General features: G+C 48.8%; 7 protein-coding genes across 8 annotated transcripts; 4 read left to right on the top strand and 3 right to left on the bottom strand.

The window, feature by feature from the left end:
- The first annotated feature begins 19489 nt into the window (after positions 1-19489).
- Positions 19490-24134, top strand: LOC109740566 (autophagy-related protein 13a). Its single transcript, XM_020299620.4, has 3 exons — positions 19490-20952; positions 23180-23352; positions 23561-24134. Exons 1-3 carry the CDS (start codon positions 19804-19806, stop codon positions 23844-23846), a joined length of 1608 nt encoding a protein of 535 aa, XP_020155209.1. The 5' UTR covers positions 19490-19803; the 3' UTR covers positions 23847-24134.
- Positions 24135-25648: 1514 nt separating this feature from the next.
- LOC109740579 (vacuolar iron transporter homolog 2-like) lies at positions 25649-26732 on the top strand. The gene has a single exon (XM_020299633.3). The coding sequence runs from the start codon at positions 25741-25743 to the stop codon at positions 26434-26436; it is 696 nt and encodes a 231-aa protein (XP_020155222.1). The 5' UTR covers positions 25649-25740; the 3' UTR covers positions 26437-26732.
- A 4966-nt stretch (positions 26733-31698) lies between these two features.
- On the top strand, positions 31699-44250 carry LOC141026072 (uncharacterized). Its single transcript, XM_073502028.1, has 12 exons — positions 31699-31991; positions 32309-32385; positions 33028-33095; positions 33175-33321; positions 33416-33643; positions 33724-33827; positions 42533-43023; positions 43108-43313; positions 43400-43600; positions 43671-43802; positions 43881-43993; positions 44064-44250. Exons 1-12 carry the CDS (start codon positions 31699-31701, stop codon positions 44248-44250), a joined length of 2247 nt encoding a protein of 748 aa, XP_073358129.1.
- Positions 44251-45811: 1561 nt separating this feature from the next.
- LOC109740573 (protein FAR1-RELATED SEQUENCE 5-like) lies at positions 45812-48281 on the bottom strand. Its single transcript, XM_020299628.3, has 4 exons — positions 48105-48281; positions 47955-48020; positions 46243-47869; positions 45812-45975 (listed from the first exon to the last, which is right to left on the bottom strand). Exons 1-4 carry the CDS (start codon positions 48279-48281, stop codon positions 45812-45814), a joined length of 2034 nt encoding a protein of 677 aa, XP_020155217.3.
- A 2851-nt stretch (positions 48282-51132) lies between these two features.
- On the bottom strand, positions 51133-57501 carry LOC109740570 (hsp70-Hsp90 organizing protein). The gene is made up of 7 exons (XM_020299623.4): positions 56377-57501; positions 52854-53142; positions 52629-52714; positions 51963-52186; positions 51801-51867; positions 51654-51713; positions 51133-51570 (listed from the first exon to the last, which is right to left on the bottom strand). Exons 1-7 carry the CDS (start codon positions 57268-57270, stop codon positions 51457-51459), a joined length of 1734 nt encoding a protein of 577 aa, XP_020155212.1. The 5' UTR covers positions 57271-57501; the 3' UTR covers positions 51133-51456.
- Positions 57502-57595: 94 nt separating this feature from the next.
- On the top strand, positions 57596-62585 carry LOC109740567 (asparaginyl endopeptidase Rep2). The gene is made up of 9 exons (XM_020299621.4): positions 57596-58101; positions 59002-59166; positions 60095-60251; positions 60331-60416; positions 60490-60689; positions 60985-61033; positions 61109-61315; positions 61816-62022; positions 62118-62585. The coding sequence occupies exons 1-9, from the start codon at positions 57886-57888 to the stop codon at positions 62298-62300; spliced, it is 1470 nt and encodes a 489-aa protein (XP_020155210.1). The 5' UTR covers positions 57596-57885; the 3' UTR covers positions 62301-62585.
- A 3-nt stretch (positions 62586-62588) lies between these two features.
- On the bottom strand, positions 62589-64699 carry LOC109740569 (plasmodesmata-located protein 8). 2 transcript variants are annotated; one of them, XM_020299622.4, is made up of 3 exons: positions 63797-64691; positions 62947-63048; positions 62589-62845 (listed from the first exon to the last, which is right to left on the bottom strand). In XM_020299622.4, the coding sequence occupies exons 1-3, from the start codon at positions 64536-64538 to the stop codon at positions 62841-62843; spliced, it is 849 nt and encodes a 282-aa protein (XP_020155211.1). In that variant the 5' UTR covers positions 64539-64691; the 3' UTR covers positions 62589-62840. The 2 variants fall into 2 exon arrangements, with proteins under 2 accessions (XP_020155211.1, XP_045085887.1); XM_045229952.2 differs by lacking the exon at positions 62947-63048 and having other exon boundaries at positions 62734-62845; positions 63797-64699.
- Between the last annotated feature and the right edge of the window lie 4102 nt (positions 64700-68801).

Genomic DNA, 68801 nt, shown 5'->3' with positions numbered 1-68801 from the left:
AGAACCAAGGGATTCTCCCACGGACATGTACCTGTGACAGCATTAGAGATGCGAGGGAAGGGGAAGATGTCATATGCATTCTCAGAAGATTTTGAAGAAAAATCAGTTTTAAGACATTGACCTCATAGAGCGAAGACATTCACTTATTTGAAGAGAGTTGGTTCCAGATTTGTATGAATCCATGAATAAGTACAAGTGAGGAATCTAACTAGTTATGAAGCATAAGTGAATATACTTAGCATGATATGAGATGCAGATAAGGACGGATCCATACTTGGAAGTGAAGAAACCACTTTTGGTTGAAGTGGATGGATTTGATAGATCGAAAAGGCAGTAAAAAGTGAGATTTAATTACCGTTGACGAACTGCTAGACGAGGCAGAATTAGAAGCCGAGCAGTTCAATCTCCCGCGCCCTAACTTGGCGGCGGAAGACACCTATGGCGGCGACGGAGAGGGCGAGGTCCGCGGCCTGCGTGAGGATGGCATTGAAGAAGTCGCGGCAGCTAAGCGCTTCGTCTCCGGTGTCGACGCAAACTAGCGGAGGCGCTAGGGTTTGAGCGAGGTGGCGAGGTGGAAGAAGAGATATTGACCGCGAGGTGTGGGTATTTATAAGGAGAGGGACTACACAGCGTTATTATGCAGGTGCCCCTCGCGGTTCACATCTGAAGGACACGTGGCATGCATGCAACTTATTGGAAGTTGTTCCATGTTCCCACGCATGCCTGGATTGTCGGGTAGTCGTTCCGACTTCTCCGGTATTCACGCAAAAAGGATATGGCATTAAAAACAGATTTAAATGTTTGTCTCTGTGTCTTCTGCTGACAAGGACTCAGAGAAGACATTTGACAGGTTTCAACAGAGTGCATATGACTTGGATAGATAGAATTTGAGGTAGAAGCACAGAGGGGGTTAGGGTCCGATCACATTCACTTAGATCAAGAAAAAAAATCAAGTATGAAGACATAGCTATAAGTGAATGCTGTAGAGGACAGAACACGCATATATATTTATATATCAGACTAACTCAACATCGCGAAGATAAACCTCGAAGTCAAATCCATGTTGAAGACAAACCAAATGCGAAGACTTATGCAATTATGATGCCAAAAGAAACATTTCAAGAAAGATTTGGTGGTGGCGTTACCCACCGTATAGGAAATATTAGACCCAGACACGACGCACAATTATCATGGCACTCCGAAGTCAAATTCCGCGTTAATGTATTCACACTTAGAGTGTATGTCTTCATTGATTGAAGATATATGTTACTTCATGTGTTGCACATCTAAGTCATCAACATGCATAAGCATTAGGATGCGTGTCCAATTACAGGACATTTGAGGATTCTAAGATATTTAGCTCAGACCGCAACTTACAAAACCTTTTCTCATCCAAGGGCTTTGTGAATATATCTGCCAATTGCTCTTCAGTGTTGACGTGAATGATATCAATATCTTCCTTCATGACATGATCTCTGAGAAAGTGATGACGGATCTGAATGTGCTTTGTCTTCGAGTGCTGGATTGGGTTGTTGGCAATCTTGATGGCGCTTTCATTGTCGCAGTAGAGTGGTACTTGCTTCTGGTGGATGCCATAGTCCTTGAGAGTTTGCTTCATCCATAGAAGCTGAGTGCAGCAAGATCCAGCAGCAATGTATTCAGATTCAGCAGTGGAGAGGGATACACAGTTCTGCTTCTTCGAAGACCAACAGACAAGAGATCGTCCAACAAAGTGACATGTGCCTGATGTGGACTTGCGATCAACCTTGTCACCAGCATAATCAGCATCTGAGAATCCAACTAGATCAAACTCTGAGCCCTTTGGATACCATAATCCTAGTGTTGGGGTGTAGGCCAAATATCGAAGAATTCGCTTCACTGCTAGGTGATGCGATTCCTTTGGTGCCGCTTGGAATCGGGCACACATGCAAACGCTAAGCATTATATCTGGCCTAGATGCACATAAATAGAGTAAAGAACCAATCATGGAGCGGTATACCTTTTGATCGAACTCTTTACCATTGTCGTCGGGACCCAATTGACCTTTGGTTGGCATTGGCGTACCCTTTGTAGTCTTGCATTCCAAACTTCTTCAGGCAATCTTTGATGTATTTCTCTTGTGATATGAAGATGTCATTGCTTTGTTGACAGATTTGAAGACCGAGGAAGAATTTCAGCTCACCCATCATGGACATCTGATATTGCTCTTGCATCATATGCCCAAACTCATCACTGTATTTCTTGTCAGTGCAGCCGAAGATTATGTCATCCACATAGATTTGGCACACAAACAGTTCATCATCATATGTCTTCATGAAGAGTGTGGGATCCAGGGAACCAGGTTTGAAGCCTTTGCTCTTCAGGAAGTCTTTGAGAGTGGCATACCAAGCGCGAGGGGCTTGTTTGAGGCCATACAGTGCCTTGTTGAGCTTGTATACCATGTCAGGATGCTTTGGGTCTTCAAAACTAGGTGGTTGTGCAACATACACTTCTTCTTCAATTTTGCCATTGAGAAAGGCACTCTTTACATCCATTTGATACAGAAGGATGTTGTGATGGTTGGCATAGGCTAGCAGTATGCGAATGGCTTCAAGCCTAGCCACCGGAGCAAATGTTTCATCGAAGTCAATCCCTTCTACTTGAGTGTAACCTTGAGCAATGAGACAAGCCTTGTTTCTGACAACTTGACCATGCTCATCTTGTTTGTTGCGATAGATCCATTTGGTGCCAATGATATTGTGCTTGCGAGGATCAGGACGCTTAACCAATTTGCATACATTGTTCAGCTCGAACTGTTGATGCTCTTCTTGCATAGCTTGAATCCATTCAGGTTCCATGAAAGCTTCATCAACTTTCTTGGGTTCAGATATAGAGACAAATGCAAAGTGCCCACAGAAATTTGCTAGCTGTGTTGGTCTTGAACGAGTGAGTGGACTAGGTGCATTGATGCTATCAATTATGTTCTCAATCTGTACTTCATTTGCAACACAAGGATGAACTGGACGAAGATTTTGCCCTTGCTGATCATTGTCTTCATCCTCAGCATTGACTTCAGGCTGAGAAGTGTCTTCGGGTTGACTAGGTGCAGAAATGATGATTTCTTCTTCAGCCCGTGCCTCTGAAGGTATGATTTCTCCAGTACCCATAAGCTTGATAGATTCACTCGGTGAGGCTTCATCTAGCACATTTGGCAGGCGCTCTCTTTGCGAGCCGTTAGTCTCATCGAACCGCACATCCACAGTCTCAACCACTTTATAGTGAAAGAAGTTGAAGACTCTGTAGGAGTGCGAGTCCTTTCCGTATCCAAGCATAAAACCTTCATGTGCTTTCGGTGCAAATTTTGAAGTGTGATGTGGATCCTTGATCCAGCAACTAGCACCAAATACTCTGAAGTAACTAACGTTTGGCTTCTTACCAGTTAGAAGCTCATAGGATGTCTTCTTTAGAAGCTTGTGAAGATAAACACGGTTGATGACGTGACATGCAGTATCAATGGCTTCAGGCAAGAACTTTCTTGGAGTCTTGTACTCATCAAGCATCATCCGTGCCATCTCAATGAGGGTTCTGTTCTTGCACTCCACGATGCCATTCTGCTGAGGTGTGTATGGAGCTGAGAACTCATGTGTGATGCCCAATGTATCAAGATAAGTGTCGAGGCCGGTGTTCTTGAATTTTGTGCCATTGTCACTCCTGATGTGCTTGATCTTGATGCCATAGTTCGTCATGGCACGATTGGCGAATCGTCTGAAGACATCCTGCACTTCATTCTTGTAGAGGATTATGTGCACCCATGTATATCTTGAGTAATCATCAACAATAACAAAGCCATAGAGGCAAGCAGTGGTAGTAAGGGTAGAGTAGTGAGTAGGGCCAAATAAGTCCATGTGAATCAGCTCGAAGGGATGAGATGTCGTCATGATTGTCTTCGAGGGATGCTTGGCCCTAGTCATCTTTCCAGCTTCGCAGGCACCACATAGATGATCCTTCTTGAACTTGACGCCCTCGATGCCTATGACATGCTTCTTCTTCGCGAGAGTGTACAAGTTCCTCATGCCGGCATGCCCTAGCCTCCGATGCCAGAGCTAGCACTCTGAAGCTTTTGCTAGAAGACATACGGCTAACTGTGGTCCTGCTGAGAAATCTACCGTGTACAGATCGTCTTTTCGATACCCTTCAAAGACTAGAGATTTGTCAGATTCCATAAGAACAAGGCAACGATATTTTACAAATATCACAATCATGTTCAGATCACAAAGCATTGAGACAGACATTAAGTTGAAACCAAGGGATTCAACAAGCATCACTTCATCCATGTGCTGATCCTTTGAGATTGCAACTCTACCTAGACCCAATACCTTGCTTTTACCAGTGTCAGCAAATGTGATGTGACTCTTGTCAGATGGACGTAGGGTTGAATCCATGAGAAGACTTCGATCACCAGTCATGTGGTTAGTGCATCCATTGTCCATAATCCATTCTAAAGCCTTTGGTGTCATACCCTACAGTGCAGTTTGGGGGATAGGCTTCACCAAGGGTATTGTGAAGCATAAACATTTGACGAACAAGCGGATTATGAAAGTTCATATCTTGGTTAGGGTAAATAGGATGTTTGTCAAGGAATCCTAGAACAAAATACATAGTAAGACCATTTGGACATTTTAACTTGCGCCCCACAAGATGTTTTAGGTCCCCAGCATAAGCATCAGACGCCTTTGATTTCCGGCTAGAGACCTTTCCCTGCAAAAGAGAGTTAATTTTTCTTAACCACCCACATCTTCAGGGGTGGCTTAGAAGCAATGAGTCTAAGTGCAGCATCTGAGAACTTTGGCTTTGGAGACCTAGCAAATAGCCTTGCAGGTGGTGAATAATACTCATAAGAATAAGCAAAAAAGTTTTTGGTCTTATGAACATAGCGGTTTGATGAAACACGCTCATATTCATAAGCCTGAGTATGGTTTCCCTGCAAAACATTGGCGTTAGGGTGACTCTGGTGAGTCCTCTGTCTGTATGAAGCCTTTGGTCTGGGGTTTGTCTTCTTCCCAGGTGGTGTCATGATGACATTCACAGGAAGATTCTCAAGACAGCTTTTGGGCACCCAGATCTTCTTCAAAGGTGTCCATTCCTGCAGTTAGTACCAATATGCCTGGCAAACACTTCACCATTCTGATTCTTAAACAGTTTATAGTTTGCATCAAAGGATTCATCAATGATAATCGGGTTAGCACAAGTGAAGCCAGATAAAGTAGATGGATCCACTGAAGGTCCCTTTGCAGCAACCCATGTGGTTTTGGGGTACTGCTCAGGCTTCCAGTAAGAACCATCAACACTCATTTTCCTCTCGAATCCAACACCCTCTTTCCTAGGGTTTCGGTTCAGAATCTGTTTCTTGAGGACATCACATAGTGTCTGATGCCCTTTGAGATTTTTGTACATTCCTGTCTCAAGAAATGTCTTCAACCTGGCATTCTCATCAGCAATAGTAGTGGTATCCTCAATAGAGGGATTAGTTACCACACCAGTAGTTGAAGATATTGCAACAGTAGCAGCAGTAGAACATTCAGCAACAGTGACAGCATTATCACGCTCAAGACATTTTAGACATGGTGGTTCAAATCCTTCCTGAGCGGAACTGGTCTGCTGAGCGTGAAGTGACTCGTTCTCCTTTTGAAGATCTTCATGAGTCGCTCTCAAGTTCTCAAGTTCTTGCTTCCTTTGAAGATAATCATAGGAAAGCTTTTCATGAGTAGTTGAGAGTGTTTCATGATGACTTTCAAGTTCCTCGTACTTAACGTGAAGATTTTTTATGTCTTCAATTAAGGACTGAGATCGGGTCATTTCCGCGTCCAACATGTCGTCACTTTTGTCTAGCAACTTTTGAATATGTTCCATAGCAGTTTGTTGTTCAGTTGCAATTTTAGCAAGTGTTTTGTAGCTAGGTTTAGATTCACATTCAGAGTCATCTTCACTTGATGTTTGAAAGTAAGCATCGCATGAGTTTACCTTGGCACCACATGCCATGAAGCAGTAGGTGGGAGCAGAGTCATCCTCATCGTTAGCATCAACATTGGTGACGGGGCCATTGTCTTCAGTGTTGAAGATGGACTTGGCGACATAGGCTGAAGCTAGAGCCAGGCTTGTCATGCCTGAATCGGAGTCCTCTTCAGACTCCACCTCTGCCTCCTCATAAGCAGACTCCTCCTCTGAATCCATCTCCTTGCCAACAAATGCACGAGCCTTGCTTGATGAGCTCTTCTTGTGTGATGAAGACTTCGACGAAGACTTGGAAGAAGACTTTGAGGAATTCTTCTTCTTGTTGTTATTAGAATCATATTCCTTGCTCTTCTTCTTCTTCTTCTTCTTGGTCTCATTGTCCCACTGTGGACACTCAGAGATGTAGTGACCAGGTTTCTTGCATTTGTGGCATGTCCTCTTCTTGTGGTCACGAGTAGAAGCTTCATCATTTCTTGAGCTAGATCTTGAAGATTTTCTGAAGCATTTCTTCTTGGTGAACTTCTGGAACTTCTTCACAAGCATAGGGAGCTCTTTTCCAATGTCTTCAGGATCCCCAGAACTGCAGTCAGATTCTTCTTCAGATGAGGAAACAACCTTTGCCTTCAAAGCGCGAGTTCGGCCATAGTTGGGACCATAGATATCTCTCTTCTCAGATAACTGGAACTCATGTGTGTTGAGCCTCTCAAGTATGTCAGACGGATCGAGAGTCTTAAAGTCAGGACATTCTTGAATCATCAAGGCCAGGGTGTCGAATGAGCTGTCAAGTGATCTCAGAAGCTTCTTGACGATTTCGTGCTTGGTGATCTCAGTGGCTCCGAGTGCGCGAAGCTCATTTGTGATATCAGTGAGGCGATCAAACGTGAGCTGGACATTCTCATTGTCGTTTCTCTTGAAGTGGTTGAAGAGGTTGCGAAAAACATCAATCCTTGAGTGTCTCTGGGTTGAGACGCCTTCGTTGATCTTGGAGAGCCAGTCCCAGAATAGCTTCGCAGTTTCCAGAGCACTCACACGGCCATACTGTCCTTTGGTCAGATGACCACAGATGATGTTCTTGGTGGTCGAGTCCAGTTGAATGAACCTCTTGACATCAGCAGCGGTGACACCTTCACCGACCTTGGGAACGGCGTTCTTGACGACATACCAGAGGTCGACGTTAATGGCTTCAAGATGCATATGCATCTTATTCTTCCAGTCGGGGTAATCAATACCATCAAAGACAGGGCACACAGCGGAGACCTTGATTATCCCTGCAGTCGACATAGCTAAAAATCCAGGTGGTTAAACCGAATCACACAGAACAAGGGAGCACCTTGCTTTGATACCAATTGAAAGTGCTAGTTATCGACTAGAGGGGGGTTAAATAGGCGATTGTTATGAAAGTCTTCAAAACACGGGGGCTTTGAAGACAAATAATAGAAATGAACCTATTGATATGCAGCGGAAGGTAGACTACACTAGACAAGCGATAGTCAAGTAAGCAATGAAGTGAAAGTACGAAGACTATCAACAGCTAGGTAATATGGATCAGGATGGAAGATAGTATGAAGCCAAACAACAACCAGTCTTCACACAGTGAAGACAATCAGATCATGCAAGCAGGCAATGACTTCACGAAGACAAACTGTAAAGTAAAGAGACGGGAAGGATAGAACCAGTTGTTTGGTGAGGACAAGGATTTGGTAGACCAGTCCAGTTGCTGTGACAACTATACATCTCGTTAGGGAGGCTGAGATTTAACTCAGAAGACCGCGTCTTCACCTTATTCCCCTTGAGCTAAGAACACTTAGTCCTGGCCCAATCACTCTGGTAAGTCTTCAAGGTAGACTTCTGAACCTTCACAGACTTCGTTCACTGGCAATCCACAATGTCTCTTGGATGCTCAGAACGTGACGCCTAACCGGCTGGAGGATTCACAGTCCTCGAAGTGTAACAAGTCTTCAGATCACGCGGACAGAAAGACTTCGGTGATGCCTAACACTCTTTGGCTCTGGGTGTTTTGGGCTTTGTCCTCGCAAGGATCTCTCTCTCAAATGCTTCGGAGGTGGGTTACTCTAAAACGACAAAAGCCGTGCACTAACTCTGAGCAGCCACCAATTTATGGTGTAGGGGGTGGGCTATTTATAGCTAGGAGGCAACCCGACCTGGTTTGTCCGAAATGACCCTGGGTCACTAAGGAACTAACACGTGTCCAACGGTCAGATTTCAAACACGCGCGGCAGCTTGACTTGGGCTACAAGTAAAGCTGACTCATCCAGCTCTGGATAAGATTTGCTCTCATTGTCTTCGCTCGAAGACATAGGTTTTGGTTGAGCATCACATCAGTCACTCTGACTTTGTTCACTTGGACCCCACTTAACAGTACGGTGGTTCCTATGAATCAACAAAGAAGAAAAGGAAACTACGAAACAACTATGTCTTCGCACTCCATAGTCTTCACGTGAATGTCTTCTCATGTCATAATCTTCAGTGTGAATATCTTCATAGACCACCATTGTCTTCAATGTCTTCACACATTTTTAGGGGTCATCTCTGGTAGGTAAACCGAATCAATAAGGGACTACTACCTGTGTTATCCTGCAATTCTCACAAACACATTAGTCCCTCAACCAAGTTTGTCGTCAATACTCCAAAACCAACTAGGGGTCGCACTAGATGCATTTATACCCTGGGAAAGAGCCCTTCAAGAACTCGAAACCACCGCACGCTGGCCCCATGGCGGGCGCCAACTGTCGTGGTTTTGTCATGACAGATGCCCTTGTGAAAGGACTTAGGTGTGGAGTCATCGCAACGTAGGTTTAACTTGAAGGGGTTGAACGGGACGAGAGACACGAGTTTACCCAGGTTCGGCCCCTCACAATCGAGGTGAAAGCCTACATCCTGCTTTGAATTGTATTGATTGAGTATCGATTACAAGGGTGCGGAATTGCTTGACCTAGCTATCGATCAATTGTTTCTTGAGTTAACCCGCCGCAGGGTCTCGCCTTTACATACACAGGTTGAGGCCCTGGGCTTACAAGAGTCCAAGTCGGTTAACACAACGTGACCGACCCGAGTTTTAAGTCGCCTTGCCTTGGTAGGCAAGTCACCGTCGGGCGGCTCACACCTCCGGGTTATGACACCACGCCCAGTTCTTGGGCCTTCAATAGGCATGCTTGGTAAGCCGCCTCCAGTCTTCATATCTTCTCTTCTTGGGCCTACTTATGCTCTTACTTATGAGTCGCCAACGGTGTAACCCGGCCCCTCCTGGGCGGGTCACACCATGGGGTTATATGCCCAATAGCCGAGTACTTTGTCCCCGATGCACTATTCGCTGACCATTTTTTTAGCGTTTTCGGATGCACAAGACTGACTTAGATCGTTTGTACCATGGTGTCCGGCCCTACGATGACTACTTCATCCTGAAGAAGAACGCCATGAGAACGATTGGCTTCTCTAGTTACCAGAAGTGCACGGCCGCAATTCGGATGCTTGCATATGGCATGCCCGCTGACTCATGGGACGAGTACCTACGGATGTGTGAGAGCACATGCAGAGATGCCATGGTCGGGTTTGCAACTACTGTGGTCGAGGTGTTCGGACCGCGATACCTGAGAACCAACTGTGGCAGACATCGAGAGGCTCTTGGCAATCTCAGAAGCAAGAGGGTAGCCAGGTTTGCTTGGATCTCTTGACCGCATGCACTGGAAATGAAAAAATTACCCGAAGGCTTTACAAGGACAATATTAGGGTCATGTTAAGAAGCCCACCATCATTCTTGAAGCAGTAGCATCACATGATTTTTGGATTTGGCACGCTTCTTTGGCATGCTCGGGTCTCAAAATGACATCAATGTGCTGCAACAATCGTCGTTGTTTGCGAGGCTGACTGAAGAAAAAGCTCCTCCTTGCCACTATACTGTCAATGGACATGAGTACAACATGGGCTACTATCTGGTTGACGGTATCTATCCTCCATGGGCTACCTTTGTCAGCACCATCTCAAACCCAGTTGGCCAGAAAAAGGCTCACTTTACCCAAAGACAAGAAGCGGCTAGAAAGGATGTCGAGAGGGCATTTGGAGTTCTTCAGGTCTGTTTTTGCAGTTGTTCGTGGACCTGCAAAACAATGGTATCCGGAGACCATGTGGGAGGTGACGACATGTTGTGTGATCATCCACAACATGATCGTCGAGGATGAGGGTGACGATATTGTCGCAACTCTAAAATTTGAGAACATGGCTGATCCTATCCAACTTTCAGACCAGAATCCGGCCACATTTGAGGAGTTTATTCAAATGCATCAACAAATTCGGCATCGACCAACTCACGAGCAGCTCAAGGAAGATCTAATTGAGCATCAGCAGGCGGCGAAAGGGGACAACAATGTTGGGATGTAAATATTTGAATTTTTTTAAATTTGAACTAGTGCTACATGTGGCTATTTGAACTTCTGTGCCCTTTGCATGTGGCTACATGATCGTGCAGACTGGGAAAAAAATCCGAAAGGCCGGATGTATGCGACTACGGTTGGATGTCGACCTCCCGCATCCATGCCCGTGGACTGGTCCCTCTGTCTGTGAACGGATGCTGGAAGTTTTTTGCGGGTTGTCGTTCGAGATACCTTAATGTCACCAGTGCGGGTTCGAGTCTCTCATCTCTTATAAGAATAAGACACGGGATGCAAGCAGCCATGTTTGTCTGGGATATTTTTTCTTTCGAAAAGGGGGGACTCCCCGGCCTCTGCATCAGAACGATGCATACGGCCACAATTATAGATAAAAAAGGATGTTCAACAGGGTCTTAAAGTCTAAAAACAAATAAATGGCTAGCTCACAAAGAGCCACAACGCCAAAAACAAAAGGCCCAAAAGCCACAACCGGCTGGCATAACAAAGATAGGTAAACTAATCGCCTATCCTATTACATGACCGTCATCCAAACCGGTTGAAGATATCCCGCGCTACCATCTCCCATCGGATAGATCCAGTAACCAAACGCTCCCTGGCCTCCGTCGGAGTGAGTAAGGACCACATACGGATTAGCGCAGTAGCTCGGAATAAAACCTGCAAAAAATGAATAGTTGTTGTTCTGTTAAAAGCCAAATCATTTCTGCAGTTCCAAATTGCCCATAACAACGCACATACTCCTACGCGAATGTGTCTAGCTGTTTCGGACTCTATCCCAACAAGCCACGTTCCAAATAACGAACTGCCCGAATTCGGAGGAGTAATGTTAAAGGAAATTTGCACCATGTGCCACAACACTCTCGCCAACGGGCAATCAAAGAAAAGGTGCTTGATAGTTTCGTCCCGATCACAGAAACTACACCTAGTAGATCCTGTCCAGTTGCGCTTAACCAAATTATCCTTTGTTAAAATGACTTGTTTATGTACAAACCACATCAACACTTTAATTTTCAAAGGAACCTTGACTTTCCAAACATGTTTGGAGCTAGGGATAACACTAGAGTTGATGACATCGATATACATCGACTTGACTGTGAATTCTCCAGACCTAGTAAGCTTCCAACACAACTGGTCGGGCTGATGAGCTAGCTGAACCTCCATCAGTCTACTCACCAGATGAAGCCATGCTTCCCATCGGTCGCCAATAAGCATCCTCCTAAACTGAATATTAAGGGGAATGGACTGCATAATCGTTGCAACCATAGCATCACGTCGCTGAACGATACAATATAGGGACGGATACTGAAGCGCCAACGGCGTTTCACCAAGCCAAGTGTCCTCCCAGAAGCGAGTGGTGTTACCATTACGGACAATAAACTTTGTTCTATTAAAGAAAGCAGCTTTGACTCTCATGAGCCCCTTCCAAAACGGCGAGTCAGTCGGTCTCACTATCACCTGTGACAAAGTCTTAGATTGCAGATACTTGCTATGGAGAATCTGCGCCCAAGTTGCCTCAGTCTCACCTGATAACTTATACAGCCACTTACTGAGAAGGCATATGTTCTTGAATTCAAGATTCTCAATACCAAGGCCCCCTGGTCTTTTGGTCGACAGATGATATCCCATTTGGCGAGTCGGTATTTTCTCTCTAGTTCATCACTCTGCCAGAAGAATCGGGATCGATAGAAGTCCAGCCTTTTCCTAACCCCAACTGGGACTTCAAAGAAAGATAAGAGAAACATAGGCATACTCGTGAGCACCGAATTAATAAGAATCAATAGGCCTCCATATGACATGAGTTTGCCCTTCCAGCAACTCAGTTTCTTCTCAAACCGATCCTCGATGCACTTCCATTCTCTGTTTGTCAGCTTACGATGGTGAATAGGTATACCTAGGTACGTGAAAGGTAATTCTCCCAATTCGCATCCAAACAATTGCTTATAAGCCTCTTGTTCCTCATTGGCTCTACCAAAACAGAACAACTCGCTTTTATGAAAGTTAATCTTCAAACCGGTCAATTGTTCAAATAAGCATAACACCAGCTTCATATTTCTCGCTTTTCCCAAGTCGTGCTCCATAAAGATGATTGTATCATCAGCGTACTGCAGGATGGACACACCACCATCAACTAGATGAGGCACCAAGCCACCCACCTGACCGGCCTCCTTTGCCCTACCTATCAAGATTGCCAACATGTCAACGACGATGTTGAACAGAATAGGAGACATTGGATCACCTTGTCTCAGGCCCTTGTGTGTCTGGAAATAATGACCTATGTCGTCATTCACTTTAATTCCAACACTCCCTTTTTGCGTGAAAGATTCTACTTGGCGTCACCAAGCTTCATCAAAACCCTTCATGCGTAAGGCTTGTTGAAGGAAAGGCCATTTGACTTTATCGTACGCTTTCTCAAAATCCACTTTGAAAACAACTCCATCAAGTTTTTTTGTGTGAATCTCATGGAGCGTTTCATGAAGGACCACAACCCCTTCGAGGATGCTCCTGTCCGGCATGAAAGCAGTTTGAGTAGGCTGCACCACAACATGCGCAATCTGTGTGAGCCTATTCGTCCCGACCTTGGTAAATTTCTTGAAACTAACATTAAGAAGACAGATGGGCCTGAATTGCTCGATTCTCACTGCCTCTGTCTTTTTAGGAAGCAGGGTTATCGTTCCAAAATTCAGCTGAAAAAGGTGAAGCTGGCCAGAGAATAAATCATGGAACAACAGCAACAGATCTCCTTTAATAATATGCCAGCACTTCTTATAAAACTCAGCCGGGAATCCATCCGGGCCGGGAGCCTTATTATTTTTCATCTGCGAAATAGCCTCAAACACCTCTTTCTCAGAAAAAGGAGCAGCTAAAATATCATTCTCAACAGCAGTAAGTTGAGGCACATCCTCAATCCTAGACTCATCTAGCGACACACAGTTATCCTCTGGAGGCCCAAACAACTGCTTGTAATACTCAGTAATGTATAATTTTAGGTTCTCCTGACCAAGAATCGTTCCTTCATCTTGTTCAAGCTGAAAGATCCTCTTCTTTTTGTGCTTGCCATTAGCGATCATGTGGAAGAATTCAGTGTTCGCGTCCCCCTGGACTACTCTTCGGACCTTGGCCCGCAGCGCCCACTTTAATTCTTCCTCACGAAGAAGCTCTTTCAGCCTCATCTCGGCTTCAAGCTTGGCATGAAGCTCCGAGGTTGGCAGAACCGTGGTTTCTGCTTTGACATCTAGGGACTGAATAAGTGTAAGGAGTTGTTCCTTTTCTACCTTATAAATCCCGCTCAGATGCTTAGCCCACCCACGTAGGAAACTTCTCAGGTGCCTAATCTTATTCTGCCAACGCTCAAGCGCAGACCTACCTCCTGCATCCTTAGCCCACTCTCTGGCTACGAGATCAAAGAAGCCTTCTCTCTCAAACCAAGCAAGCTCGAAAGAAAATGAATTTTTATTTCCCAAGTGGGTGGCCTCACCAGAGTCAAGAAATAAAGGCGTGTGGTCAGAAATACCACGAGAAAGTGCCTGAACTGTTACAAAGGGGAATTTCTGTTCCCATTCGACACTAGCCAGGACTCGATCCAACTTTTCAAACGTCGGATTTGGCATCGCGTTGGCCCAGGTAAACTTTCTGCCCGAAAGCTCTATCTCTCTCATATCCAAGCTTTCAATGATGGTATTAAACATGAACGACCATCTGCCGTCAAAATTATCATTATTCTTCTCATCACGCCTTCTAATAATGTTGAAATCACCCCCCACCAGGATAGGAAGTTGCTCACAACCGCAAATCCTAACCAGATCAGCCAAGAAATCCGGTTTTACCTCGGGCTGTGCGGCACCATATACCGCCACCAAAGCCCAGTTAAACCCATCAGCCTTCGACCGCACCCTAAACTTAACAGCAAAATCTCCCATGACCACACTTCGGACTTCTAGCGAATCGCATCTAACCCCGAGTAAGATCCCACCCAATCTTCCTCGCGGTGGCAGACAATGCCAGTCAAAATCAATACCGCCCGATAAAGTATTGAGAAATTGTGGCGAAAAGTTGTCTCTAACAGTTTCCGACAACGCGATAAAGTCCAACCTATGCTCAATAGATGCCTCTGCAAGAAACCTTCTTTTAGCCAAGTCTTTTAGACCTCTGCTATTCCAAAAGATTCCTTTCATATCTCGTCATGGAATTTTTTTAGCCGTTCGGATCCGAGCACTCCTACGCACTGCGGAATCCGGGTAGATCTTCCGCTTCCATTTGCGTTTAGGAATGTTCTTACTCTCCAGCCGGTCCTCACAACCAGGCTCAGAAGTTCGAACTACAACATTCTCCACACCCTCATCCTCCTCCTCAGGCTCAGGAAGAGTAGGAGCAAGATCCGCACAAAAATTATAGAGCACCCTGACCCCCAAAGCATCAATATCGGAATCATTCATGGGTTTAACCACAGCTAAGTTGCGAATCATCTCTAAAGCCCGCTCTGCCTCTAAATCCAGCATATCGTTAACAGAGGTTGAAATTTCACTATCATTACTACCTAGTAAAATTCCTAGCTGGTTTGCATTATTAATAATCTCATCATTAGAAAAATGCAAAATAGAATTAGAGGTATTAACCGACATACCAGTGGTGACCTCAACATCACGAAGCTTGGCCGCCCTCATGGCGCACCGCTGCTGTATGTCATCCACCTCTGGATGATCCTGGAGACGGCTGCTCAACCGTCGCCCCTCAGAGACCGGATCCGGAATACCACCGAACGCAATCACCTCCTCCCGAGTAACCCTGCTCATTGTGGGGCCTCCTGCCCCACCCCGAACACGCAGCCGATCATCCTCCATCGACGAACCAGCTGGACCGCCGAAAAGTGAAGGGGCGCTCAACGGCACCGGCGACATCTGTCGCGCCCCACCACAAAGAGACTCCACCATGCCAGGGGAAGGTGGAACCTGGGCCACCTGCCCGAGCTCCTCGTCCACCCCGGCCCTTCAGCCAACAGGGGTCACCGGCGCCCCAGGAGGGCCGGCCCCCCTGGGCGCCCCAAGAGAAGAGGGCCCCAAGGCCACCTGCCCCGAGCCCCCTCTGGAAAGCGGAACCGCCGCCTGCATCTCCGGCCTGGCGAGAGGAGAAGGTGCCGAGGCCACCTGCCCCGGACCCCCTCCCGAAGAAACAACCTCCACCGCCGAGACCACGTCCACCGCGAGAGAAGAAGAGGGCGCCGAGGCCACCTGCCCCGAGCCCCCTTGAAAAGACGGAACCGCCACCTGCAGCTCCATCGCGACAGAAGGAGAGGGAACCGAGATCACCATCCCCGGACCCCCTCCTGGGAGAAAGACCTCCACCGGCGGGCCCTCGACCTGAGGAGAATCAACGATCAGGTGGGAGGAAACCTCCTCCTCCTCACTCCTGACGGGGATCGGCGAAACCCCAAGTAGTGGACTCACAGCTTCCTCAAAATCCAAAACAGGTAACGTGTGCTCAAACACGTCAACAGACTCCACCCGCTCACTCCAAAGCCTCATAGGCGCAGAAGCCGGCTCGAAGGACCCAAAACTCAGAGTAGTCGTAGGCACCGAGGAAGGTGGTACCGTCCCATCCCCTGTCTGAGAAACGGTTCCCGGTGCAGTGGACGACTCTCGTCCAGTATCATCAACCGGCGCCTCCTTAAGCCCCGAATTGTCATCTCCCTCGTGCATATCAATATCAGTCCCATTAGCCGCCTCAGCGAACAGACTCTCATCCTCAAACTCAATCACGAGGTTATAGATCTGGCCTCGATATGCCCACTTGACCACCTCAGACACGTACTCAATATCCAGAACACTGACCAGCAGGCGAGCTATCCCGTGAGCTCTGGTAAAGTCCATATCCACTCGCTCTGGTCGCCCCACCATAATACCCAAACTAGCCACAACCCTAGCATCCTGCATCGGCTTCGAGGGAGCCCCAGAAAAACGTAGCCAAACCTGAGTCAGAGGCTTACCCTGAGGCTCGACCCTCTTCCACTCATGAAACTCAAGGACACCATCAGTACCCGGCACTTTGCACATCCCAAAACTCAGAAGTCTCTGAAGATCCTCAACCGAAGGGAACTCAACCCTAAACAGTTTTCCCTCGAGACTAACAAGCTCCCACTGGAAGTCACCAGGAGCTAACTCCTTCAGCCTCTGCACAATCTGTGTCTCAGAGACCTCTCCTCTGGTAATTTTGACTATCCTAGTTGTCAAACTCAGGGTCTCGTCCGGAACCTCCCTCTCAGTAGGAGACTCAAAGACCGTAAGTTCAGCACAGTACACTCCATACATCATGAGAGACGGTGCCTGATCTCGCAAAAACGGACAATCCCCCGTATCATGTGCCGTTTTGCCACAAGTGCCACAAAGTTCAGCCACACACTCAACGATAAAATGACCCTTCCCACCACATCGATAGCATAACATTTTCTCTTTCTTACGCGCCCACTTGGACGCCCGCTCCGACTCAGCCCTGTCTGTCGCCTCCACTGACGCTGTCAACACGGACTCATTCCCGGGTATCTCAGCATTAGCTAGTGCCGAAACCACCTCCATGCCTGACCAGACAAGACCGGCTCCTCAACAGACCCATCAACGGCCATCTGCTCGACAACAGGCGGAGGAGGCTGTCGTGGGCGGTACCGGCCACCTCGACGACCGCGACCACCACGATGACCGCGGAAACCACCCCGCCGACGATAGCCCGGGCCAGACGCCCCCTCAACAAAACCTCCCGGGGGTCCCATAAACGGTCGCTCCGCCGAGCCATCGCTCTGCCAAGCATATCCTCGACCACCACCCGTCGACGAGGATCCACGGTGCTGACCAATCCCATATGCGTTGAAACCATCATCTCCCCACTGACCCCGGGGCGCGGCAGAAGAACCTCCAACACCGGAGTTATGAGGCGGGGGCGGTGCCTGCGTCTGCACCGTCCTAGCCCTGCTCTGCAAAGGCTTGGCGACGAGGTGAGGCGGCGGGGCCGGCCTCGGCAGTTGCCCGATCGTCAACCCCGGGTTCCCCGGCGCAGGCGGCCTCGGCGCGGCGCCGCCCCGGCCCGCAGCGGCGTTCCCAGCCAAACCAGGCGCCGGTGGACGAGGCCCAGGATGCTGCCCACCGCGCCCGACCGCAAGACTCGCAGCCGAGCCAGTCACCGGCGGGCGGGCACCGGGCAACGCACCACCATGGCCCGCAGCCGCACCGGCCATCGTCGTGCCCCGACCCGCAGCCGAAACCACCGGAGGCGCCCCCCCACGGCCAGACCCAGGGACCGGCGGCGGCACCGCGCCACGGCCACCGCCAGCGCCCAGCGGCGGCGCTACCCCGGCGCGTCCTGACCCGGAGGGCACTGCGGGCTTTTTCTCGGGCGGCAGCGCACCACCGCAGCCCGCCATAGCCCCAAGTGGAAGAATTCGCCGAGCACGACCACCCCCCGCAGAACGAAGGTGTGGATTGCGGCGACGAAAAACCCTAGTGTGCGAGGGAGAGGCTGGGGACGTCGATCGAACTCTGCATGCGACGTCGCCCACATTAGCGATCTGGACTGGACCTGACTGGGCCTCATACCCAGCAGTTCCCAGCCCACAGATACACTGCAGCCCGTCCTCCACACCCAGCCCACTTCGGCCCAGGAGCGTTTTCAAACGCTCCTAGCGAGCCGCCTGGATCGGGATCGCCATGACCGTCGGCTTCGCCGCCGCGGCCACCTCAGGCGCCGATCTAGGCCCTGCCGGCGTGGCTTTCTTCTACTCTTCACGGTGATCCACGAGTCCGGTCGGATCAGATCAAAAAACGTTAGGTTCGGAAGCCCTACCTTAGGAAGGGGGCCCTTCCATGGCTGGACCGCCGCCGCCGTCCTCCGATGAACCACGCGTCAAAGCATTTCCTTCTTCTCTCCCGCATGAAGCCCAACCCTAGCCGGATCATCGGGGGGCAGAACTTTGTCGATCGTAGTTGCCACTTCATCTTCGTCGTAACCTGCACTCAAAAAATCACACAAGAAATCGGAAGGCGTCGGCGATGGCGGAGATGGCGACGTCGCATCCGCGTCCTCTTCTCCATCGTCCTCGTCGTCGTCGGCGAGAGCCCAGAACCGGCCGCCCACCCGTCGATGGTCACCGGAGGATGGAGGCGGAGGCCCCGTGGTCGCCCCGCCCGCCGCGCCTCCAGTCGCCCTCATCGCTGATCACTTGTCCATGAGCCCCTTGTTGCGCAGATATTTGCTGACATTTGTTTTTCCACAAGTCTGGGATATTTACTAGTTGGAATTACACGTCCATCCAAATAAGCGCATGTCCGTCCACACAAAGCCTTGAATGAAGTGAATTCTGAAGTAAAGAAAAATCCAATGAAACCATATCATGCAAACTTTATTTTGATTAGGACCGAAAATGACACAACTGTCAGAAATAAATACTTCCTTCAACCCATATTAATTAATAATTAAATTTAGAAATAATGCGAGCATATGAACTCTAGTGGGCTGGGGATACCGTTGTTCCTCTAACCATCCAATCACAGGTTGGTTCGCGGAAATAGAAACTGTTGGAAGACCCTATCTCATCTCATGTAGATGTGGTACTACAAAAGTCCAAAGCAATTACGAAGCCCTCTTTTGGAAGGGACGAACACGTCTGTCTCGCGCTCCTTCACACGCCAAAGCAACAACAATACTAGTACTAGTATAGGCTGATTTGATAGGTAAACGAGGGAGGGAATCAAAGGAAGGAAATATTATTATTCATTCAGCCGTCCCTTCAAAGCTTCCTTCCTTCTCCACTCCATCAAACAAGCCCCAAACGTGCACGCGGCCAACGTGCACGGCACAGCCACGCCAACAGCAGCCGCATCTTAGTTCTTATCATCAATCATCAGTCCAAAATTTACACTTCATCAACCCGAATTTGACAAAATTTGGCAAAACTACCTTTGACTCTCTTTTTTTGAATGAAAAAGATAGAGAGAGAGAGAGAGAGAGAGTCTGTCTTCTTATCGCAACGCAAATCATTGGAACTGGTGAAGTGGTGGTGATGATGGCTTCCTCGCGGCACCTAAAACGAAACTGATTGCGGCGTGACGGACGCCAACAGCGACCACCCGTTAGCGCGATTCAAAACCACGAACCAAATTCCCCAATCCCCACGGTCGCGCACGCCAAAACGAACGAACGACATATCCGAACTCCTCCTCCTTCCCGAGCAAGCCAGCCAGGTCCCGGTCCCGGTCGTGCGCGGATCCGCCTTCTCCAATCCGATCGCCCCTGGCGCACCAGCGAGCCCAGATTTATGCGGCCGTACCGCCGCGCGCGCCCCAGCCATGCAGCAGAGTAGCAGCGGGGAACAGGGTTTGACTGCCGCGGAGTTGCGGGGAGTAGATTGGTACTATCATCTGGTCGCGCAATGGCGAGCCTGTCGGACTCTGGCGGCGGCCGGTCTGGCGCGGAGCTGATGGTGCCGCAGTTCCACCTCAAGGCGCTGCACGCCATCCTCGCCGCGCGCGCGCCGCGCCCGATCGCGCCGGCGCCGGCGTCGGCGTCGGCGGCGGTGCGGAGGCGGGACAGGTGGTTCCACCTGCCGCTCCACGCGCCGCCCGCGGCGGAGCACGTCCCGGAGCCGGCCCTCGGGGAGCCGGTCGTGGTGGACGTGTACCTGGCCCCGTCGGCCGGCGCCAGGGAGGAGGAGGAGGTGGTGGAGAGGTGGACGGTGGCGTGCGAGCCCTGGGCGCCGGGGGAGAGGGCGGCCGCCGAGGCGGGGGAAGGGCTGGCCGTCAACAGGGCCTACAAGCGCTGCATCACGCTGCTCAGGTCGCTCTACACCACGCTCCGCCTCCTCCCGGCGTACCGCGTCTTCCGCACGCTCTGCGCCTCCGGCCAGGGCTACAACTACGAGATGGGCTACCGCGTCGGCTCCTTCGCCGCCCCCTTCTCCCGCGCCGACGAGGCGGCCATGCGCACCCGCGGCTTCCCCCCCGTCGAGACCCACCTCGGCCGCCTGGTCGTGTCCGTCCAGTACCTCCCCACCCTCGCCGCCTACAACTTCGAGATCACGTCTCTCTCCTCCGCCATGCTCATCACCGATTACGTCGGGAGCCCGGCAGCGGAGCCTATGCGCTCCTTCCCGTCGTCGCTCACGGAGCCTGCCAGCTCGGCCTTGCCGCTGCCCTCACGGCGCCCCAACAGCTGGGCGTCGCCTGCTGGTGCCTACTGGCCACAGTCGCCCGGGCAGCACGCCAAGTTCTCGCCGCCCCCAACGCTGTACGCGTCTCCCACGCCATCTCCTCCCACGTTCGGTGGCGGCTACCTGCAGTCGCGGCTGAGCGGGGAGACCGCACCAATGAGCATACCGCAAGCGGGCGGAGGGAGGGGCCCTGTCCAGTATCGGAACATGTCCGATCCCAGCAGGGGGTTCATGCTGCCTCCACCTTCACCCAAGAGCGTGCGAGGGGAGGCACGGTCACACGAGTCACTCACAGAGAGCGGCCGCTCATCCCGGAAGGCAGAGGGGCTCCGGATGGCCGATCTCTACGCTAACTTGCCTGCTGCTCCAAAGGTGATTCCTCGCATTTGCATATGCTTAACTGATGATGTTTGTGTGCATAACTGAAAACTCAAGGACAGTTTAGATTGTATGGAATCGGTCTATCCGAAATGCAGCCCGGGGTCTATAAGGGTGGTTGATATGATGTTGTGTCAAGTAGGGTGGAATCTTGGTAATTTTAGTAGTCCCTTCACCAATTCGGTAGGTAGTACTTCCTCCGTCCCAAATTACTCGTCGCTGAAATGGATGTATCTAGAACTAAAATACATCTAGATAAGTACATCCATACGTGCGACAAGTAATTCGGAACGGAGGGAGTAGTATACAAGGTCAGGAGCCTACACGCCTTAGTGTGGAATCTTGGTAATTTTAGTAATCCTCACTAAAGTTAGAAGGCCGTGGCAACACATGCAACCAACCATAAAGTCATGTTGTTAAAACTTCCCTTTCACCAATTCGGTACAAGATTAGGAGCCTAAACTTTAGTCTATTATTCTCATTTAAACAGATACATGATTTCAGCATAAAGAGCGCCCTGTTAGAGCCTTAGTGTGAGCGCACAGCTATTTGTTTGAGAACTAATACATAGCTTGTTTAATTTAGCCTGATATTGTTTCTCGAACATTTAGCCTGATAGTTGTAGTAGCACAATTTGTATCACTCCAGACTGGCGCTTGGTATGATATGATTCTCATAATCTTATGGTGCCGCGGCATACTAAACCTTCTTTTTATTGAATTTTGTTTGATTACTAATGACAATTGTATTGTCAATCTGTACCATGTACACACCATGATTGGAGCATAAGAGTTCACTAGAATTGCTCAAAGCCTGACATGCTATTTTATTTATTTGAATTTACTTATTTAGGCAATGACACCTCACCTGGTTCTTTGTAGATCAAACCTGTCCGGACTAAGTAGCTTTAGTCCTAATAGTATGAAAATGCATATTCGGGTCTCAAAAAAGTAGACAAGTTCCGGAAATATGCATTTTGATACTTTTAGGACTAACTTGACATACTTGTGATACTTTATAGGACCTCTGGTGCACTTTATATCATGGCTGCTAGTTTTATAAGGCCCTGTGAAGTAAGAAAACTCCTTATATTGAGTAAATTTGCGTAAGCTCGCCCTTTTCCAATATATCTCCTCTGTATCCCTGATGCTATTCATAAATTAGTTTATGCATTACACATACTTGGTCGTAGATTCTATGTCAAAACTTGAAAATCTTAATTTTGTTACTCCCTCCGATCCATCTTAATTGTAGCTGATTTAGTACAAAGTCGTACTGAATCAGCGACAATTAATATGGATCTGAGGGAGTATAATATTCATATCTGGGATTGGAAATAACTGTTCCAAAAGTTGATAGATGTGAAACTTGTTATATTCATATTTGATACTGGAAATCACTATGCCGATAGCTGACAAACATAGTGTTCACATTGTAAATCAGTGGATTTCTAAGAATTTTATTTCTAATCTTATGCCCTTGTTTTTTTTTCAATGAGTTGAATTAAACAGTAAGTTCTTCTTTCTGAATTCACCTGTTAGGCCAATTCGCTATGATAAAGATCCGTGAGCACTTGCATTTAAGATCATGTTGCTAAAGAAATGTAATAAGCCAAATCGGCATGTCTCCTTCATAACTGAGCATCTCTCAGTCTCAGTTGGTGGGACTGCATGAGAGATAAACCCGCCTACTCTAACTGAGTTATGATGTTTGGAGTACCAGAGTTCAACTCCTGTTGGCGGAATGTATTCCGTGGAGTGCCGGTGTCTGAGCCGTTCTTGTACAAACAATACCAGTAGGTGCACCTGCTTGAGTTTTCTAAGCATGTCTTCTTCATAAATCAGTATTTAGTAGTTTATCCAAAATAACTTGTTTGTGCACTCCATTTCTGCTCAAACAAATCTTCAAGTGTTTCTTTTTCGCCAACTGATATGTGGGCCACATCTTATAAGAACCTGATACCGATATATTACGGCCTTTTCCTTCTTATCTTTTTTTCGCATGGTCCACAACCTGTGCATTGCAAGTGTGAGGGGATGTTTGGATGTTGGCAAAGTTCTATGCCAAAAGTGGCAGGCAAACGGGTCACCACTCTTCACACCTATGACGGGCAGCATATGAGTCTTATGATTACCTTCATTTTTCCATTGCGCTCTATAAACCAAGGTTGATAGACTAGATTTTATGCCTGCTAAGTCTATATCTTTTGGCCTATATGCAGACTAAGGACAGTAGGGAGGAATCTGGTAGGTTCTCAGGTGTTTTCTCCTCTAGTGGTTCTCCACGACACGGGATTTCAAGGAGTTCAAGCAGACTGTCTACGCAAGATGATACTGATGATGCATATCTTCCTTTTGCTGTGGATGATGTCGATGCACCTGATTCCAGACCTGGGTATGTTTGAGTCCTGCTTCAAATTTGCAAGATATTTCCATGTGGCTCATGACCTGGGTATCCAGTTAGTTAATTAAGCAGTATATGCTACATGTACAGTATATGTTATGTGATGTTTAGTAGTACTTGAGAGCCTTTTGTTAACCCTGTTTAATAAATCTTATCGATCAGCAAAATTTGACGTGCTTCCATGACATGCACTTTACAGGAGCAGTGGTGGTAGGGGGGACCAGTCGGGTACGTCCTCCCATAAATCGCAAGATGCTGCTGTTGGCTATCTTGTCCATCTGCTGAGGTCTGCACGTCCGTTGCGAGATCCTAGCAATTCATCTGTGACATCAAGGGCCGAATCTACCGAAGCAGGCAACACCAGCTCGTTCATGTCCCGTAGAACATCTGATGCATTCGAGGAGCTTGAATCTTTCAAAGACATAAAGGAGAACCTGCTCTCCCGTAGTAGATCTAGAATGCAAGATTCATTCGATAGATCCTAACCTAACGGACGAAGGCTCCCAATCAGCCAAACACACAGGATACTATTACACGGTAAGATCGGTATACTTATCGAGGAATGAGGGTATCTCCATGAGCTATGTATATAACCATCAACTGGCACACTTGTTACACCATCTTGTTCTCAAACTCAAGCAGTCTCGTGATCCGCCTCTGTTGATAGTGTTTTGTATAAAAGCAAAACCGACCGGATTCGTGTTGCTGGAAACCCACTGGTGTGTGTTTGGAATTATATATAATCATCATCATACTGAACTATTTATTTGTTCCATGCCAGCTCTTTGTACTAATGCTCTTGGTGCGCTGCATCCTTGATGTCCTGAGATGAGATTTCTGCGTGAGGGACTGAGGGGCAGTATGAAACCATGAATTCTGCAGCAGATGCATTCTTACTTGCTTTGCGACTGATGCTTCTTACTACCTGGTTATCTGTAAAGCGCACTGCCGGAATCGAAAATGGCAGGTTCGAGCTTGCTTGCAACGTTGGAGTTTCTGCTTTCAGCCTGGCTTGTGTGTATCCATTTCCCTTTTTGTGGCATCTGCCCTTTTCTTCAGAGCAAACGCGTCTCTGTAAACGAGTAAAGTAACGGCAGGAATCATCTTCATCATCCCTTTTGCTTGTTTCGAGTGAGAACGCGCTCCATCCGCTCCAACGAGAGCTGGATAACGCAAATGTTTCCTGAAAATGTTGAGCTGTGAGTCGTCGCAAGCAAGCTTCTGAACCCGTTCAGTTTTAGGCGGGTAACATGAGCACATCTGTTCACAAGGTGGCCGATTGTGTTGATGCTTCTGTTCGCATTTGTGTTTTCCAGGGACAAAACCAGCCAAGTGACAAATAGCAGAAAAAGCCACTGACGCTGTTACCACGCCGCTCTTTCCCAGTTCTGTGATGCATCAGGACGACGGTTACCAGTGTTACCACGCCGTTCTTTCCCAGTTTTGTGGATTCGTCGAAAACTTGTGGGACGCGCCGGACGAACGCCTGTTTGGCGGTGCAGCGGCGCTCAAACAACCCGAGGTAGCGCTACTCTTGCCGTTTTAACTCGAGTGGAAATGGAATCCCACCGGCCCGAAGTGTTCTCGAGCGCTTCCCAGATGTCGCACCACGTACTCTCAAGGATCAATTAATAAATAAAGGAAAGAAAAAGAAAACTCGCTGTTTTGATTTTTTGTGGACCCTGATTAGTGCAACACATGTCGCATGAAGCAATTCCGCCTTGACTTCTTTTATGACAACTTTAGTTATCCGAGGATGGCAACTTTAGTTGTGAAGCATGACAAATTTCTACTCCCTCTGTTCCTAAATATTTGTCTTTCTAGAGATTTTAACAAATGACTACATACGAAGCAAAATGAGTGAACCTACACTCTAAAATATGTCTACATACATTCGTATGTTGTAACCATTTAAAATGGCTAGAAAGACAAATATTTGGAAACGGAGGGAGTATTTGAATGACAAGTTTTAGTTTTTTTTTCGGATGACAATTTTAGTTGCAAAAACATCAGGGCGGTGTTACTTCGTGCCACACGTGTGATACTTATCTTTTTTTTAACACAACACGGATGCAGACGCTCACACATGCCTCGCTGTGTTTTCGAATGGAAACGCTGGTTCGAATCAAAACTCTTTGCAGTGCCCATATAATACCCGCCGAAGGCGTGCGACTCACAGAAAGTTGATCTCTGTGTGTGGCCACGTATCATTCCTTCTTATTTGCAGTGCTAAAGAAAAATATCCATGACGATGAGCTAGTTTCCCTATAAATACCCCGGCCGCCGCGCGTATGGTTACCACGATCCACTCCCCGTTCCCATCTGCACACAACAGTGCCAGAGCTCCTCCTCTCATTGCACCTGCGGTGCGCCGCGTCCATGGCTCCCGCCGACCTTAGCTCGCGCGTCCACGCGGCCGCAGACGCCGCACCCAAGTCCCCCGCCGAGCCGAAGCAAGAAGAGATCAGTCCCGCGGCGGCCGACGTGGAGGCGGGTGGCGGCAGCCCGGGCGGCGACGGCGTCAACTACGTAGCCCGCGCGCAGTGGCTCCGCGCGGCCGTCCTGGGCGCCAACGACGGCCTCGTCACCGTGGCCTCCCTCATGATCGGCGTCGGCGCCGTCAACGAGTCCAGGCGCGCGATGCTCGTGTCGGGCGTCGCGGGGCTCGTGTCCGGCGCCTGCAGCATGGCCATCGGCGAGTTCGTGTCCGTGTACGCGCAGTACGACATCGAGGTGGCCCAGATCAAGCGCACCCGCCGCGACGACGGCGACGGAGGCAGCGGCGACAGGAGTAGCCTGCCGAGCCCGACGATGGGGGCGGGGGCGTCGGCCCTGGCGTTCGCGACGGGCGCCGCGCTGCCGCTTCTGAGCGGCGGGTTCGTGCGGACGTGGGCGGGCAGGGTGGCGGCCGTGTGCGCGGCGAGCAGCGTCGGGCTCGCCGGCTTCGGCGTGCTGGGCGCGTACCTGGGCGGCGCGAGCGCGGTGCGGTCCGGGGCCCGGGTGCTCGTGGGAGGGTGGCTCGCCATGGCCACCACCTACGGGGCGCTGAAGCTCTTCGGAGTGCACGGTGCTTAGGCGCGCGCAAATTACGGGCAGTATATATTTTGCCGCGGGAATAACCGAGCCAATGGATTATTAGAAAACACGACTAGCAGAGTAGCGCTAGGTCTGTTGGCGCTTTGCATTACATGTAGTACTCCGTAGTACTGGTATATTATATTGCTGCTAACGTAACGTGCATGTGGCCGGTCGTACTACTACCAGCCAGGAGGTCGTATATTTGAACACAGATTATGAAGTTTGTTGTTGCTGGCCTATGTAAAGAATGTTGCATGTCATTCTGCATTCGGAAATGTCACAGCTTAAGTATAGTTACAACTTGTCATGAGGTCATTCAAACATTTCAACCGTGTTGCAATGTTGTGAGAGTGTTGCTACACACACGACAAAGTTGCGTCCGATGCATGGACGATCGTACGTGGCAGAGCCAACAGTGCGCGGTAGGCAATTGTTTGTTTTTTGGCTGTTGCTTAGAGCTGTCGGGAGGAAGTATCGTTTCCAGGACGTGCGGGCAAGTGTCGTCCGTAAAAGCAATTTTGATGTTGTGATTTGCTAATGTGTTGTTGTAATGATGTCGTTCCTGTATGCCATTTCCTTCCATGGGTTGGATTGGGCGGCGTGATGTGGCATGGTTGTGCTACCCGAGTTCATCCTCAATCAACCCCGGTCTTTAGCCTCTCCGCCTTCATTGCCCATGTTAGGTGTGGATTTCAGCTGTGTTGGAAGGGGTCTTAGTTTGCGCCTATAAGTGTCACAGAGATGGCATCTACCTCTCGTATGGTGCCGCCTCTTGATATTTCAGTTGCCTATTCGCCGTGCATGCTATAGTTTATTCCACGATGTTGGCTGCTAATCCGCGGTTGAGTTATGTGTTCTTGGTGTAGTCGCGGTTGGTCGTTGTCATTGTGGTAACGATAGCTTAGTATGATAGAAAGGTTCGTTCTTTTCTGTATGCTCAATTTTGCAATGCCCTTTGATGGTGTTGGTGGCAAGCATCGAAACCAGAGCTAGCCGGTGAGGGTCTTGGGTGTGATGATCTCTTAATGCGGTGATATATAACATCCGGCGAACAAAGAAAAGCCATCAACACTCCACGGCGATAGTTGTCGAGTAAGCAGGTGTTGTTATTGCAATCCACTTGTTCACGGCATGCTGAGGCCTCGAGGCCTTTCAATAGTGCCGAGGGCACCCCAGTGCATTGCTTGACTTTACTTCTATGGTGATGGACCACATATAACATCGGTTTATTACTGCTTTGTCAAGTCCGTGTGTCTGTTTCATTCGTTTTTATATTTCCTTTCTTTTCATTGTAATATTTCCGAGTTTACAGAGTAAGGTTTCAGCTCAAATGTTTAACTGATGACTGCGTAGGAGAAGTTAGAAGCCTAGTTTTCTACTCCCTCCGTTCCTAAATATAAGTCTTTGTAGAGATTTCACTATAGACTACATACGAAGCAAAATGAATGAATCTACACTCTAAAATGCATCTACATACATCTGTATGTGGTTCATAGTGAAATCTCTCCAAAGACTTATATTTAGGAACGGAGGGAGTAGTTGTGATACTTTTAGGTAGTGCCATATCCTTAGAGTTACTAAGCTCCCAGGAAATCCCGCGCCCTGGTGAATCGCGGCTGGCGAGCACCGCATTGACCTCGCGTGTAAGTCGTCGGATCGGTCAAGGAGAGCGTTGGTCCTAGTCGCAGGGTGTCGTGGCCTCGCTGCGGACGAAAAGGGGCAGGCCGGCCTTGTTTCGCTTCTTCAGGTCGTATCCACACAGACACCGGGGAGATTGGAATATATTCTAGTTGTGATTTTTTTTTGTAGTGCTAGTTATTTTCTGATCACTTCCGCTTCGGTAGACCCCCTCCAACACAAGGACGGCTAAGATTGTCCCATACCCCTTCATAACGGAGGGCACGATGGGCAAAACTCGAAAAGAGGCCGCCTGCCCGCTGTCCCAATCACAACCCCCACGCCCCCACGTCCTACGCTAATTACGCGCCCGCTAGCGCGCCCACCCCGCTATGTACGCGCGGATAGGCATGCATGCATGCATGCATGGCGCGGTTACGGGCCCCGCTGCCGCCTGCCGCGCTGCACCCCCGCTGCCGCCCGCTTCCGCCTCGCCCGCCACGCCGGCCTGCGGCGCCCGCTTCCGCCTCACGTCGGCCGCCCCCGCTTCCGCCGCGTCGCGTCGCGTCGGCCGCCCCCGCTGAGGCGCTGCCGCCTGCCCCCCGCTGCCCGCTGCCGCCTAGCCTGCCCCGCGTGCCCCGATGCCTCCTGCCCCCCGCTGCCGCGCTGCCGGCTGCCGCCTCGCCTGCCCCGCGTGCCCCGACGCCTATCGGTGGGCGCGCCCGTCCAATGCCCCCGACGAGTGCTCCCATAAAGCCGCCCCCGACCCGCGCTCGTCTCACAGAAAACGCCCCGACCCGCCTCTCCTCTTAGAAACCGTCCCCGATCCCGCCTCTCCTCTCTCCGGCGCAATGCCTCGTGGACGCGGATGCTTCGGCTGGCGTTGGTTCGGCTGGGGAGGCGGCAGTGGAGGCGCAGGGAGCAGTCGCCGGGCGGGAGGCGGCGATGGAGGCGGCGACAGCGGCGGTGGACGCGGCGCCGCGTTGGGCGGTCTGTGGCCCTCTAGCCTCACCGGGCCGCAGACTGTCGATATCTACCGGCACGGCATCCCCGTGCCGCCATCGTGTCGCCTAGCACACGGCTGGCACGTGACGAGAACCGGCTATGCCACGCCTGGGCCGGCACAACCCGGTCCATGGAAGCCCGAAGGTCGCCTGAACTTCTGGCAAGGCCGCGACTTCGACACCGTGGTCACCTTCTACAAGTCTCGGGGCATCCGCGCGGACGCTCCAAACGCGCCCCTTGCGCCCCCCGCCGTCCCGGTCGTGCAGGCCCGTGCCGGTCGGCGCGCTCGCGCAGGTGCCCCGGCTAATCCCGCCGCCGCGCCCGCTGCTCCATCAGGCGCCCCTGAGTTTCAGATCCCGCCGGAACTGGCGGCGATGCAAGAGGAGGGCGACCCGTTGGAGTCGCCGGGTTTGATCCGCGCGATCCGGAACTCCACGTCGGAGACCGGTTGGATGCCGCCGGCGGATATTGTTGACCCGATGGACCCGACAGACGAGCCGGGATACTGGCAGGTGATCAGGGACTCGACCGATACACTAGCGCAGGAGTCGGCTACCGCGGAGGAATTTTTCGGATACTTAGGCAGTTCCGATGACTCAGACGGCGGCCAGACCGTAGTGGTTGATCTTCTGAGTAGCGAGGAGGAGTAGTTAGATTTGTTTTAGTGTTAATCTTTTTTCATGTAAAATTTCGTTCGAATGTAAAATATCCTAAATATGAACGAAATTATGTTGCTTCAATGAGTAATGGAATGATTGTATAATAAACAGGTCTTCGAATAGTAGACGCCCGGTGATAAGTTGAGCTCTCACGGAACCAATAAAAAGCCCCACACCACTGACATGTAAGATCCGGACTGCCATAATACGAACGGCCCCTCTGAACAGCTGCATCAACAGCAATAGATTTACTAAACCAATAATATGAAGCACCAGACGCAGCAGTAGCCTCTTCAGCACTGGGAACAAAATTATTTGCAAATACAAGAATTTCAGCACTGGGAACAAAATTATCTGAAAATACAAAAAACTGCTACAACCAAAATCAAAAGAAATAAAAACACAGTCCAAACAACCCCAGCGTATCGAAAGCACGCACCACCGACGACAGCGCACACACATGCATGTGCCATGCACGCAAACGCACGCATACACCACGGGGTGCACCTAACAGCACCAAGCGCACGTGCATGCGCCATGCACGCAAACGCGAGGGTACGCCACAGGGCGCACCTAACACGAACACTGCACTGCACGCAACCTCAGCAGGGCCAACGTAGGGCCCCACGCAAGGTTGGAACGAAAACGGAGACAAAACGAACGTTGCGTCACGTCCGGCAAGTGTTTTAGGGGTTTTTCACCAGGAAAATTCTAGGAAATGTATCGTGCGTCGGAAAAATATGAAAATTGGCATGGGTGCTGTTGAGGGTGATGCCAACGTGTGGAAAAAGTATCATGCCATTTGGTGGAGTAAAAAAAAGTAGTTGGGAACCCCCTCTGGAAGAGCGAAACGAAGCTCGTTGCACTAGGGGTATGTGATCGCATGCATGCAATTGCACCAAAATGGGCAGACATGTGGGCACGGCTGAAGTGGGGACCCACGCAAGGTTTGAACGGAAACGGACACAAAACGCACGTTGCGTCACGTCCGGCCAGTATTTTAGGGCATTTTTCCTGGGAAAATCCTAGGAAATGCATCGAGCGCCGGAAAAATATGCAAACTGCCGTGGGTGCTGTCGACGGTGATGCCAACGTTGTGGAAAAAGTCTCGTGCCATTTGGCGGAGTAAAAAAAACGTAGTGTGGAACCCCCCTCCGGTAGACAGAAACTAACCTCGATGCACTAGGGTTACGTGATCGCATGCATGCAATTGCATCAAAGTGTGCGTACACGTGGGCACGGCCAACGTAGGCCCCCATGCAAGGTTGGAACGAAAACGGATACAAAACGAACATTGCGTCACGTCCGGCCAGTGTTTTATTGATTTTTGACAGGGAAAACCCTAGAAAATGCATCGAGCGTCGGAAAAATATGCAAATTGGCGTGGGCGCTGTGGATGGTGATGCCAACGTGTGGAAAAAGTTTCGTGACGTTTGACAGAGTAGAAAAAAAACCGTAGTTGGGAACCCCCTCTCCGGCAGACCGAAAAGTAGCTGGTTGCACTGAGGCTACATGATCGCATGCATGCAAGTGCACCAAAGTGTGCGTACACGTGGGCACGGCCAACGTAGGCCCCCACGCAAGGTTGGAACGAAAACGGATACAAAACGAACGTTGCGTCACGTCCGGCCAGTGTTTTATTGATTTTTGACCGGGAAAACCCTAGAAAATGCATCGAGCGTCCGAAAAATATGAAAATTGGCGTGGGTGCTGTCGACGGTGATGCCAACGTGTGGAAAAAGTCTCGTGCCATTTGGCGGAGTAAAAAAAGTACCTATCAATCAATGTATTTTCGATAATGGTTGTTTTAAAAAACGAACGCAAGTAATGATTGGGAAAAAAACTAATGAATGGGTTCTTAGAAAAAAATTAATAGATAGGCCCCGCGTATACATGCATATCCATCGGGGGTCAAAGCCCAAGTGGACGCCGCCTCCACGCCTCCACGATCGCCAGTCCACGCCGCCTCAACGCCTCCATGCCGCCTCCACGATCGCCTCCCCCGACGCTGCCCCCGACGCCACCTCACGCCGCCTCCACGATCGCCTCCCCCGACGCCATCTGCGGCCGACGCCGCCCCCGACACCACCTCACGCCGACGCCACGATCGCCTCCCCGACGCCATCTGCGGGCGACGCCGCCCCCAACGCCACCTCACGCCTACGCCATCTGCCACCGACGCCAACTCACGCCGACGCACCAGACAGCGACTGCCCTGACACGATCTGCCCCGACGCCATCTGCGGCCGACGCCGTTGCCCCCGTCGCCACGTAACGCCGACGCGCCCAAGTTGGTCAACACAGATTCGGACCTACTTGCATGTTTCATGTGCTTTATCATGGATAACCTTGATCCTAGAATTTTTTGTCCTAGATCATTAGAGTGTGTAGTTAGTGCACTAAGTACTGCGTAAATACATGCATACATGAGTGGCTGATACATGCACCGTAGATACCATAGTTTTTCTTAGTTCTGTCAAAACCACCTAAGTGTTTGGCTATAGTGTAGTTTTCCCAAACACACCCTAAGTTGCACCTTGGAATATGTAATGTGAATGAGGTTATATATCTATGAATTTTATTTGCAGGTTGCGACCGACGCCATCTGCCACCAACGCCACCGTGCCGTCGTCCCCCAGGGCCGGCCCTGATCCCATGGCACGAGGTACTATGCATTCATCATGTTTATCATGTACCCATATAAAGTAGCTAACATTATTTTTGCTCCTATTCCTAGCGACGGTGGAGTACGGAGATATTTTTTGTTCGGTTGAGAAGTGGTGTCTCTTGGTCAGCAAACTAAACTCTAGGCAGAAAAAGCGTTTTGCAAGCACTAGTCCGGAAAAAATGCTGATGATTCCTAGTGTGCTCATGCGAAAATGTTTGCTCAAGTTCATTATTAAATCATATGGGTTGGACAGAAAAAGGTTCATCATGCCAACAAAAAATGGTGTGATATCATTGCGCACCGAAGATGTGTTTGACATTTTCGGGCTACAGAACAAGGGCAAAGATGCCATGAAAGTGCTAGGAAAAGGGGGGTTAAAGGCGAAGGTGAAGGTGCCTAGTCGCTTTCTAGATTCCAATACGGGGGAAATGATGATAGACGAGCTGATTGAGAACATCGTTGCCAGTGGCACGTACGATGATGATTTTCTCCGTAGAATTTTTCTGGTTCTTCTAGGCACGGTTCTTGCACCGCAGTCCATGAAAGAAGTTCCTAATGCTTATTACAAGTTAGTGCACGATGTGGAGGCCATCAAAGCATTTAATTGGAACGCGTTTACTTTACGCGTTTGCGTTGAAGGCTTCACAAAGACCTTATCAGATCTTACAAAATTTACTTGGCCGATCGGAAACCTTGCCCTCCTACAGGTAAATCTTATGTTATATTTGTTTCTTTCGAACTATAGTTTGTGAAAAAATTTTGCTAATATACTTCATGTTCATGCAGTACTTGTTTTGGGACAAAGTGCAGCCACTGGATGATGAGGCATTTGATCCATTGGCTCATGAATATCCGTTGATGCTTAATTGGTCAGAAGATGAGGCTAAGAAGCGTGACGCGTACGACACGTCATACGGCCGTGGTAATGGGACGGCAAGTTACTATTAATATGTTACTATTTCGTACTGCATGCACTTATGTTACTATTTATATGTTGAGAAATTTATATTGATTTTACCTGTCACAGATTGATGACGTGATAAGTGAGAAGTACAGGCAGACATTAATTGCTCAACAAGGAAGAAATGCGGAGGAAGAATTAGAGCAAGAATTAGAGCAAGAAGATGGTGCCCAAAAAAAGAAAGATAATAGAGATGAGGCTTCATCGAGCAGGGATAGTACATTAGATCAAGTGATGAAATGCATCAAAGATATGCAAAAAGAAATTAGACTTCTCCCTCAAAAATGTGCTGAGGTAATATGAGTGATGTTCAGTTTACATTGGATTATTCATAATTTATGCATGTAGTTAATGCTTTCGATGTGTCATTGCAGATAGTAGTGGAGAAGCTGGAGAAGAAAGGTCTTGTATTCAAGCCAAACAAGGGGTCTGATGGTGACATTGAGTTTGTGGAGCATAGTGAAGACTGGGTGGGGAAGTATGTGTTGGAGATCGTTGCAGAAATTAAAAAATTTCTACGCATCACCAAGAACAATCTATGGAGTCTTCTAGCAACGAGAGGGAAAAGAGTGCATCTACATACCCTTGTAGATCGCGAGCGGAAGCGTTCAAGTGAACGGGGTTGATGGAGTCGTACTCGTCGTGATCCAAATCACCGATGACCGAGCGCCGAACGGACGGCACCTCCGCGTTCAACACACGTACGGTTGGGGAAGACGTCTCCTCCTTCTTGATCCAGCAAGGGGGAGGGAGAGGTTGATGGAGATCCAGCAGCACGACGGCGTGGTGGTGGAAGCAGCGGGGATCTCGGCAGGGCTTCGCCAAGCTCAGCGAGAGGGAGAGGTGTCACGGGAGGGAGAGGGAGGCGCCAGGGGCTTGGGTGCGGCTGCCCTCCCTCCCCCCTCTTTATATAGGGCCCCTGGGGGGCGCCGGCCCTAGGAGATCCAATCTCCAAGGGGGGGTGGCTGCCAAGGGGGTGGCTTGCCCCCCAAGCCAAGTGGGGCGCCCCCCACCCCTAGGGTTTCCAACCCTAGGCGCAGGGGGAGGCCCAAGGAGGGCGCACCAGCCCACCAGGGGCTGGTTCCCCTCCCACTTCAGCCCATGGGGCCCTCCGGGATAGGTGGCCCCACCCGGTGGACCCCCCGGGACCCTTCCGGTGGCCCCGGTACAATACCGGTGACCCCCGAAACTTTCCCGGTGGCCGAAACTGAACTTCCTATATACAATTCTTCACCTCTGGACCATTCCGGAACTCCTCGTGACGTCCGGGATCTCATCCGGGACTCCGAACGACTTTCGGATTTCCGCATACTAATATCTCTACAACCCTAGCGTCACCGAACCTTAAGTGTGTAGACCCTACGGGTTCGGGAGACATGCAGACATGACCGAGACGACTCTCCGGTCAATAACCAACAGCGGGATCGGATACCCATGTTGGCTCCCACATGTTCCACGATGATCTCATCGGATGAACCACGATGTCGAGGATTCAATCAATCCCGTATACAATTCCCTTTGTCAATCGGTACGTTACTTGCCCGAGATTCGATCGTCGGTATCCCAATACCTTGTTCAATCTCGTTACCGGAAAGTCACTTTACTCGTACCGTAATGCATGATCCCGTGACCAAACACTTGGTCACATTGAGCTCATTATGATGATGCATTACCGAGTGGGCCCAGAGATACCTCTCCGTCATACGGAGTGACAAATCCCAGTCTCGATTCGTGCCGACCCAACAGACACTTTCGGAGATACCCGTAGTGCACCTTTATAGCCACCCATTTACGTTGTGACGTTTGGCACACCCAAAGCACTCCTATGGTATCCGGGAGTTGCACAATCTCATGGTCTAAGGAAATGATACTTGACATTTGGAAAAGCTCTAGCAAACGAACTACACGATCTTGTGCTATGCTTAGGATTGGGTCTTGTCCATCACATCATTCTCCTAATGATGTGATCCCGTTATCAATGACATCCAATGTCCATAGTCAGGAAACCATGACTATCTGTTGATCAACGAGCTAGTCAACTAGAGGCTCACTAGGGACATGTTGTGGTCTATGTATTCACACATGTATTACGATTTCCGGATAACACAATTATAGCATGAACAATAGACAATTATCATGAACAAGGAAATATAATAATAACCATTTTATTATTGCCTCTAGGGCATATTTTCAACAGTCTCCCACTTGCACTAGAGTCAGTAATCTAGTTACATTTTGATGAATCGAACACCCATAGAGTTCTGGTGTTGATCATGTTTTGCTCTAGGGAGAGGTTTAGTCAACGGATCTGCTACATTCAGGTCCGTATGTACTTTACAAATATCTATGTCTCCATTTTGAACATTTTCACGAATGGAGTTGAAGCGACGCTTGATATGCCTGGTCTTCCTGTGAAACCTGGGCTCCTTGGCAAGGGCAATAGCTCCAGTGTTGTCACAGAAGAGAGTGATCGGGCCCGACGCATTGGGAATAACTCCTAGGTCGGTAATGAACTCCTTCACCCAGATTGCTTCTTGTGCTGCCTCTGAGGCTGCCATGTATTCCGCTTCACATGTAGATCCTGCCACAACGCTTTGCTTGCAACTGCACCAGCTTACTGCCCCACCATTCAAAATATACACGTATCTGGTTTGTGACTTAGAGTCATCCAGATCTGTGTCGAAGCTAGCATCGACGTAACCCTTTACGACAAGCTCTTCGTCACCTCCATAAACGAGAAACATATCCTTAGTCCTCTTCAGGTACTTCAGGATATTCTTGACCGCTGTCTAGTGTTCCATGCCGGGATTACTTTGGTACCTTCCTACCAAACTTACGGCAAGGTTTACATCAGGTCTGGTACATAGCATGGCATACATAATAGACCCTATGGCCGAGGCATAGGGGACGACACTCATCTTTTCTCTATCTTCTGCCGTGGTCGGGCATTGAGCCGTGCTCAATTGCACACCTTGCAATACAGGCAAGAACCCCTTCTTGGACTGATCCATATTGAACTTCTTCAATATCTTGTCAAGGTACGTACTTTGTGAAAGACCAATGAGGCGTCTTGATCTATCTCTATAGATCTTGATGCCTAATATATAAGCAGCTTCTCCAAGGTCCTTCATTGAAAAACACTTGTTCAAGTAGGCCTTTATGCTTCCCAAGAATTCTATATCATTTCCCATCAACAGTATGTCATCCACATATAATATGAGAAATGCTACAGAGCTCCCACTCACTTTCTTGTAAACACAGGCTTCTCCATAAGTCTGTGTAAACCCAAACGCTTTGATCATCTCATCAAATCGAATGTTCCAACTCCGAGATGCTTGCACCAGCCCATAGATGGAGCGCTGGAGCTTGCATACCTTGTTAGCATTCTTAGGATCGACAAAACCTTCCGACTGCATCATATACAATTCTTCCTTAAGAAAGCCGTTAAGGAATGCCGTTTTGACGTCCATTTGCCATATCTCATAATCATAGTATGCGGCAATTGCCAACATGATTCGGACGGACTTCAGCTTCGCTACGGGTGAGAAAGTCTCATCGTAGTCAACCCCTTGAACTTGTCGATAACCCTTAGCGACAAGTCGAGCTTTATAGATGGTAACATTACCATCCGCGTCCGTCTTCTTCTTAAAGATCCATTTGTTTTCTATCGCTCGCCGATCATCGGGCAAGTCTGTCAAAGTCCACACTTTGTTTTCATACATGGATCCTATCTCGGATTGCATGGCTTCAAGCCATTTGTTGGAATCTGGGCCCGCCATTGCTTCTTCATAGTTCGAAGGTTCACCGTTGTCTAACAACATGATTTCCAGGACAGGGTTGCCATACCACTCTGGTGTGGAACGTGTCCTCGTGGACCTACGAAGTTCAGTAGTAACTTGATCCGAAGTACCTTGATCATCATCATTAGCTTCCTCTCTAGTCAGTGCAGGCACCACAGGAACATCTTCCTGAGCTGCGCTACTTTCCGGTTCAAGAGGTAGTACTTCATCAAGTTCCACTTTCCTCCCACTTACTTCTTTCGAGAGAAACTCTTTCTCCAGAAAGGACCTGTTCTTGGCAACAAAGATCTTGCCTTCGGATCTGAGGTAGAAGGTATACCCAATGGTTTCCTTAGGGTATCCTATGAAGACGCATTTTTCCGACTTGGGTTCGAGCTTTTCAGGTTGAAGTTTCTTGACATAAGCATCGTATCCCCAAACTTTTAGAAACGACAGCTTAGGTTTCTTCCCAAACCATAATTCATACGGTGTCGTCTCAACGGATTTCGACGGAGCCCTATTTAAAGTGAATGCGGCAGTCTCTAAAGCATAGCCCCAAAATGAGAGCGGTAGATCGGTAAGAGACATCATAGATCGCACCATATCCAATAGAGTGCGATTACGACGTTCGGACACACCATTTCGCTGAGGTGTTCCAGGCGGCGTGAGTTGTGAAACTATTCCACATTTCCTTAAGTGTGTGCCAAATTCGTGACTCAAATATTCCCCTCCACGATCTGATCGTAAGAACTTTATTTTCCTGTCACGTTGATTCTCAACCTCACTCTGAAATTCCTTGAACTTTTCAAAGGTCTCAGACTTGTGTTTCATTAGGTAGACATACCCATATCTACTCAAGTCATCAGTGAGAGTGAGAACATAACGATAGCCACCGCGAGCCTCAACACTCATTGGACCGCACACATCAGTATGTATGATTTCCAATAAGTTGGTTGCTCGCTCCATTGTTCCGGAGAACGGAGTCTTGGTCATCTTACCCATGAGGCATGGTTCGCACGTGTCAAATGATTCGTAATCAAGAGACTCCAAAAGTCCATCTGCATGGAGCTTCTTCATGCGTTTGACACCAATGTGACCAAGACGGCAGTGCCACAAGTATGTGGGACTATCATTATCAACCTTACATCTTTTGGTATTCACACTATGAATATGTGTAACACTACGTTCGAGATTCATTAAGAATAAACCATTAACCAGCGGGGCATGACCATAAAACATATCTCTCATATAAATAGAACAACCATTATTCTCGGATTTAAATGAGTAGCCATCTCGAATTAAACGAGATCTTGATACAATGTTCATGCTCAAAGCTGGCACTAAATAACAATTATTGAGGTTTAAAACTAATCACGTAGGTAAATGTAGAGGTAGCGTGCCGACGGCAATCACATCGACCTTGGAACCATTCCCGACGCGCATCGTCACCTCGTCCTTTGCCAGTCTTCGTTTATTCCGCAGCTCCTGCTTTGAGTTACAAATATGAGCAACCGCACCGGTATCAAATACCCAGGAGCTACTACGAGTGCTGGTAAGGTACACATCAATAACATGTATATCACATATACCTTTGGTGTTGCCGGCCTTCTTGTCCGCCAAGTACTTGGGGCAGTTCCGCTTCCAGTGACCACTTCCCTTGCAATAAAAGCACTCAGTCTCAGGCTTGGGTCCATTCTTTGGCTTCTTCCCGGCAACTGGCTTACCGGGCGCGGCAACTCCCTTGCCGTCCTTCTTGAAGTTCTTCTTACCCTTGCCTTTCTTGAACTTAGTGGTTTTATTCACCATCAACACTTGATGTTCCTTTTTGATCTCCACCTCCGCTGATTTCAGCATTGAATATACCTCAAGAATGGTCTTTTCCATCCCCTGCATATTGAATTTCATCACAAAGCTCTTGTAGCTCGGTGGAAGCGACTGAAGGATTCTGTCAATGACCGCGTCATCCGGGAGATTAACTCCCAGCTGAGTCAAGCGGTTGTGTAACCCAGACATTTTGAGTATGTGCTCACTGACAGAACTATTTTCCTCCATCTTACAACTGAAGAACTTGTCGGAGACTTCATATCTCTCGACCCAGGCATGAGCTTGGAAAACCATTTTCAGCTCTTCGAACATCTCATATGCTCCGTGTTGCTCAAAATGCTTTTGGAGCCCCGGTTCTAAGCTGTAAAGCATGCCGCACTGAATGAGGGAGTAATCATCAGCACGCTGCTGCCAAGCGTTCATTTCGTCTTGGTTCTCTGGGATGGGTGCGTCACCTAGCGGTGCTTCTAGGACATAATCTTTCTTGGCAACTATGAGGATGATCCTCAGGTTCCGGACCCAGTCCGTATAGTTGCTGCCATCATCTTTCAGCTTGGTTTTCTCTAGGAACGCGTTGAAGTTGAGGGCAACGTTAGCGTGGGCCATTTGATCTACAAGACATATTGTAAAGATTTTAGACTAAGTTCATGATAATTAAGTTCATCTAATCAAATTATTCAAAGAACTCCCACTCAGATAGACATCCCTCTAGTCATCTAAGTGAAACATGATCCGAGTCAACTAGGCCGTGTCCGACCATCACGTGAGACGGACTAGTCAACATCGGTGAACATCTTCATGTTGATCGTATCTTCTATACGACTCATGCTCGACCTTTCGGTCTTCCGTGTTCCGAGGCCATGTCTGTACATGCTAGGCTCGTCAAGTCAACCTAAGTGTATTGCGTGTGCAAATCTGGCTTACACCTGTTGTATTCGAACGTTAGAATCTATCACACCCGATCATCACGTGGTGCTTCGAAACAACGAACCTTCGCAACGGTGCACCGTTAGGGGGAACACTTTCTTGAAATTATTACGAGGGATCATCTTATTTAAGCTACCGTCATTCTAAGCAAATAAGATGTAAAACATGATAAACATCACATGCAATCAAATAGTGACATGATATGGCCAGTATCATATTGCTCCTTTGATCTCCATCTTCGGGGCGCCATGATCATCTTCGTCACCGGCATGACACCATGATCTCCATCATCGTGTCTTCATGAAGTTGTCACGCCAATGATTACTTCTACTTCTATGGCTAACGTGTTTAGCAATAAAGTAAAGTAATTTACATGGCGTCATTCAATGACACGCAGGTCATACAAAAATAAAGACAACTCCTATGGCTCCTGCCGGTTGTCATACTCATCGACATGCAAGTCGTGATTCCTATTACAAGAACATGATCAATCTCATACATCACATATATTTCATTCATCACATCCTTTTGGCCATATCACATCACAAGGCATATGCTGCAAAAACAAGTTAGACGTCGTCTAATTGTTGTTGCATGTTTTTACGTGGCTTCTATAGGTTTCTAGCAAGAACGTTTCTTACCTACGTAAAACCACAATGTGATATGCCAACTTCTATTTACCATTCATAAGGACCCTTTTCATCGAATCCGATTCGACTAAAGTGGGAGAGACAGACACCCGCTAGCCACCTTATGCAACTAGTGCATGTCAGTCGGTGGAACCTGTCTCACGTAAGCGTACGTGTAAGGTCGGTCCGGGCCGCTTCATCCCACAATGCCGCCGAAACAAGATAAGACTAGTAGTGGCAAGAAAATTGACAACATCTATGCCCACAACAAGTTTGTGTTCTACTCGTGCATAGAAACTACGCATAGACCTAGCTCATGATGCCACTCTTGGAGATCGTTGCAGAAATTAAAAATTTTCTACGCATCACCAAGAACAATCTATGGAGTCTTCTAGCAACGAGAGGGAAAAGAGTGCATCTACATACCCTTGTAGATCGCGAGCAGAAGCGTTCAAGTGAACGGGGTTGATGGAGTCGTACTCGTCGTGATCCAAATCACCGATGACCGAGCGCCGAACGGACGGCACCTCCGCGTTCAACACACGTACGGTTGGGGAAGACGTCTCCTCCTTCTTGATCCAGCAAGGGGGAGGGAGAGGTTGATGGAGATCCAGCAGCACGACGGCGTGGTGGTGGAAGCAGCGGGGATCTCGGCAGGGCTTCGCCAAGCTCAGCGAGAGGGAGAGGTGTCACGGGAGGGAGAGGGAGGCGCCAGGGGCTTGGGTGCGGCTGCCCTCCCTCCCCCCTCTTTATATAGGGCCCCTGGGGGGCGCCGGCCCTAGGAGATCCAATCTCCAAGGGGGGGTGGCTGCCAAGGGGGTGGCTTGCCCCCCAAGCCAAGTGGGGCGCCCCCCACCCCTAGGGTTTCCAACCCTAGGCGCAGGGGGAGGCCCAAGGAGGGCGCACCAGCCCACCAGGGGCTGGTTCCCCTCCCACTTCAGCCCATGGGGCCCTCCGGGATAGGTGGCCCCACCCGGTGGACCCCCCGGGACCCTTCCGGTGGCCCCGGTACAATACCGGTGACCCCCGAAACTTTCCCGGTGGCCGAAACTGAACTTCCTATATACAATTCTTCACCTCTGGACCATTCCGGAACTCCTCGTGACGTCCGGGATCTCATCCGGGACTCCGAACGACTTTCGGATTTCCGCATACTAATATCTCTACAACCCTAGCGTCACCGAACCTTAAGTGTGTAGACCCTACGGGTTCGGGAGACATGCAGACATGACCGAGACGACTCTCCGGTCAATAACCAACAGCGGGATCGGATACCCATGTTGGCTCCCACATGTTCCACGATGATCTCATCGGATGAACCACGATGTCGAGGATTCAATCAATCCCGTATACAATTCCCTTTGTCAATCGGTACGTTACTTGCCCGAGATTCGATCGTCGGTATCCCAATACCTTGTTCAATCTCGTTACCGGCAAGTCACTTTACTCGTACCGTAATGCATGATCCCGTGACCAAACACTTGGTCACATTGAGCTCATTATGATGATGCATTACCGAGTGGGCCCAGAGATACCTCTCCGTCATACGGAGTGACAAATCCCAGTCTCGATTCGTGCCGACCCAACAGACACTTTCGGAGATACCCGTAGTGCACCTTTATAGCCACCCATTTACGTTGTGACGTTTGGCACACCCAAAGCACTCCTATGGTATCCGGGAGTTGCACAATCTCATGGTCTAAGGAAATGATACTTGACATTTGGAAAAGCTCTAGCAAACGAACTACACGATCTTGTGCTATGCTTAGGATTGGGTCTTGTCCATCACATCATTCTCCTAATGATGTGATCCCGTTATCAATGACATCCAATGTCCATAGTCAGGAAACCATGACTATCTGTTGATCAACGAGCTAGTCAACTAGAGGCTCACTAGGGACATGTTGTGGTCTATGTATTCACACATGTATTACGATTTCCGGATAACACAATTATAGCATGAACAATAGACAATTATCATGAACAAGGAAATATAATAATAACCATTTTATTATTGCCTCTAGGGCATATTTCCAACAGTATGGTCCATCAAAATACAAATCATCAAAATATTGGACAGATGTAAAATCAACTCCTGCAAAAGAAGATATGGACAACAGGGTGGACGGATCCTTCACCACTGGGAACGGGAATAAATTGGCGCGTGAGAAAGGTGTGCATCACAACACACCTGGTACAGGTGATGAAGGCGACCCCTTCGTTATTGAGGACAATGGTAATTCACCCAACCCATCTCTTGCGACGGTAGACACGAATGACTTTCCGGCTATTACTTCAACCCCCAAGAATATGAATGAAGTGTCAGACGGGTCTAGCGCCGATAAATCTGAGGAGATTAGTATGGATAGTCTGAACACCCGTATTAAAAATGCGAAAGAAAATGGCACTCCGGAGAATGATGGGAAAGAGAATGATGGGAAACGCAAGAGGAAACAGTCAAAATATTGTCTTTCACCTTACCAGCAGAACGGTGGACGTAAACGTGCAAAGAAAAGTAAGTGCTAGGTAATTTATTCTTGCAACATACTTCTGTCCTTGCATGCACACTTTATTAACTCATTGTTTCTTACTATTTTAGGTCTGTTTGGTATAAGAGCTGCTATGATTAATACTGATTACATTAATGAGGATCACATAGAGGCCGCGAAGGTTTATATCCGGACACTGGCAGACTCGGAGAAGCTTTGCAGCAAAACTGTCGTGCACATGACGGGAATTGGTGGGGAAACATGTACACCTGAAATGCTTGAGGCCATCATTTCGAAAAAGTGGTTGCATGGCGGTGTAAGTATTAGCAATAATTTATTAAGTTGTACATGTTATTTACATAAATTATCTAATAGGCGTATTGCTATTATGTTATTTTGTAGGTCATCAATAGTTATTGCAACCATATGCAGACCCATAATCCTCGTGCTGACCGTCACATATTATCATCTTGGGTGTCCCACTGGCTTATTCTTCGTGCTGATGGAAAGGTTAACAACTCTAAGAGGCATTTTATGGATCACTTCACAAACCAAACTAAAATGGTGTCTAGAGTTACTGAAGAGTATTTCATCAAAGATAAGGTACTTCAGTTTAGTATGATCATTCGTAGTACATCTATGTGTACACCAACATGAATAAACTTTGTTGTAGGCATACTTTCCTTTTCATGTGGAAGAAAATCATTGGATAACAGTTCTTATGCACAACAAGAAAAAAGAGTTTCAAGTTTTAAACTCTACTGGTAAATGCAACAAAAGAGTTCTTGCAAAGATTGCTAAGCTGGTAAGCTTGCAACGTTACATAAAACAATATATAGTTATTCGAAACGTACTTCATATGGATTTGTCATTTTTATTTCAGAGGGCAGAAATAGCAAATGATACAAAGGAGGTGAATGCTCTTATTGAAACGGAACATCCTGACGTATCATCCTGGCCAATAAGGGAGTACCATATGCCGTCACAAACAGACGGGTATGTTGCAAATGTTGAATTAGTATGTACTTGTCTGATCCATCAATAATTGACTTGTGGTTTCTTGCAGAGTCTCTTGTGGTCTTTTCGTGGTGAAATGCGTTCAAAACTGGGACGGAGATGATTGGACATTTGAGTTTGATCAAGATGAGGTTAATGCTTCAAGGGGACGCATTCTAGCTGAAATACTTTTTTCAGAGTGCAACACGAAGGAAGTAGTGAAAGAGAAGATCCTTAAGATCATGGAGAAGAAATGAGTCGGAGGATGGGGTGTTGGCTATTATCTCCACTAAATAAACGTGTCGTTGTCGGTACTTGATACAATTTTCATAATAAGACATCTCTATATTGTAATGCGGCATGGTTTAGCATGTTCCGCAAATAAATAAATGTGCCGTGGTCGGTATTTGCTACAATATCTATTTTTCAATGTCACTCTTATTTGCATTATTGTCGGTGACACTCTTATTTGCATCATTGTGGGTGATGATTTTTCAACTTGTTATATAGTGTGATGATTACGCCGCCGTGGCCGGCCTGGCGCTGCTTTTTAATAATGTTTTGTATTTTGTACTGTGATGTAATGCGGACGCCGGCTGCTTTGCTTTCTGTCAACAAAAAACTTAGAAAAAAAATGCCCAACCACCGCAGCCGGGCCCATAGTAGCGAACAGATCATACCCAAATCAAGCCCGAAGGGGGCGACTCGGGCGGCTGATAGAGCCCACTAATGGGCCTGGCAACGGGGTCCAACGGGGCTGCGGGCGGTGATAAGAGAGGAGCTCGGTGGAGGGGGCGGAGGCAGCTATTTAAGCCGGTCCTCGCGCCCCCCGGCTTCCGAGGTGGTACTAAAGATGGCGCCCCCATTGCGCCCCACACTGCACGCGGTCGCCGCAAGGCTCAGGAGGCCTAATTTGCGTTGTCTCGGGCCGGCCCAGTTTGGCCCAATGAAGGCACGCTGCCACTCGCCCCTCCCCCGGCCCACGCCCACTCCCCTCCCCCGCGCGCCGCTGAACTTAGTGTTTAGTCCCACCTCGGAAGCGGGGGCCGTCGAGGACCGGCTTAAATACCTGCCTCCGCCCCTCCACCGAGCTCCTCTCTACTTAGTACCCGCAGCCCCATTGGACCCCGTGTCTGGGCCCATTAGTGGGCTGAATCAGCCGCCCTAGTCGCCTTCGGGCTAGATTTGGGCAGGTTCTGCCTGCTACTATGGGCCCGGCAGAGGTATTTGGGCATTTTTTTTTTCGAACTTGCTATTTTGGACAGAAGCAGCAGCCGGCCGCATACATTTCATAACAGTACAAAGGGAATCACAGTACAAAATAGCAGCGTCCGACCGCATTTTATCACAGTACAAGAAATACAAATCAGGTGTGCAAATCATCATAAAAAAAATAAACAGAATTTCGAAACTGCATATATAAACAGTACAAATCATCACGTATCAGTACAAATCAAGTTTTCTGGCACACATGTGCTAATAAAAATAGCATAGGTTATTTAGACATGACTTGTGCGGCCACTTTTATTCTTCTAACCAACCAAGCTGCTTCTCTACGCCCGATTCTTGAACAAAATATAAAAAATTTGGGTGAGAAAATATAGTCGGTGGAATCAAATTGGCAACATAACAAAACAAAAAGGTAGCAACTCACTTCTCGTTCAGACTACATGTAGCCTTGTTATGACCTGGGAGACTACACAGACTGCACAAAGGACCACTTTTCTTCTCTGTAAAATCTTTTGGCCTACCATTCTTTGTAACGTCGGGGCCACCCTTCGACCGCCCCTTCTTAGGTGCACCCTTCGTCGAAACTTTCTAAGGATCACCAATACCAGGCTCAACTTGTTGTGCCTGACTTGCCTCCTTCTTAAGCATAGCATACCTTCTACTTCCTATAAGTTCCTCCTCTGAAATCTTTTTCTGCGCTATTATGTTGTCCAGACACTTCATCAACTCGTCGAACAAGAAGGGATCATTTGCTGCAACATGAGCAGCTTCTGCGGTTTTAATGGTTATTGCACTATACCGTTCTCTCTCCAATGGCCCTGACCAACCCCATCCAAACATATCACTCTTCCGCTGCACAGGCAACCCATCTCTCGCATGTTTGGACAACCGATGCAGGACACAACACTTTGGTATTTCAGTTAAGTTCAGATGATGGAGAACAAACAGAATGTGTTTGCATGGCAGCCCTTTCCGAACCATCCTAAGACAACTGCATATAATAGTTTCTTCTGAGTTACCTGGTTCATAAACAACATTGTACCTGAACTTGTGGTTATCCTTCCATGTCACCATGAATGTCTGACGCCCAATTCCCACGAGCGTCTCAAATATCTCCAGCTGACCCATCTTATGCAAATCATCTTGCAGGATGTAGAAATTAGCAGGTGTGAATACTTTGGCGGCATGCTCCTCAAGGGCCTTATATTTAGTAACCGACGGTGGTTCCTTCTGGAATGCCTCGCAGTCATCGTACGCCTCGTTCTCACGCAGGCGAACTATACAGTTCTCATAATGCACCACCAAATCAACAATTGTCATACCGTAGTCCAGGTGAAGGTGAAGGCAGGAGTTGAGGCTTTCACTCCTCTGGTTACTTCGCATACCAAGGAAAAAACCATCGGAAAGATATGAAGCTGCCCAAAGTCTCCTCTTCCTGTACATCCTGTCAAGCCACTCTTCAGTTCTATCCGTCTTCCACTTATCATAGAAAGCTTTCCATCTCTGCTCAAAGTTCGCTTGAGAGGTGGCATAGTACAGGAGCGATCTGAACTCATCCAGTGACTTGTAATGCAGGTGCCTCTGCATATTTTTCTCGATATGCCAGGAGCAAAGACGATGGAAAACATCTGAAAGGACAGTCCGAATAGCCCGGATCATTGCAGCGTCACTGTCTGTGATTATTGACTTTGGCTTCACCTGACAGTTTGCCTTCATAAATGTCTGCAGCAGCCACACGTATGTCCCTTCCGTCTCGTCAGCAATGATGGCACAACCAAACACTGTGGTGCAACGGTGGTTGTTAACTCCGACAAAGGGGACGAACGGCATACCGTATCTGTTCATCTTATACGTGCTATCAAACACGACCACATCTCCGTAGTCCTGATAGTCCCTCCGCGACTGTGCATCGCACCAGAACATACTCTTCAGTCGCCCTTCCTTGTCACGCACATACTCAAAAAAAAAAAACTCAGGGTCCTTCTCCTTCCTGCTCCTCATAATGCCAACTGCCGTCTCTGCATCACCCTTTGCAATGAGCTTCATTTTTTCTCTGCAACAAAGATTGTAAATGTCCCTCCTGATAAGCCCGCACTTATCGTACGAACCGTATCTGCTGATGAAGTTGTCCATTATAATATGCTTTCTTATCCCGGCCGCTTCCATCGCCAATATCTCGGCCCTCTGGCCATCTCCAATCCGTCTATGTGACCACAAAAGACAAACCTCGTCGGGCCGAGCCATCGCGTGGTTGTGATCATCCACGAATGATGCGACGAACCAAACGCCACGTTCTCTGTCCAGCTTCACCATCATATGTGCACTGCAGTCGCAACGAGTCTCCGGTCTAAGCCTGCGCTTGCGGCCCTCCATGGTTATGAACTTGCTCTGCCTTCTCCCAGCCCTGGAGCAAAGAAACCGCCGGTACCGTATCATTCCCGAAGCACCTCGTTTCACCTTCTGTTTCCTGATGCTAAACCCGTGCTCTCTGGCGTGATTGTTGTAGAATATGTATGCATCCCCTTGCGACCGAAAGGTCATAGCCATGACCTTCCAATATGTCTCAAGCATCTTCTGCTGCCTTTGAGCCTCCTCAATATCGATCTCTCCCTCATCGTGATCAACGCTAGGATCATCTGACTCCTCCTACAACATTCATTGGAAAATATATATGTCAATTACTATCATTTAAATCATAGTATTGATCGATGTACAACATCTATCAACTAACCTGGCTCAAGTTATCTGCAAATGATTCCTGCCAACTATGTTGCACATTGTCAACATCCACATCTTTCTGCAAATTTGTACACAAAGATATATAGTTAGCCATGCCATACTTTGCAAATTCAAAAATAAAATCAAAATATACGCCACTTACGTTTTCACTATTTGCGCCATGTTCATTATTATGAAAATCATCCGGAGGTAAGATATCATATGACGAGACGGAATCATTGTCGCTGCTCTCATCATCTTCGTTCAAATTTTCGTTATCAGTCTTAGTCACCTTATCAGTATCATTCTCGTCCCTCCCGAATGCGGATTCTTTCTCCATGTCAACACGCCTAACTCACAGAACTGCAAAACATTTGAAGTGTTGATTACAACAAGGACAAAAACTCATGTTGGTTTGCAAAAAAAGAGAAAGACGTGTAATCCATGAACCCAGCAGCTACCATGAATTTTTTCTTAATGCAATGGTTCAAACAACACTTTTTAGTGTTGTGTGAAACAACTAGTTGAGGTTGCCCAGCGGTGTGTGCATATTGTGTGATGTCGTCATGAAAAAAAATATAGCATTCTTTAAATTAAGCCTGCCCTCCACTTACATCCTAGATTCGCCACTTAACTAGCCCTAACTTCCATTCATCATGCCCGCTAGGTTTAGATGACAAACCTTGCCCCGCGGTGTAGGCGTCGCCGGCGTTCGATGACGGCAGCTGTCCCCGCCTTGAATCTAGCAACCGGCGACGTGCACGACGAGCCACCGGCCGGATGTTTGGCAGGATCCGCGACGGGGGGTGGGGAGAGTGGTGTGGAGGCGGCGTGGCACGTCGGGCCCTTCACGTCCGGGCGGTGGATGATGACGGTGAGATGCGGCGACGCACGCCGTTGGGACGGCGACGGCGGCGTCTGACGGAGTCGGACGGGGTCGGAGGGCGGCGATCCGCGGCAGCGGCGATCGGATGGGGCGGGCGAGTAGACGGGCCTTCACGTCCGGGCGGTGGATGATGACGGTGAGATACGGCGACGCACGCCGTTGGGACGGCGACGGCGGCGTCGGACGGGCTCGGACGGCGGCGGCGGACGGGGTCGGAGGGCGGCGATCGGATGGGGCGGGCGAGTAGACGGGGTGGGCGGGCGAGTATCGTGCTGGCAGTTTGTTTGTGTTTTTTTTGCATGCACGCGGTCTACGTACGCCACCCACAACTGTATAATACAAGGTGGGCATACCTTTCTTTCGTATGACCATTCTGCCCTTCTACGTTTTGTTTTTTTTGGGGGGGGGGGGGGGGGCCTACCGAAGCAAGCCCCTTTTCTGATTTGCTTGTCCACTCAACGTGTATGTTCATGTTGCGCATGCATGAAGGAAAACACCTTTTCAAAGAAACATTAGATGAAGGAATCACTTCAGGTGTGCTAATCAGATGGTAGTGCAAGACCGTAAGGCAGACGAGACATGAAAGACGGCTACTCTTGAAGTTTTGATAGTTTGACCGATCGATTGACATGAACGAATGAGATCGGCATGCATTCATGGTTGATGTTTCACTGAGAAGAAATCGATAAGGCGACAAATTCAATCATCGATTGATCTTTGATTTACATTTACCGTATGACAAATCTATGATGTCGTATCTTGTTGCTTAAACTTGTATACTTCCTGTATTATTTTGTATTTTTTTATCATGGTATTACCTCAGGTTCTATCCTGTTGCTGTCAAAAGTAGGGGATTAAATATTGAGGAGCCTACTTTTTTAGGCACTTCTCACGCAAAAACTATAAATGTTTATAAATGATTGCACATAAGGAAAAGTTGTGCCTGCAACCCGTAAATTTTAGGACAATATGTAACATCTTCTCTAAAGGACTTGAATACCGACATGTCTGTTAGCGCAAACTGAAGCGCTAGCGAAGCCCCGGGCCCGACTTAAAACAACTGCTAACTAAAAAAAGGCCTTAAAACCATCCCTTGTGTCCCACAAAAGCCTAAAAACGAGTATTGTCAGCCTTAAAAAGGACGGCGACGGGCCTTCGCTCCACTCCGTCAGAAGTTAGCCCCCATATAAATTTGGATCACAACTTAACAGGCTGCCCGAGCTTGCAAGCCCGCCTCGTGCATGTGTGTCTCCTCATCTCTGGCGGCGCCTTCCTTTGAGCTGCGGCAGCGGGCAATGTGGCAGCGTGTCGATGCAATGGTGATTGTTCCCCAGGCGGCGTCTGCCATTGGCAGCGCGCGCGGCCTGGTATTGTGGTGGGCGCGGGGGCGCCTCACAGCGGGCTTTTGCCTGCGTTGCTCCGGCATCGGCGACCTTGGGCCTGCATATTCTCCAGTGTCCATGGCTTGCCGTGTGCCGACAGCTACGGCCCCGACTGCTGGGATCTGCATTCTCGCCGGGTCTAGCTTGTTGAAGTCGCCAGCTGCCGTCGTTTCCCCTGCGCTAGTCCTTTTTGCCTCGTCGCCTCCCCGACCGACAATGTACACTTCCATGCCTCGCTCTTGTGCCAGAGCCCCGCCAACTCACTTCTCGACATGATGATTTCGACCATCGACCTAGCTCCCTCATCTCCGTATCCGGATCCGGCAGCTATGAGATTACTCAGACCCAACCAGGGAGAAATCCTAGCTCGGCTTGCCGATGCTAGCAGTGACTACACTCGCGGAAGTTGCTCCCCTTCTTCGAGGCGCTGCCATGAATCCGCACCCCTCTTCGAGCTCAGGGTAACCCCTTTGTCCGGTTCTTCAGGCGCTGATCTCCTTCATGAAGTCGCGGCATCCCCGGTGTTGGCTTTGGCGACGCTGGACATCATGCTAGTCTTGTTTCGTGCTTGGTTTCAGGCCGAGCATCCTTGGCTTGGGGCACCATGTTCATTCGTGTCATGTGAAACTTCCCGTGTCTACAAAACATACCAGCTTCAATCCAACTCTTTTTGGCGTGCTGTCCACCTAATCTTTCGTATCAAAAATGAAGTTCTTGCGCTGATTCTCACCATTCACTTTCTCAGCTAATGCTTCAGACTTCCTTCTTGAGCAGAGCTCAAACTCGTGATTGTATAATAGAGAAGGAATCAGTCGAAATAATTAGTGCTTGGCGCCAGCTACGAAGCCTTTTTTTAAACAAAGAAACCCACATTTCTGAAATGCAAAGAGCTCCGCACCAAAATAAAGTATCATCCAGACCCAAGGCGACAATAAATTTTCTCCATTGACAGCATTTCCCTAAAGCAAGAAATAAAATACAATAATACTAAACTGTTCTCTTTGTCCACTGTAAAGGCGGAAACGGCTACAACTAATAATATGGGACATTGCCCACATATAAAACTGTAACATAATAGCCGTAAACAGGAATAACGATGTGGCAGGCTGTACTCACGAATCCAACTGGAAAAGCCCCATGGCATACAATAGAAGTTCGTTCACACTGGGCAGAGAAGCAGTGTACAGTGGTGACACAACTGAGCACAATCTCAATACAAACGCCCCTGGCTTCTAAGCTTTGCTTGATCATCTCGTTTGGACTATTCCAGCGTTTATGAGCTTTTGGATCTTCTGTGCCACTCCAGGGTCCTTTAGATGATCCTGAGCAGCCCTAGGGTTCTCCTGGAAATCCATCAACACCTGCAAAACATTTCCAGCGTTATTTGTATGAACAAATAGACCGAATGGCATTACTCTCACAACGAACTGAGATTCGATGATACCTGTCGCATGATAGGATCGGTAAGGATGTTCTGGATTTCCGGGTCCTGCATAGCTTTACTCTACAAAAATAACAAGGGCGGTTAGCGATGTTGAGTTTTTGAAACCAGCCAACATAAAGAACCACTGAAGTGCATCAAGAGGTTTACCTGTTTCTCCTGCAAATCTTCCTGACTTATGTCACCCCTGTTAGCCTTGTTGATCTGCTCAACACACCTGCAAAAGCCAACGGCAGTTTAAAGTTTGTTTATGCATAATTTTCAAGCGATTATGAGACTAGACTAAATGGTTGTATGTCATAACTTCATTACCTCCTGATACCATCAAGCAGTTCCTGGTTATTCGGGTCATACTTCAACCCAGCCTGGTAAGTTTCCATTGCCTTTTCGTATTCCTTCATGAAAAACTGAACTGCACCTTTTCTTGTATACCCTTTGGTGAAGGTTGGGTCTAGCTCAATACACTTCTCTGCGTCCTTAAGACCTTCAGGCATGGCTCCCAACTTGGTGTAGCATGCAGCCCTATTACTGTACACCTGTAGGAGAAGTGGCAAACCATTAAAACAGTTTAAACTGTAATAAACATATGTAAAATGATAGACAAGACAAAACAGAACTGCAGTCAACAAATGCAATAAACAGCCATACATGACAACAAAAGGAAAAGGGGGCAGCAGCTGAGAGTTGATTGAAGGATGGAGTTCAGGTGCAATTTCAAAATTGTTAAAATGCCTATGATCAAAGTGCCAAGTGTTTCTAAAAACAGGACACTTTAAAGCAAGCATACATATTTCAGTGGTCTACAATCTGCTGAGTTCCATATGTTGTAGAGTTGCAAAACTTGCAACCACCAAGATTTTCTATCATCACACTGTCCCAGAGGTTCCATATATTGAAACAATGAAACAAACTTTTCCGTCGCATATATACTTAAGATACTTCAAAGAAAAATAACCAACAGGGACTAAAAAAGTTCACCCTAGCATCCTTCGGGTTCCTCCTGATAGCCTCATTGTAGTGCTTTATTGCTTCTGGATACTTCTGCTGCTTGAACATCTCATTACCTACAAAACCATCAGATAAGCAAGCCTGCCACGAGCATAAAAAGCAACTCTAAGGACAAATCTGCAACAAACAGATACTACCAGAAGAAGATAAAAGGAGTGTGGAAGACTAATGATGACAACACAATGCCACTCTTACCTTTCTCCCTCTCCTCATCAGCTAACTTTGGGTCATAATACTCTTGTTGCTCCAAGTCTTTCTTTGCCTTCTCAGCCTCATTTAGCCTTTTAAGAGTGTCTGGATTCCGATGCTCAGTTAGAGCCTTCTGGAAAGTCTCAATGGCAATATCATAGTCCTTGGAGTTCTTAGCGAGTTTGGCCAGAGCAGTTCCTTTTCTTGTTAGTGCCCTTGCAACCATCTTGAAATCAGCACGAAGTTCTCTTCCCCTCTCCACAGCCTTATCACAGTCCTCAATGCACTCATCGTACTGGAGACAGGAAATGATAAGACTCCAATAAACAAGAAATATAATATATTACCAGGATATATTTAGTTGCAGAAAATAAGGAGAGGGGCAGTAATCAGCTCTATGGATGGTCGCAAATCTCTAATCATAACACTATGCTTTTACTCAAAGGAAACAAAAATGGCATGTTAAGGCAACACACATCCAAGAGCGCGCAGCTGCTTCTAAGAATCTTTTCCATCACTACTACCTCCTTTCCGGTTTATAGGGCTCAATTCAAAAATCTCACCAACCAAGGTAGATGGTGAGTGGTGGAAAAATCTTTGTAGTTTGCAAAACCACTCAATTAATGCGCTTGTTTTCCTCAAAAATTGTGTTTACCAATGCATTAATTGCAATGCATGCATGCATAAAGTACATGCATTGGTCAATTTTCTCTTAATACTTGCATGCAATGATTTATTGCACCTTGAAATCTGAACATGTGATGGGGAACAACCAAATTGAGACTTATAAAATGGGAAAACTAAAATTTTGAGATAAGCCCTATAAACCGGAAAGGAGGGAGTATATTGTAGAAAACCTTCCCGGTTTGATATTAAGAAAATGCAGCTTTTCCCTCTAGGGTCATATCTATATTTGCTGTTCACTCTGCAACCTTTATGGATATACAATAGCCATATACTGCCAAAGAGGTGGCAACTGTATGGTTTGCTGCCATGCCACACCTCCTTATCTACCCAAATTCAAAGGGCAAGGGTGTGTCACTATATTCAAATCAAAATGGAAACAGAATATTTCTATTAGTATGGCACCCGTACATTGTCTGTATTACATGCACAGCTTCAACGCAAGTGTCGGTGATCACCTAAGCCAATATACCAGTCTGTATTTCAGTACAGGGCTACCTGTGAGAGCAACTAGCCGATGCCTATATTCCTGCCGCAAAATATTTTTACGATTCCCCTAAAACGATTTTGTGGGAAGTGATGCTCCCCCGCAAAACAGGTCCCACGAAAGCTTACTGCAAATTAAACAACATAGTCCCGCTACAAAGTTCACCACACAGGAATTCGTCATATACATAGATAAAACCAGATCTAGCTGCAGGAGCTGCGGTGGCTCAATGCTTGATGCCGAGGAAGAACGCCTCCACCGACTAGCGGCAAGCATGGGCGAAGACGTGCCCCTCCTTCGCCGCGGCGAGCCTGTGGGCAGCCCCTTCTCCGCATCGGTGTGCTGGTAGAGCTTCTCGTGGAGGCGGTTGAAGTGGGCCCAAATGGCTTGCTGTGACTGCCAAGCCTTGATGGGGCAGGAGGGAGCTGCCGGCCTCCACGTCGTTGTGGAAGATCTTGCGTGGCAGCGACCCGCCACGCCTGAGTACAGATCCTGCCATCACTCGCCAGAGAGAGAAAGGTAGGCGGCAGCTAGGAGTTGAGGAAATGCAAGATGGAATATAGCGGCCAAAGTGCGGTTTTGCGGGCCGCTCATATAATTTTTATGGGCCGGGCTAATATAGCGGACCTGTTCGGGCAACAAAACACGCAAAAACGCTATATCCGCCGGAATTATGCGGGCCGGCAAGGTTATAGGGCATCTCCAAGAGTTGCTCTAAAAGACTCTGGAGCTATTTGGTTCCGAGAGTAAGATACAACTCAGGCGCGCTATAACCTCGCCGGCCCGCATAATTCCAGCCAATAGAGCGTATTTGCGTTTTTTGCGACCCAAACAGATCCGTTATATCTAGCCCGACCCGTAAAAATTATACAAGGGGCCCGCAAAACAACCCTTCCACCGCCATATCTAGCGGACCGCCAGCGTTTTAGGGTTCACGTCCCGCATTTACTCCACCTCAATCCACCTCACTTCCAATCTACGACGAGCAATTCCACCCGACATAGATCTTTTTTTCCGTCGAGCAATGGCAGGATCCGCATGCAGGCGTGGTGGTCGTGGCCATGGCGGGTCGCCGCCATACAAGATCTCACGCAATGACACTCCAGCCGGCCACCCGTTGAGGCTTGGTGGTCCAAGCAAGTGCGACCGCCTCTCCCACCGCGGCGGGCTTCCATCGCCTCCACAAAAGAGCCTAGCTGCACACCGTGGTGTGCCACAAGGCAGATGCGGAGTGAAGAAGAAGGGGCCGCTGATAGGCTTCCGCGGCTAAGGAGGAGCATGCCTACGCCCACGCTTGCCGCAGGTCGGCAGAAGCTTTCTTCCTCGGCGTCGACAATTGAGCCACCGCCTCCCTATCTATTAGATCTAAGTTTATTTATGTATGAACTTAAGTGTGTTGTGATGAACTTTGTAGCAGGAAATATGTTTTTAAATTTGCAGTATGCGATAGCGGATCTGTTCTCCCGGGGCGAATCAGTTCCCATAAAATATTTTAGGGGGAACCGTAAACGATTTTGTGGAACGGGAATATAGCACGTCTGCTATAGTTGCTCTAAGGTTAGGCTTGACACCCTTAATTATACACATGATCCAAAAGTCGTAGACTCAGATTCTCTGTTACAAGTTGCTACAAGTGTGGAGATTATTCTGCAAGCCACACTTTGCCCTCATATTCTTGACAGACTTTGCTAGAAGTGTGGTAAGACTTGGCAGCTTTGCTTGGTTAACAAGACAGTATCAAGCGTGGCAAGAAAAGTGTGGTAAGACTTGGCAGCTTCGCTTGGTTAACAAGACAGTATCAAGCGGCGCACTTCTGAGATATCGGAGATATCTAAGGTCGTATATTGCAATTGCAAAGTAATTAGCAAAGTGTCGGTCAAAAAGAACCGCAAACCGTCGATTATTCACAACCCAGGAGAGACCAAGCACACAAAATTCAATTGACATTATTTTCCTAACACTAACAGTATCGATAACTTATGGTTAGTTTTAGGCCTCTTTCAATTGTCCTATTAGTCCCCAAAACCTCTTGTATCTAGAACCCAGACCATCTTACCGTGATGTTCATCAGTTTAGCACATCAATCAAACCGCCAATCATCTCAACTGCTAGTCACTATATATATGCAGCACGTGCCATAACCTAATTGCCCGATAGTCAAAACTACTACTCCCTCCGTTCCGATTTACTTGTCATGGTTTTAGTTCAAATTTGAACTAAAACCATGACGAGTAAATTGGAACAGAGGGAGTACTACCAATGCTTACAGTGCAGCAACCAATCATATACAAACAGTAGGGGTGAACTGAAGATCAGATCCTTAACTTTAAGGCATGGAATCTGTACAATAAACCTCACCTTGCCCATTTCGATGTACACCGCTGCTCGGTTAGTGAGGTAGGAGATGTCCTCGTCATCAAGTTCCAAGGCCTTTGTGTAATGCTGGATCGCCGTCTCGAAGTCCTTCTTCTTGTAGGATGCATTCCCTGCCTCCTTCTCCTTCTGGGCAGCAGCTTTCCTCTCCTTCCGCTCCTTCTCCTCGTCAGACACCTCCATCGGCTCCGGTTGTGGCTCAGGCTCCATCTCCCTCGCCTTTGTCTCGGGTTGCTGCTTCTGCTGCTGCGGCGGCGAGGAAGACTGCGGGAAATCGGAGTCCTGGGGCGTCTGGATCTTGATGTTAAGCATGAGGCTGAGCACCTGCATCATGCGCGGGTCGGATAGGTACGTGTTGAGGCTGCTGGGATTCCTCTGCACCTCCCGCAGCATCTGCATGAAGTCCGGCTGGTCGAGGTAGGCGCGCGTAGCGGGGTCGGAGGCGATCTTGGTCCAGAGCTCGGGGCCCTGGAACATCTGGCCGATGGCGTCGGCGCCGCCAGACGGCGCGCGGCGCGGCGGGGCGGCCGCGGCCTTCTTGGCATCAGCGAGGCCGGCCTTGAGGCCCTCGTTGCTGGGATCGAGGGCGAGGCCCTTCTCGTAGGCGGCGGCGGCGCTGGCGGCGTCGCCGAGGCCGAGGTGGGCGGCGCCGAGGCGCGAGTAGCCCTTGGCCCAGTCGGGCTTGAGCTCGACGGTCTTCTCGGCGTCGGCGAGCGCGTCGGAGTAGCGGTGGATCGAGGCGAGCGCCGCCGAGCGGTTGGAGTAGAGCACGTGGTTGGCGGGGGCGAGCGCGATGGCGTCGGAGAAGTGCCCCGCCGCCTCCTCGAAGCGGCCGGCCGAGAAGGCCGCATTACCTTTGGCCTTCGCCTCGTCGGCCATGGCGGGCGGGCGGTCCGATCGGATCGGGGGCGGGGCGGGGCGGGGCGAGGAAGCTTCGAGAAGGTTTGGCGGCTGGGTGGAGGAGGACAAATACTGGGGTTAGATGGGGATTAAGGCGGAGCAGCAGCAGAGTTTTCTAAAGACTGGGGCCGGACCGAGCTCGCTCAAGGGTTCCGGAACCTTCCCACGGCCACTCCAGCGACCGGACGAGCCGATGCGTCGTGGACTCCCGTCACGCACTCCCTGTTTACGTTTTGCTTATTGAGAAAGCGTATAGCATGTAACGACTCCCTTCTCATCGGTCCATCACACGAAAGCCTTGGCCGGCCCGGCCCATGTGTATTAAGTTGGGCTCTGGTCCATTGTTTCGCTTGGGCTTGTTGACCGGGGAGAGGGGGGCAGACGACGGCGCCGCCGAAAGCCGACGAGCCGCACCACCACCTGGCACCTCGCGCCACACGCGTCCGCTCTCCAGGCTGCTCGCCCTCCCTGCATGGCGGCGCTGGCGCCTACTTTACTCCGCACCCTGCGCCGCTCTTCTCGCCCGTACGCCTCGGCTCCCCCGCGTGGTGCTCTTAGACAGTAGTGCTACTGCGACCTCACCTGCGCAGACGGATGGCGCCGCGGTGGTGCTTCGCGTTGCTCCTGCTGCTGTGTGCGGCGGCGGGGGCTGACGCCTCGAAGGGGAAGTGGGACCCGGTGATCCGGATGCCGGGGGAGGAGGAGCCCGCCACGGGCGACAACAGCTCCGAGGAGGGGGAGGACGGCGTCGGGACGAGGTGGGCGGTGCTCGTCGCCGGATCCTCCGGCTACGGAAACTACAGGCACCAGGTGAGCAGCTGACCGCAGTCGGAGATCGTCTGCGTGGTGATGCGCGCGTTGTTGTTGCGTACGTAGTTCAATTTGGCTGGAAACGAGATGAGCGTGACAACTGAAGGATTGGCGGTTCGTGGAAGTTCTCTTGCGGCAATCAGTGTGCAGTTCTGAATATTGCCGATATTATTGGTGTTGAGATGTTGGGAGTTCGCAGATTTGGAGTTTTACAAGTTCAATTTTGGGGGTCATGGGCTGATCGGTGATCCAAAAGCTCAAAGCTTAACTCTCCTTTTTTTCCCCCGCAAGTTCTGAAATCAACACAGTTGTTGGTACTCGGCGGCAGGTGCAGAACTTGACAACTCCCAAGGTTTTCCTAGATAACTACTTAAAGAATCACAAGAATCTCCAAATAGGGACATTTGATGGTCTAATTCGTATCCTGCTACCCCCAACTGCAGTTGTCTGTTTGTTAGGAAGCTCCAGACAGTGATGTTTTGTTTTGTTTCTTCTCTTGATCTTGTATATACTACTGTAGCTGTTTTCAGGAGAGATTCAGTGTCGGTAGCAGCTTGATTCATAATGGGGAAATGGTTTCTGATTTTCTGTGTTAGGGTAGAAACGAGATAAATTTTGCCACTGAAAAAATAATGGTGATGCTGGACAGAATTTAGATGACAAAAGAAATAAGAGCTAGATATTCATTATGTGGATACTTGCACTTCTGATCAGATCACTAGTGCACACTGGAATTGTGGAGCAGCTCTGAAAGTGTGATTGAAACATTTTGCCTGTGGATACAATAATGTGTGCTTACATCTTGCTTTGGTTCGAAACTAAGGAGATACCAGCAAGCAGCTGTGTTTCCTGGACCATTTGTTGAACTCTTGATTTATTCTTGGTGTGTTGCTGTTGCAGGCCGATATATGCCATGCCTACCAGATATTGAGAAAAGGGGGCGTAAAAGAGGAGAACATCGTGGTTTTTATGTACGATGACATTGCCAACAACCCTCTCAACCCGAGGCCAGGGGTTATCATCAACCACCCAGAGGGTGAAGATGTATATGCTGGCGTTCCAAAGGTATGACTTGGTAGCTTAACTTGGAGTTGAACATTAGGATCACTAGTCATCAACCAACTCATTTCCATGAGCTAGTTTGTATGATATTATATTACATTTAATCGCCTATATTCAAAATTATCAAATTAAGTACTCCCTCCATTCCTAAATATCAGCCCTTTTAGAGATTTCAACACGAACTACATACGGATGTATATAGACATATTTAGAGTGTAGATTCACTCATTTTGCTCCATATGTAGTCCATATTGGATTCTCTAAAAAGGCTTATATTAGGACCGGGGGGAGTAGTTAACAGAAGAACAATATTAGATTTACTAAGATATGAAAAATTGTCAGAAGAAATTTAAAATTAGAATGTAGCAAAATCTCCAAAATAGCATTGCATGTGGGCTAATGTATGCTGTTGTGTGCGTCCATATAACTTAGCCTCAACATTGTGAGTAACTTATTTTGTGTTCTAGCTATTAGCTACTTACATGATGACGGTCTTACCATTATTTTTGTCTCCTGAATCCTGATGGGAATCACTAATATATTCATGGGGAATAAACAGGCGTGTTGTTAGGCGAATACTTCAATATGTAGGTTGTTCCCTTGTAGTCTATTGGTTTCGCCAGTTAAGTTGTTTGGCTTCGTCAATTAGTACCTTTTACAGCACGTACCTTTTACGCCTCAGGCCGCTGCCCGGGCAACCTGGGGCTCGGCTATGCCCCTGGTTGTGGGGGCTGTGTGTGTTTCGGTGTACTTGTAGGACTGTTCTACAAACTTAACTATCACTGCATCAAGACACAAAAGAAACTAGTTCAATATTGGCATGTTCTTTTTGAGCTTCATATGGCTGAAGAATTGTGTATAGTAGAAGTACAGAACATATGTATTGCCCTTCTCTCAAGTTTGATGAAGATAGCATGCATTATAATTTCAGGACTACACCGGAGAGGCAGTTACTGCTAAGAACTTCTATGCAGTTCTCTTGGGCAACAAAACTGCAGTCACTGGAGGGAGTAAGAAGGTCATAGATAGCAAACCAAATGACCATATATTTATCTACTACTCAGATCACGGGGGTCCCGGAGTCCTTGGTGTGTGGAAGTTATACCCGCTGCTTTGTTGTATTAGTTAGTTTTGTTCATCTTGTGTATTGACTTTTGCAAGTTTCAGGTATGCCCAACCTGCCATATCTTTATGCTGCTGATTTTATCAAGGTCTTACAAGAAAAACATGCATCCAATACATATGCAAAAATGGTAAGGCTGCCCATAGTTACTTGTTTGTGGTAACCGTGGCCTGTTTGACTGAAATCAGTGCTATAATTGGCAGGTTATATATGTGGAAGCTTGTGAAAGTGGCAGTATTTTTGAGGGTTTGATGCCTGCAGACCTCAATATTTATGTCACAACAGCATCTAATGCAGAAGAAAGCAGCTGGGGTACATACTGCCCAGGAATGGAACCATCGCCTCCTTCTGAGTATATTACCTGCTTAGGTGATCTCTACAGTATTTCTTGGATGGAAGATAGGTATGTAACTCGTAACCTAAATTCACAATGATAAGATTAATTTACAGAGTACCAGTGTTTAGCAGAATAGGGTACAACGACCAGCAGCTGATGAGTTATATTTGGTTGCATTACTTTGCACTGCATAGTTCCTCAAGGAGGACTTTGTAACAAGTCATGTCCATTCCTTCCTTTAGTTCCGAAGTACATGACATAGAACCTGCGAATCCAGATTACACAAGTCTGCTGAAGAATCTGTTTGCATACTAAGCATTCACTTAATGACGTGTTTGGTTATCTCCATGCTATTTTACAGTGAGACTAATAATCTGAAGGAGGAGACAATCAAGAAGCAGTACGAAGTGGTGCGGATTTATTTGCCTTTTTACCATTGTCATTTGTAACTGTAAAGGTCCTGGTACTGAAAGTTTCATGTGCAGGTAAAGAAGCGAACCTCAGACATGAACAGCTATAGTGCCGGTTCTCATGTTATGGAGTATGGCGACATGACCTTCAAGGATGAGAAGCTTTACCTTTATCAAGGTTTCAATCCTGCAAACACCAACATTACAAACAAGCTATTTTTGCAAGCCCCAAAGGCTGCAATCAACCAAAGAGACGCAGATCTTCTTTTCTTGTGGAGGAGGGTATGTTTTAGTGTTATGAAGTCTTTCAGTTGGTTTGCTAACCTCTTCAACACTAATTGCAGTAATAGACTTCTGTTTCAGAAGGATGATTTACCTGAACTGATCAGTCTACTGTCTATCGATTTGAGCTTTTTGTTACATTTTCCCTTGTGCAAGAGATTAAACTAGCATGAAAAGTTGAGGTGGATATGTTATTTATACTGGTTCTTGTTTGGAACCATCTAAAATATCTTGGGTAGTTTGTAGCATTCTTATGTCAGGGGATGTTGTCATATCTCACTATTTTGTGTTTCTTAGGTCCATTGATGATTTGTTGTCTACACTGGATATATCAGTTGCTATTTCTTGTTTACAGGAAATTCTCCATTTTAGTTGTACTTGCTAGTGAGTTTCTTGCATCGGAACTTATAGCACTGTGTCTGCGACTGATTAGTATTTGTGTTTAGTATTGGTCTGTGCCTTAGGCCTATGTTAGCTGAAGGTTCTTGGTTTGGTTTCAGTATGAGCTGCTACATGGAAAGTCTAAAGAGAAGGCGAACGTTCTGACGGAGATCAGTGAGACAGTCGCCCACAGGAAGCATCTTGACAACAGCATCGATTTTATTGGGAAGCTCCTATTTGGCTTCGAGAATGGACCTTCGGAGCTTCAAGCTGTCAGACCTTCTGGGAAGCCTCTAGTGGACGACTGGGATTGCCTGAAGAGGATGGTAAGTAGGAGACTCTTGTGTTGTGTACACCTGCGTAGTTTCAGCTCAATCATTTTAATGTTGATGATGATTTGACTCTTGAGCGGCTTCTTCAGGTGCGGATCTTTGAGTCTCATTGTGGATCGCTCACTCAGTACGGTATGAAGCACATGCGAGCATTTGCAAATATATGCAACAATGGTGTTTCTGGCACGACGATGAAGGAAGCAAGCATCAATACCTGCGGCGGTCACAACTCGGCAAGATTGAGCACCTTGATCCAAGGGTACAGCGCTTGATCGATCAGTCTGCTGAGGTACATACTAGTATGTTCCTTGTCCTCAGCTTACGCGAATGTGAATATGTAGTATTGTATTGTATTGTACTGTTAGTGTATCCTGAAAATAACCTTGGGGCCGGCTATATAAGAATGTGCCTATGTATGTTGCTTTAGCTGTGTGAGTATATTTGTATTATAAATCATGCATGGTGTGCGGTTAGCTCAACAAGGTTTGTTGGGACACGGTTCAGGAATGTCCTTGCAAGTTGCAATGCTATGCAACCAAATGATGCTTTCATGAGCAGACCTTTCTTTCTTATCTTTTACTATTATTATTCAGAGCAGCCTTTCCTCTGAGAATAATACTACTCCGTAGTAGAAAAAACTGAGGCACTGCATACAGGCAGTGCTTCTAAGACACCTTGAAGATCAGCGAAGTCATGCAAGCGCGACTGCAGCCAGAATCACGTCCTTTCGCTTGGTTTTTTCCTTGGACCTCTGTCTCTAATGCGCCGCTACCTGGGGATATCCTGGGCCGTATGGGCAGAAACTTCCATTTCTAGCCTGCATTGCATTGGAACATTGGTTAATTGTTTTTCTCATTTCTTGGCTTGGTTGAGAAAACCCCAACAATTGCATTCCTCGACATAATTTAGAAGACTTGCATGCTTTGGCGAGGAAAGAGATGAACGCCACCAGGAGTGCTAGCCCGGCCAAGATACCTATTATTATAGCCACGGTCCGTCCAAATTCGTCACCAGAATAATCTGTCAGCAATCCAAGCAAATTAAGTCCAAAAGAAGGCCAGCACTCACACAAAGTGCTTCCTTTCTTCACAGGGAGTATAATCAGTACGAGTAGCGACTGGATGCTTTTGTCCTATGATTAGTAAATCTGTACCACAACTTTACCATTCCACCATGTTTACGAGTAATCAGACCTAATCTTGTTGCGAACCCCACCATTACCTCACTCACATCTAACAAAACGCTAGTTTGGAATATATTCTGCTTGTCCTCCTCTTTATCAACTTTGGAAGTTTACCAATTCGGAATATATGCTCGTTGCCGTTGCCCCGTGCCCTCCATATCACCTTTTGACTGATCATCACTAATAATAGTTGTCTAGTGGTCGCCAGAGTTGCAACCGACGACTAAATCGTACATCAGGTATAGGGCAAGTTCTCTTTTAAAGTTGTAAGTACTACTAAAGCTGCGATGATTAATATGAATTTTCTGCTGTTGTTTGACATATTTGAAGTCATGCGTGTGTCTCGAACTTCATTACTCTAGGGAATGTTAAACGTTAACATTCCGAAGAAAATCGGTTAAAAATAACGGACTTGCGAAGAAAAGCAAGGATTTGTTTGTGATCTGCTGAAGCTGAAGATGGTTTTACTTCCCTCGCAAAAAGGAAAAAGAAAAGAAGAAGAAGATGGTTTTACTCCTATAGCGATGCTTAACATAATTGGCATTGTACTGTACCACGCAAACGTATTCCCAAGAAAATACGTACCCTGTGAAGAGCGGAAATCGTGTCCATTTTGCCAGTACTTGACGTAACACTGCTCCAGGTAGACGTCGGCGGCCAGCGCGGAGCCGCACGTGCCCTTGAGCTGCACCACCGCCTGCGCCAGGCACGCGGTGCAGTCCGGCGCCGCGATGTCGCCGAGGCACTGGGCCACCCCCTGCACCGTGCCGGAGCCGGTCAGCTTGTACCCCGTCGCGGCCCGCGCCTGCAGCTCCCTGAGCACGGCGTCGCGGCTCTTGAGGAACCCGGCGTCCTCGCTGCTGCCGGAGCTGCACTTGCGGTACGCGACGGTGTTGTCGGCCCGGCCGACGAAGTCGCTGGCGTCGTACCGCACGTAGCAGCCGTCCACCTGCAGCGACGCGGCGTACGAGTTGGCGCACACGGCGCCGAGGCGCGCCACCGTCTCCCGCACGCACGACACGCACTCGCCGCGGCTCAGGTCGCCGCGGCACTGGTACAGGCCGTACGCGGCCGTGCGGGCCGCCTCCGCCTGGCCGACGCCGCCGCCGGCGGTGAAGCTGTTGTAGGTGGCGCCGGAGGACGCGGTGGAGGCGATGGAGGCGAGGAGGGAGTCGAGGTTGCTCTGGAAGGCGGTGTCGCGCTCGTACTTGGACGGCGAGCACCCGGCGTAGATGAACGCGCCCGTCGCGGCCTGCGCGACGGCCGTCGGTGCGGCGTGGAGGTGGAGGAGTAGCGTGATGGCGACGAGGGCGCGGAGCTGAGGCATGGGTGACTGGGTGAGGCAGTGGCCTAGACAGTAACAGGACACGTACACGCGCACGAGCTAGCTCTGGATTTGGTCCGATTCGCAGCTGGGCGCGCGTGTCGTGGATGGCCTTGTGATTGTGGGCAAGAGATGCATATACGTTCGAGGTACAACGATATATCCGGCCGAAACGGTCGGTGCGGTGCCGCTCGTATCAGAGAGAGATTCTTGTACGCCGTCGAGGTCGAAACTCGAGCTCATAAACAAGAGGGCATGGTGGGCTTTCAGCAATACTTTGCTGGCATTTCTTTTCTTAACATTTACTCCTTCCGTTTCATAATTTTATAGTGGTTTTACTTCAAAACGATATTTTTTTCGGGGCTTTACTTCAAAACGACAAAAATTATGAAACTTGGGCCGGTTGTGCAGGCTTACAAGGTTCGGTCCACGCCGTGCGGCCGAAACGTTTGCACCTGCCAACTCGAGAACCTCTCAAAAAACAAAAAGCGAGAGCAACTAGTTAACGAGCGCTTTTTCAGGAGGCTCACAATGATCAGCGTCACTTGGCGCGCTTTCGGCCGCCCGTCACGTGTCGCGCTCTGGGCGCTCCCTCCGGATTTTGTTTGTTTTTCGCACGTGTTTTCGGCTTTCTAAACAATTTTTTTTTAGTTTTTTCGATGTTTTGGTTTTTCACCGGTCTCCCTTAACTTTTGGAACAAAAGAAAATTCAAAATATTTTTTGCGCAAAAAACGTGCTTTTTTTTCGCGAGAGTCACGGCCGTGACTCTCGGAAAAAAAAAACGTGTTTTCTGTTTGTTTTCCTTCCGCGAGAGGCACGATTTTGCTTTTGAGAGAGGCACGACCGTGCCGCTCGAAAACGGGAAAAAGTGTTTTCTGTTTTTTTTTTCATTCCGCGAGAGACACGGTTGTACTTTCACGAGAGGCACGGCCGTGCCTCTCGAAAATGAAATAAAAAATGTGTTTTTATTTTATTTTTCTTTCGTGAGAGGCATGGTTGTGCTTTCGCCAGAGGCACGGCCGTGCCTCCTCGGAAACGGAAAAAACGCGTTTTCTCTACTTCTTTTTGGTTCCGCGAGAGGCACAGTTTTGCTTCTGCGAGAGGCACGGTTGTGATTCTGCGAGAGGCACGGTTTTGCTTCTGCGAGAGTCACGGTTGTGATTCCACGAGAGGCACGGGCGTGCCTCTTTCAGAAAGGGAAAACCCTGTGCTCCCGGTTCGTTTCTTTCGTCCGGTTTTTTTCGTGAAAAATGGTTCGTTAAAACCTATTAACATGGGATCTAGTTTTGAAGATCTCGATGTGAGGAATCTAACAGTGAAAACAGTTCGAGATCTGAACGCACGATTTAAGAGATAAAACACTTTGAATAAACGAATCTACGAAAAAAGGAAAAACTCGCAGGTTACGACAAGTGGCGTGCTGTGCGCCACTTGTCGCAACCTGGGAAAGTGGGAGTGATCTTTGCAACGAGTACTCCTTAACTAGTGATTTCGAAAAAAAAGCTACCAACTCTAGATTTCAGATGAGCAACCCGGGCAAGACTCTTGAGAACTTTGTTTTGCTTTATATAAGCCCGCACATTCGGGCGAAACGGTCCAGGTCTTCGCGGGTGCTATTTCTCGCCCGTCACGAGCGGGAGCTCCTATTGGGCGCTTTCTGCGCCGCTTAGCGGACCGGCCAGCAACCTTCTCCAAAAGCAGACGCGAAAGAAAAAATTTATGGGAGACGTGGAATTCAAACCCGCACAAACCGTTGCAAGTCTCTGTCACTCCCTCTCGGTTCGCTCGCTCGTCCCCGCGGGGCGACGGGCGCACCCTAGCCCGCCTCCCCTCCTACAACCCCTCCCCATCCCTCTCCCCCGTCGCCGCCGGTGGCGTGGTCCACCGGGTCTTGCCTGCGCGGCGCTGGCGGCGGCGGGTCGGCCTTTTCCCGTGCACGCAGAGGGTAGCGCGGGGGCTCCTGACGGTGGCGGTCCGGCTCGTGGCTCCCCCGGGCCTAGGTGATCTTGGTGCGGTGGCGCAACCGTTGGCTGCAAGGCGGCGTGCTAGTGCGGGCGTGGCCGGTGGCGCCGGCTCAGCCCAGATCTGGGCCTTTGGGCCCCATATGGCTCGGTGCGGGTCGCCTGTTCCTTTCTCGGTAGCGCAATGATGTCTGTTGAGGATATAACCATTAGGGTCACCCGCCCAGGACGGGCCGGGTTACGTTATAATGGTCATCACGTGAAGCCCAGTACCAGGCTAGAGGATGGCGGATCAATAGTGGGCTTAAGACCCGGAGGTGGCTTAAGGCCCGTAGTGATAAACCGCCGTTATGACAAGACTTGTAATGTAAGGCAAGAGTAGTTAAGAGTCTGAGCCGGATACTGTTATAAGCTGGCCGGGACTCTGAGAGCCACGGGGCGTCAACCTCTCTATATAAAGGGACGACCCGGCGGCGGTTCAGGACGAGAGACAACAGATCGAGAGCCGGGCGTAGCGATTAAGCTCCCTGGTCATCGAAACCCTAAGTAATACCACCTCAAATGGACGTAGGCTTTTACCTTCACCGTAAGGGGCCGAACCAGTATAACCCTCGTGTTCCTTGTCCCGTTTAACCCCTTTAAGCTTCCTAGCTGCGATGGCTCCACGACTAAGTCCTTGCACGAGGACATCTGCCGTGACAATTCCACGACAGTTGGCGCCCACCGTAGATTTGAGTTCTTGAAGGGCAGCTTCGAAGGGCTCAAGGGATACGCTGTGGGCCGGATGACCAAGAGTCGTCGCGGCAAGCTCTACATCGACGATGCAAATTGGGGCCCCGACGCCGGCTCAATTGAGTACGGGTACCGGGTCCCCTTCGGCGGAATCCATGTCTTTATTGGCAAGATTGGTGAGCCGGGCCCTGAGCCGGACCTCTGCGCCGATCTCATCGAGACGGCTCAACGTGCACGACCCGCCCGGACTTTGCCTGCCTTGTAGCGTGCTTTCGTGGGATGCATCCATGGAGAGCTCTCTGAAGGATCTGGATCTGGTGATGAGACGGCCGCTCGCTCTGACGGCGAGTCATCCACAGAGGAGACCGATTTGTTATACCAACTTCAAGATGGCAGGCTCAGGGGTTGTTCCGATGGCGACAGTATTCCGGACCCCTTTGAGCCGCCGAGCCGGGTTGGAATCTTCATGGCTGGCGCACAACTTGTTCAAAACCCCACCGCCGGGGCAGGAAGCCCTGTGCCCTCGCCGGCTCAGGTGCTGATGGATCTCACAGACAAGATGACGGTCCTGTTAACCGCTACGGTCGCCCCGGCGGATCAAGCTCAGCATGATGCGGAGGTGGCACAGTTAAAGCTCGATCTAGCAAAGGCCAAAGAGGATCTGGCAGCGGAAGGGATCAGGATGGCTGCAGAGAGGGCGGCCCTCGACGCCCAGACTCAGCTGATTCAAGCGCAGTCTTTCCGGCTCACGATGGATCAGAACGCGTCCAATGAGACATGAGAAGGAGGCATCAAAAGGCCCAATCTCGACTCCCTCCGGTTTACGATCCTCGAAACCTCTTCAACACGCCTGGTGCAGGGCCCAGTAACCCGCCAGAGATCACGGCGCCCGGAGCTAGAACGCCAATCCAGCCCCAAGTGATGGGGCCTCCCCGGGTGAACACTACCCCGCCTCAGTACGTGCCAATACCACCGGGTCCTTATGCCAACCCGTTGGAAAACATGGTCGCCGCGGCGGCGCGACTGGCGGCTCTCCCAATCGATGGCGACTCTCCAACGGCAGTCGAAACCCGCCGGGTCAGAGAGCTCCTTCAGATGGCTCTGGCGCAATAGGAGGCATATTCTTATAGCCGGGACATGATTCATTCAACCCCTCGTCCAGGCCGGAGCCCGAGTTATAGCAGGCACATGGTCTCAGCGATCGGCTCAAGCAATGTCCGACGCCATGACTTGCCTCCTGGCCACGGCCCGGTTCAAAATGAAGCTTTTAACGCGGTGGACCAAGACAGAGCACGGCAAGAGGCGGAGCGGGCGGCTCAGTTGACGGCTTACCAGCCACTCCCGGCTTATCCGACGGCTTCCATCGACGCGGGTATACCTACGAGCACCGGAGGTGTTCCTTGTCTGGTGCCGGCTCTCCGTAATGAACGTCTGCCCAAGGATTTCAAGGGGCCTAGGAAGGTACCTAATTACACGACTGATTTATAACCCGGAGCATGGATCGAGAGTTACGAGATGGCTATGGAGTTGCTGGAGGTCAGCGAAGCGGCAATGGCCAAGTACTTCACCATG

This window comes from Aegilops tauschii, chromosome 6 (genome assembly GCF_002575655.3).
Source record: "Aegilops tauschii subsp. strangulata cultivar AL8/78 chromosome 6, Aet v6.0, whole genome shotgun sequence".
Lineage (NCBI taxonomy): Eukaryota > Viridiplantae > Streptophyta > Magnoliopsida > Poales > Poaceae > Aegilops > Aegilops tauschii.
Note: the sequence above shows the minus strand (reverse complement) of the source record. Positions and strands in the feature narration are given on the sequence as shown.

What these genes read in the sequence shown, in the direction of transcription:
- LOC109740566 (XM_020299620.4), top strand. Translation starts at nt 19,804, where the DNA reads ATGGCGAGCCTGTCGGACTCTGGCGGCGGCCGGTCTGGCGCGGAGCTG. An exon ending in ACTTGCCTGCTGCTCCAAAG is followed by an intron (nt 20,953 to 23,179) that starts GTGATTCCTCGC and finishes GCCTATATGCAG; the next exon opens with ACTAAGGACAGTAGGGAGGA. An exon ending in GCACCTGATTCCAGACCTGG is followed by an intron (nt 23,353 to 23,560) that starts GTATGTTTGAGT and finishes TGCACTTTACAG; the next exon opens with GAGCAGTGGTGGTAGGGGGG.
- LOC109740579 (XM_020299633.3), top strand. Translation starts at nt 25,741, where the DNA reads ATGGCTCCCGCCGACCTTAGCTCGCGCGTCCACGCGGCCGCAGACGCC.
- LOC141026072 (XM_073502028.1), top strand. Translation starts at nt 31,699, where the DNA reads ATGCCGCCTCCACGATCGCCTCCCCCGACGCTGCCCCCGACGCCACCT. An exon ending in CCCTGATCCCATGGCACGAG is followed by an intron (nt 32,386 to 33,027) that starts GTACTATGCATT and finishes TTTGCGTTGAAG; the next exon opens with GCTTCACAAAGACCTTATCA. An exon ending in TTGCAAAGATTGCTAAGCTG is followed by an intron (nt 43,803 to 43,880) that starts GTAAGCTTGCAA and finishes TTTTTATTTCAG; the next exon opens with AGGGCAGAAATAGCAAATGA.
- LOC109740573 (XM_020299628.3), bottom strand. Translation starts at nt 48,281, where the DNA reads ATGGAGAAAGAATCCGCATTCGGGAGGGACGAGAATGATACTGATAAG. An exon ending in ATGGCGCAAATAGTGAAAAC is followed by an intron (nt 48,021 to 48,104) that starts GTAAGTGGCGTA and finishes ACAAATTTGCAG; the next exon opens with AAAGATGTGGATGTTGACAA. An exon ending in CAATGTTGTTTATGAACCAG is followed by an intron (nt 45,976 to 46,242) that starts GTAACTCAGAAG and finishes CTCATGTTGCAG; the next exon opens with CAAATGATCCCTTCTTGTTC.
- LOC109740570 (XM_020299623.4), bottom strand. Translation starts at nt 57,270, where the DNA reads ATGGCCGACGAGGCGAAGGCCAAAGGTAATGCGGCCTTCTCGGCCGGC. An exon ending in CTGCTTGATGGTATCAGGAG is followed by an intron (nt 51,868 to 51,962) that starts GTAATGAAGTTA and finishes TGGCTTTTGCAG; the next exon opens with GTGTGTTGAGCAGATCAACA. An exon ending in AAGATTTGCAGGAGAAACAG is followed by an intron (nt 51,714 to 51,800) that starts GTAAACCTCTTG and finishes TTATTTTTGTAG; the next exon opens with AGTAAAGCTATGCAGGACCC.
- LOC109740567 (XM_020299621.4), top strand. Translation starts at nt 57,886, where the DNA reads ATGGCGCCGCGGTGGTGCTTCGCGTTGCTCCTGCTGCTGTGTGCGGCG. An exon ending in TTCTTTTCTTGTGGAGGAGG is followed by an intron (nt 61,316 to 61,815) that starts GTATGTTTTAGT and finishes GTTTGGTTTCAG; the next exon opens with TATGAGCTGCTACATGGAAA. An exon ending in GGGATTGCCTGAAGAGGATG is followed by an intron (nt 62,023 to 62,117) that starts GTAAGTAGGAGA and finishes CGGCTTCTTCAG; the next exon opens with GTGCGGATCTTTGAGTCTCA.
- LOC109740569 (XM_020299622.4), bottom strand. Translation starts at nt 64,538, where the DNA reads ATGCCTCAGCTCCGCGCCCTCGTCGCCATCACGCTACTCCTCCACCTC. An exon ending in CGATTTCCGCTCTTCACAGG is followed by an intron (nt 63,049 to 63,796) that starts GTACGTATTTTC and finishes GATTGCTGACAG; the next exon opens with ATTATTCTGGTGACGAATTT.